This window comes from Pinus tabuliformis, chromosome Q, assembly GCF_031772625.1.
Source record: "Pinus tabuliformis cultivar Carrire ecotype Pingquan chromosome Q, CPIR1, whole genome shotgun sequence".
Lineage (NCBI taxonomy): Eukaryota > Viridiplantae > Streptophyta > Pinopsida > Pinales > Pinaceae > Pinus > Pinus tabuliformis.
In genome coordinates this window covers 368,806,415-368,878,503 of record NC_142296.1, presented here as the reverse complement: position 1 = coordinate 368,878,503, position 72,089 = coordinate 368,806,415, and the positions used below count along the sequence as shown (strand labels likewise).

The 72,089-nt window shown below is 38.7% G+C and overlaps 3 pseudogenes; all 3 read right to left on the bottom strand.

The window, feature by feature from the left end:
• Nucleotides 1-22,141: 22,141 nt before the first annotated feature.
• On the bottom strand, nt 22,142-22,752 carry LOC149219707 (pyrophosphate-energized membrane proton pump 2 pseudogene; annotated as a pseudogene).
• A 4,888-nt stretch (nt 22,753-27,640) lies between these two features.
• LOC149219706 (pyrophosphate-energized membrane proton pump 2 pseudogene) lies at nt 27,641-28,251 on the bottom strand (annotated as a pseudogene).
• A 4,887-nt stretch (nt 28,252-33,138) lies between these two features.
• On the bottom strand, nt 33,139-33,749 carry LOC149219705 (pyrophosphate-energized membrane proton pump 2 pseudogene; annotated as a pseudogene).
• Between the last annotated feature and the right edge of the window lie 38,340 nt (nt 33,750-72,089).

The following is a 72,089-nucleotide window of genomic DNA, read 5'->3' as shown; positions in this document are numbered from 1 at the left end:
ATGTCTTGCTCAAAGAAGTGCTTTGCTTTTGGCAATTAGGGCAGTAAATCCAAAAAATTCTTTAGTGCTCACTTTTGATATGCTCAATGTAAAAAGAGACTTCCTCACCATATGGCTTTCTAGATAAAGTCTACTTACCAGAAAACCAATATTTTTCGAATAGTTATAGATGAGGGAGCTTCCACATGTGTAATTTCTATGTCATGTTGGAAGGCCATTGAATCACCTTCAGCGGTTCCTTCATCGACTCTCTTAACAGCATTTGATGGTCATTCTCATAGGCCACACAGAATTATCCCGGCTTTTCCTATTTGTGTTGGAGGAAAGGTCATTAATATTGAGGTAGAAATCGTTGATGCCAAATTGGATTACAACCTCCTAGTGGGAAGAAATTGGATTTATGAGATGGACGCCATAGTTTCATCTCTGTTTCACATCCTTTGTTTTCCTCATGAGGGGGGAATTGTTAAAATTGATCAATTAGATTATTCTCCAGGTGATTCTCGTGCAACTTCGGATTCTACCGTTCCATTGGTGGATAATCCTCGTCAGCCTATAGAGAATTTAGGAGTAGGGATGTACTCTTCCTTGATGAGTATATTTCATCTTCCCCCTCCTACAACTAGAATCAATGCAATTTCATTCGCCAAGGGGCCTTCAAGGAAAGAGTTCTTTCTAACTCATTATTTTTCAGACCCTTGGACCTTACCTTCATCTATGACCACATTAGATGGAGGCTAGGTTGGTGGAATGGCATTCCCCATGTCTGTAGCAGAGCTTAGTTATCAATCTATCGTTAACTCTACAAACAACCATCCCACTCCTTTTTCAGAAGAGGAGTTAGACGGTGATGTGGCTCTAGCTTGGACCCTTGACTCTACTTCTGCTTTGGATTGCTTAGATACAATTTTACCATCTGACGAAGCAATTTTAGAAGTGATGATGGGTATAGATCAACCTTGGGAAGATTTACATCATTGATCATATTTTCTTCCACCATTGCAGGAAGTCAAATCCAGGTTCTCCAATCTGCTTACTAGTGATGTTTGTACAGTGTCAAACCCTTAGGCTTCAACACATTTATTTGCCGAAGGTAATATGTCGATTATTGTTGTAGGGAAAAGTATCCAATACGGAATGACCCTATCCCACTCTAAGGGTGATAGTACCTCAGCAACAACCGAAGCAAAGCTATCTAAGATTTCTTCTTTATGAAAGTAAAATAGGGGAGAAAGAGATCCACTAACCGATGTCTTTCGCTAATGGTTGATCCAATCTTCTCTCCTTGCTGCTTACTCCCAGCTCCTTGTTCTTTCACTGACCCAGCTACACCAAGATCCTGCAAAATGGCAAGAGAGGGAAACTACAAGAAGCATACATTCATAATTGATTCAAGGATTAGAATAAATCAAATACACAAGTATGACAATACATCATTGAGACACATGCATATAGAAGAACCTCAAATGCTTTATTAATGGAAGAAGTAAAGTTCAGGAAGTGATACAACCATAAGAGGCCCAATCCAGCATCACCTTCCCAGCAGAAAGAAATCTCCTCTTCACCTCCTTCAAAGCAAATCACCCAATAGTTCTAAACTCAAACCAACAACACTTCCTTACATTCACCAGATTCCAGCCTCCTTAGACCTCATGAGAGAGCTCTATATATAGGAGTTTTGGAGAAAGGATGAGTCAGCTTGAGGCTGGCATGAAGCTAACTAGTGTCCTCTCTCACTTCGTTCTTAAGTCCACTTGGAGATTCTAACTTCCACTTGGAGATTTGGAACCTCTTACTCATCACCAGTCGAATTCCCTGATCCAAGTGTCATTTTGGAAGCTTCCTGGGCACTGACACCTTGAGGAATGACTGTGCCACTTGTCCAAGTACGCTCAGCACAGGTGGCCTTCTTTGCAGTTGACATTCAGCGCAGGTACAGAGTGGAGCACTTGACATTCAGCGCAGATGCTCAGTGGAGCAGTTGACATGATCCAGAAATTGCTTGTTTTTGAGTGTTTTCAGGTGGAGAACTGTTATTCAGTGCTGTGGTTTGCTGACCTTGTTCCTCTAGGGGTAGGAACAACATGTTTAGGGACTTTGGATCCCTTAGATTATGGACATTTCATGCTTCATGTTGTAAGGCACAAAAATGTCTATAACAATTATCTCAAAAACTGTACCTATAAACATCTCTAGGAATCCTGACGTTATAGAAAATGTCTTCATCGAAGCCTATTGTTCCCCTGAAGATATTCAAATTTACATCGACCTCTTTAAAGAGTTTAGAGATGTTTTTGCTTGGTCTTATGAGGAAATGCCTGGTATTGATCCATCTATAGTCCAACATGAGATCAAGACGTATGAGAACGCCAAGCCAATTTGTTAGAAGCTTCGGCTAGTCAATCCTAGGAAAGTAGCAGCTATTAAAGCTGAAGTAGAAAAGCTGCTAAAGGTGGGTTTCATATACCCCATTCCTCTAATGGAGTGGGTTTCTAATCCAGTCCCGGTAGACAAAAAACAAGGAACGATCTGAGTCTACATCGACTTTAGGGATTTGAACAAGGCTTGTTCGAAAGACAATTACCCCACACTATTTATTGATCAGATAGTTGATGAATGTGCGGGTAATGAAATTTTCTCATTCATGGATGGATTCTCTGGTTATAATCAAATATCTATCCGTCTAGAAGACCAGCATAAGACAACTTTTATTTGTCCCTGGGGTACCTTTGCATACAAAAAGATGCCTTTTGGTCTTAAAAATGTTGGTGCTATGTTTCAGCGGGCCATGTCTTACGCTTTCCACGACATCAAGCATGTCATCGAAGCATACTTGGATGATTTAGCTTCTTGTTCTCAAAAGAGAATCGATCATCCCAGCCACCTTCGATTATTTTTTGAGAGATGTCGATTTTACAAAATCCAGTTGAATTCGAATAAGTGCATTTTCGCGGTCACATCTGGTCGGTTGTTAGGATTCATCGTATCAAATGAGGGGATTTGAGTTGATCCCTTCAAGGTTGAGGCAATAATTCAATTGCCTCCCCCATCTTCCATCCGACAACTCCAAAGTATCCAGGGAAAGGCAAATTTCTTGATATGGTTTATAGCAAACTACGCAGAGATAACTAAAGGATTTATGTGTTTGCTGAAGAAAGAAGTTCTGTTTTTATGGAATGAATTTGTGCAATGATCTTTCGATGCCTTGAAGTAGGAATTAATCTCTGCCCCATTGTTGAGTCCACCAGATTATAGCAGAGATTTCCTTTTGTATCTTGCAGCGGTAGAATCAACCATAGGTATGGTTCTGGTTCAGGAGGATGATGATCTCATGGAGCATGTGATATACTACTTGAGTCGAGGCTTGGTAGGTCCTAAACTACGCTATTCTCCTGTCCAGCATCTTCGCCACTATATTCTGCTATGCAAAAATTTCGTCTTAGCGGCTGTCAATCCTTTTCAGTTTGTCCTTGTTGGGTTATGTTATATTCTTTCCATGACTAGCCCACATAATTAACCAGGGGGTTAGAGAGGGGGCAGAGCCCCCCTTCATTGTGCTAATTGTGTAGCGGGGCGGTGGTCACAAGGGATTTGAGGCGTACCCGTAACCTCACTTTATGGGGTTTGGGGCAGCGCCCCGGAAAATTTTGGTTTTGGACCCTATGTTAGGATGGGCGGACCCACCTATGGTTTTGTGCATGATTTTTGCACATGTTTTTGGACGCGATGGTTTTCGGTCCATGGTATTGGATGCGATGGATTTCGGTCCATGGTATTAGATGCTTCGGCATGTATAAATATGTATTATAACATTGAAAGAAACATAATGAAAAATCAAGCTGGTAGTCCTGGTTTTGGGATCCAGGGGAAAATCTATGTGTATATGTGTTTTATGTGTTATGCTCTTGCATTGTTTATTTTCTGTGTTTTAGAATTCGTATGCAGGTAATTTATGTATGGGGTTAAAACCTACATTTGGTATCAAAGCAGATTTGGCTTCAAGGGGACACCTTTATTGCTGAGGGGTTTCGCTCGGGCCTGTGGTAGACCATGTTCAGTGGGAGATCTGCGAGATCGATTCTGGTGGTGAAAGAAGATGGCAAGCAGTGGAAAGATAGAGATCAAGAAATTTAATGGTCAGAGTTTTTAGTTGTGGAAACTCAAGACGGAGGATCTGTTGGTGGATAAAGATCAATGGATCGTGGTAGATCCAGGTACTAAACCAACAGGAGTGTCTGATGAAGAATGGAAGAAGTTGGATTGGAAGGCAAAGAGCACAATATGATTGTGTATCTCAGATTCAGTATTGCTGAATGTATCAAGTGAAGCTACGGCGAAGGCTTTGTGGGACAAGTTAGGGACTTTTATGATCTAAAAATCACCCTATGAGTGACCTCAGTTAAGATTTGTTAAAAAAAAGGTATTACAGACTCATGTGCTAGTGTGTGTGTTCTGTGTTATTGAAACAATGGATCGATCAGATTGCCAATATACAGACATTTTGAATGGAAAGACAACAAAGAAATACAGTAAGCAACACAAAGACACAAACAATTTTAATAAGGAGTTCACCCTATTCTCCAGGGCTATGTCTCCGGTCCAACTTTAGTGGTGGCTTTATTTTATTATGTCTTTAAGCAGAGAAATTACAATATAGGGACTCAATGTGAGTTCTCCTGAAGCAGATTTTGCTTGGCAGGGTGGTTCTTGGATTCCCCAAGCCACTTGGAGTACATAGACTCTTGTTCTTCCTACCAGCTCTGTGACCCTCGGTCTACAATGGAAAGAGCCAACTGTGATGCTCAATCCGAACAGATTCCTTTATGGGAAGGCTTGATACTTCAAGCTCTTTGGTGCTCGATGCTACCTATGGTCAGCTCGGCCCTCTGTCTCCTCTACTTGGCTTTACTGCTCTCTGTGTTCGGTCCTCCTCTCAGGGTTCACTGTTCATGGTCTTTCTCGGTCACTTAGACTCTTCGATCTGAATCTCTCTTCTGATCTCCTGTTCACTGTCTCTATTCATGGCTTTAGCCATTTGACTTCCGTGCTTGTTTGTTTCCTCTCCCGCCTGCGTCGATTCACCTGTCACCTGTGTGCTTGGAATTCCTGGTTCGGCGTCAGTATAACGCTCAGGAAGTAGCCACGTGTCTCCATCGGAACTGGACCAGCCCGCTTGTCAATTCGTTGCTTTCTCCACCGTGGTGGTCAACGAATTCCAAATCCTCTTAAATCGCGGAATAATCCCCTGTCAATTCCGCTCTGTCCATGGGGCACAATCTCAGCCATCTAATCTGGGCTCCTCCAGATCCAACGTCATTCGCACGTCGAGCGCAGTTGACTTGCTCGACCGATAACGCATGATTGCGGTGGTTTTTCTCTCACCTCCACTGCCACGCATCGATCACTGAGGGTGCTCACTCTGTTTTCTTCAAAACCTCTTACCGTTCAAGGGCACCCTGGGTAAAATTGCCGGTTTCTAGGTTGTGGGTCCTACCTTCGTATGATGGCGCTTTTTTCGCTTTTCCACCCACGGTCTTCTGTCTCCCAACGTGACCGAGTGCTTAAGCCCTACCATTTCAGCCCTGTTTGCCTAGCGATGCGCGTTAGCGCTAACGCGCATCGAAAATCAACTCCTTTTCCCATTCCAGGGCTCCCAGGGGCTACATCGACCTCCTGCGCAGTCTCCATGGTCCTCGGTCAGCTCACTTTGACCGAGGTCCTCGTCATTCCACGCCGACTGCCATGGCCACTGGTTCAGGGTGTTTTCGATTGCTGTTTTGGATTCTTCAAGGATTTGTTCGACCTGTTTTAGTCATGGTTCTATGATAATCGTTTATGGATCTGATTCAAATCATGGCCTCCCAACTAAAAAGCTTTTGGACCACCAAAAGTTGGTTTTCTTCAAGCATCGACTAAGTGAGGAAACTGCTGTCTCACTTGTCCAATCTCAATCCACTTCGCACTACTCGGCTTCGAACCTTTAAGCCCAATTCTGAGGTATTCCACCTGTCCACTGCGCATCGTCCTTACCTTCCTGTCCAGCACTGTATCTTCCTACAACTCATTAAGATATTTAGGTAGTAGGTCATCAACAGAAGCCAATTGACTCTACTATTCGGGGTCCTCAATCATTGAAGGTTGAAACAATCTCAAGCAATCTGCGTTCACGACTGAGTAGATGTGCATGTAAGCTGGCAGATCAAGGCAAAAATCATTTTAACCAATCTTCTCAAGTATCCTGAAGGGTCCATACCTGATAGGTTTTAGCTTCTTACCTTCACCTTGCATCCTGTCCTTGTTGATATACAACCAGACTTGGTCTCCAACTTGAAAACTATGCTCCATCCGATGCTTATCATGCCTAGCCTTGTACTTGGCCTGGCTCTTTTCCAGCTGCTCCTGTACTGCCTGGTGGATCTCCTAGATCTATTCAAGGAACCTAGCTGCTTTGTCCACATCACTATGTCCATCAACCATGGTATCTTTACCAAAGACAAAATCCAAGGGAGACCTTGGTATGAAACCAAAGCAGGTCTCAAAAGGAGATCTCTAGGTAGAAGAGTGTTTGGCTCTATTGTAAGCATGCTGCACATAGCACAAGTGCTCATCCCAAAGCTTAGGATGTTTGCTGCAATATCCTCTCAGTAACTGGATCACTGTCCTGTTAACTACTTCTGTCTAGCCATCTGTTTGTGGATGAAAAGTTGTGCTTTTCTTTAATTTGGTTTCCATTAGTTCCCACAGACTGGACCAAAACTTCCCCACAAATTGGGTGTCTCAATCAAATATAATAGAAGTGGGTAATCCGAAATGAACCCATACATGTTCAAAGAATAATTTTGTAGTTTGTTCAACTGTAATCTGTTTACTACAGGGTATCAAAATACACATTTTGCTAAACCTATCCACAACAACATATAGATAATCATGACCTTTCCTAGATTTAGGCAGTCCTCCAACAAAATCCATGGAAATGCTCTCCCAAGGGTGAGAAAGAACTGGCAATGGAGTGTACAAGCCTAGTTTTCTGTTGCTGGGCTTGCTTTTAGCACACATAGCACACCCCTTTACATATCTAGAAACTGTCTCACTCATTTTTGGCCAATAACAGAACCTTTGCAGCTGTGCAACTGTTTCACTTACCCCAAAGTGACCTGATATCAGAGAAGTGTGTGCTTCCCTAATTATCTTTGCTCTCTCAATTTGTGGAATGCAGAGTTTCCCACAATGGTATAAGAGTCAGCCCTTCACATGATAGTCCAATTCTTCTACTCTTTTGCCCTGACTCAAAGTTGCATATACATCTTTAAAGTCCATATCCTAAGCATAATGTTCTATGTAGCTTTCATGTAGCACAAAATTATGCTTAAGTATGGTAGATGCATTTATAATGGGTCTAGATAACATGTCTGCAACCTTGTTATGTATGCCCTTTTTATATCTGATGACTAAATGAAACTATTGTAGAAAACCCATCCATCTGTAATGCCTTGATTGTTGCAACTTAATTTGGGAGTGTAGATATTGAAGTGGCTGATGATCAATATGTATTACTGTTTCTTTGCCCATTAAATAATGTTTCCACATTTATACATGCCAAAGCATCCAATACCATGGACTAAAAACCATCGTGTCCAATACCATGGACCGAAAACCATCGCGTCCAAAAACATGTGCGAAAATCATTAACAAAACCATAGGTGGGTCCGCCCATCCTAACATAGGGTCCAAAACCAAAATTTTCTGCGGCACTGCCCTGGACCCCATAAAGTGGGGTTACGGGTATGCCTCAAATCCCCTGTGACCCCCCCCCGCAACACAATCGACGCAACGAAGGGGGGCTTCGCCCCCCCTCTAACCCCCCAGTTAACTATGTGGGCTAGTCATGGAAAGAATATAACACAAGGCAAGAGATTGGGGGAAAATACAATCGATGGATTGTTACTTTACAAGAATTCGATCTCGAGTTCTTGTTAGCCAAGTCTAAGAAGTCATTGGTTTTTGCGGAATTAATTTCTGAGCTGCCCTGTGAAGAAGACATTGTTTATGAGGAAAGTTTCCCAGACGAACATCTATTCCTCATCTCTTCACAAGATCCCTAGTATGGAGATATCATCATATATCTCCAGGCTTCGAAGTTCGCGCCTGCTTCCTCCAAGGATGAACATCGGAAATTACGTCACCTTGCTAAGAACTATGTTATCATTGGTGATACATTATATCTTCGAGGGATTGATTCAATCCTTAGGCGTTGTTTAACTTTGAAGGAAGCAGAGTCTGTACTCAATGATTGCCATAGTGGAGCTTGTGGTGGTCATCTATCAGGGCTTGCAACAACCCAGAAAATCTTGCGTACCGGCTACTTTTGGCCTTCAATTTTCAAATATTGTATTGAAGCGGTCAAACGTTGCCACCCTTGTCAAGTCTATACTCAGAAGATGCGCACGCATCTAGCTCCTCTTTTCCCTGTTATCACTATTGGTCCTTTTACGAAGTAGGGCATTGACTTTACCACTTGTAATCCACCTTCAACGACAAATCACAAGTATATTATAGTGGTCGTAGACTACTTTACGATGTGGGCTAAGGCCATGCCTACCTATAAAAACGATAGTGAAGTAGCAGCATTGTTCCTCTTCAATCAGATTATTTCACGTTTTGGTATCCCGAGAGAGATTGTCACTGACCATGGCAGTCATTTCCAGAACCAACTGATGACCGAATTGGCTCTTAAGTTGGGCTTCCGGCAGGAGCATTCGTCTTCATATTATCCTCAAGCCAATGGGCAAGTCAAAGCCGTGAATAAGTCCCTCAAGACGATCCTGCAAAGGACAATTGACAAAAATCACTCCAATTGGCACATCATGTTGTACCCGACTCTCTAGGCATACCGAACCTCGATAAAGACTACCATCGGTTTTACACCTTTTCAGTTAGTTTACAGGCTGGAATCTATTTTTCCTATTGAATGTGAAATTCCATCCCTTAAGTTAGTTGTTGAGCTTCTTCTAGAGACCTCTAGTCTCGAAGAGCGCCTCGTTCATTTGGAACATCTCGATGAGCAGCGTCGAGATGTCACCATAATAAACAAGGCCCATAAGAAAAGGGTTAAAACTCAGTATGATAAAGCTGTCCATCCTCGGGTCTTTTCTGAAGGCGAACTTGTCTTGGTCTATAACCAAGATAAAGATGCCTTGGGGGCAGGCAAATTCAAGTCTATGTGGTATGGTCCCTTTATAGTAAAATGAGATTTAGAAAAACGGGCTTATGAATTAGTCGATTTTGAAGGGAACAAGTTTGCGGAGCCCCGAAATGGGCTCTACCTCAAGAAGTATTTTTCTTAGGTTATGGCCAAGCAATGGCTTCTTTGTATATTTTGTTCTTTTGTACATATTTTGTCGGGCATTTTTGTGATATCGACACTTTTTTTATATGCTTTGGTAGGTGTTAATGGATGACTTGGTCTATTTCGAATTTTTCGATGGTGCTAGTTGGCACACTCGAAATCTTGCTTTCGCAGCTTGGGTGATTTATTATCCATCTGGTCAGTTGATGGTGTCAAGGGGAGTATGTATTGGTCCGGCTTCAAATAACATTGCCGAATATACTACCATTATTAATTTACTATCCGAAGTTATTTCTTATCGAATTGATCCGTTGGTAGTGTATCTTGATTCATAGCTGGTAGTGTCACAATTAAATAACATTTATCAGGTTCAGGATCCTTATTTATATCGCCAATTTCTAAGAGTGAGGGTGTTGCAACGATCATTTGTTTATATTACATATGTGCACATTCCACGATCTGAAAATTCATTAGCAGATTCTATCACTAATCAAGCATTAGATTGGCATATCAATCATTCATCAAGTTAAAAACAAACATCAAAAATTTGGAACTGTATATATATATATATATATAGAGATATATATATATCATAAAACTTCCCATGTATACATAAAGTGTTCAAAAAATAATATACAAAATCGGGACTAAATGCCCATAATCATGTCCAGTCTATCTATCGACCCAACTCAGGATGAGTGGCTAAGAAGGTAACTACTGCATTGGCCACACGCCGAAGTATGCGGACCTAGTCCCATGGTACTCCTACCACACGGTGCTGCATCTCCTCAGGTAGGTCCTTTATGGCTACCATCGGTACCTGGTGAGTCAATCTCACCAAGTTTCTTTGGACTGCATATAAGACCCTCTCTATCTCAGCAGCTACCTCTTCGGCACCTCTTCCGCGACACCTGTGCCATGGGAATCCATCTGGTCTCACTAGACCCACATCTAGAACATGATCATTATGTTAGTATTTTAGTCCCATCAAAAATATTTCTAAGTTCATTTTCATATTTAAAAAAGGAAAAAATCTTAAAAATTGAGAAAAAATTAAAAAATTGTTACCTATGTCTCCCCATGTTGTGTTTGGTGGCAACACCAAGTATAGATCTCCTTGGAAATCCATGCCAGCATAAGGGTAGTCGTCAACTGCGATGATTTGTTGGTCCCACCAGGCGAAAAACTCATCATCGAAAGTCATCATCAGCACGTCCCCACCTCCAAGGCATTTCATCAAGTCAGCCCACCTACCCATCCATGGAGCTCGTGAGCTGCTGATAGAGACAGATACCTTGGGATGTAGCTCAGACACCTTCTTGAAGAAGAAGGAGCATGAAATGGTCCCATATCAAAAGTTTTTAGTCTGACCTTTCTGAATGGAGGTTAGCTAGCTCTTCATGTTGGTTAGAAGAGGTGTGCACCAATTGAACACAGTGGTTAGGCATTCCACTGCCAGGCTCATGGACACCCGTGAAGCCTGATGTAGTGAAGCTGATCCATTTACCCTGGCAATGGTAAACAACAGAATCCTGAGAGATAAACTATCCATGTGTTTGATTGGAATCTGACTTCCAATATTTTCCGGATGCCCAAGACAGTATATGTGTACATAGTCTTCTACTGAAAGACTACTCCATGTCCTGCCGATCGAATGCACAACCTCCCCTCTTCGGGAGAGACCTGTGATAAAGTAGATGTCTTCCACCTCAATCCTGAGAGGCATCTGATCTATCATGAAGGAATCATCCTCCACACTCCAGTAGTGGATCAATAACTCGAGCAGGCGTGTGTTCACCTTCATGTTCGGCATTTTGAAGAACTTCAACAAGCCGCACCCTCTCAATGCATCTAGTGTAGTTTGGTCGTTCATTACCTCATTGTCAATTGTGGTATTCTCTCTCTCTCTCCATGTAATGGTCATCCTGAAAAGAAATGAGTTTCAACTGTTAGAATTTGAGTTTGAACTTCAACTCATGTACACGGGGGTTCCCTTCACACACAGTCGCGTGTAGGGTTGTCGTATACATGGGTTGGTCACAGCCAACCTGCGTGTATGCAGAGTTGGATTTTTTGACAAGAATTCCCATGGTCAAATCTTAATTAAAACTTCTAAAAAGTATCACAAAACATTGCAAGTATGGTTTGAGGGTTACCTGGTAACTTTGGCGTGATTTGAATGGTTGAATTCTTCAGAGGCAAGTTTGCTCCTTTTTGATCCACAACTTTTTTCCAAATGCAAATGAAAAATTTGTGAGTCTAAAAGTCAATATATAGCTTTGAAATTTCAAATTTTTTTCTCAAAACTTGATTTTTCGTCTCATGAATTTTTTGACTTGTCGGCTTGGATTATCAAGAATGAGTTATTGTTTCAGGGTATTTTGGACACTTCTTCAAGATCCTATTTCGGTCCCATGATCGCTGACCTATCATGGCAATTATTGTTCACTTACTGGAATATAGGTTAGGGAAACCATTTTTTCCATTACATCTTGCATACTAGCCTCCATTCAGCGATACATTAGCCATAGGGTTGACCCCATCATGTCTTGGTTAGCAAACCTTGTTCACTCGCCGATTTTTTAAATCATGATGCGATGGTAGAGCCATTCTTTACATGGGCAACGTAGTTAGAACCTCACTGACATTGGTTGCCCATGTTGTTTTACTGAGTAGGCTCGGGAGTCCTCTTTAGTCTCGCCACGACTTGTGCATTGAAGACACATTCTCCTTGCTTCTATGCTTATTTCTGGCCTTCTACCCTAGAGGCTCTTTTATGTTCAGTTGTACTGTTGCATTGCATTTTGACTATTTTCACCTTTTGGCTTTAATCTGGCTTCACTTGGACTCATGTTTAAGCCACTTATTTGACCATGTCTTCTGCAAGATCAACCATGCAATCAGTTAGCTTCTGCAACTTGACACACCCTTTGACCCATGGAAGGAACATCCCTTTGAGTGTCCTTGACCAATTTCACCTCCCTGCATTGAGCATAGGATTGTTCCCATCCCAGGAAATAGATCATCTATTTCTCTGACACTTGTTCTTTCCACTGTATTATAGCATTCTTTTATTATTTTTCCAGCTTAAAGAAAAAGACAAAAAAAATTATATATTCCAAAAAGAGCAGGAACGGGACAACATTTCCATATATTATTGGCAGCTAGAGTCAGTCGTGTCACCCTTGAAGAAAGCACTCAAAAGAAAGTCTCTCCTCCATTTTGGGCGAGATTTAGTTTGACTTAGGTACACCTTAACCTTGTTATTGAGTCAGTTCTCCTCTAATTGGTTACCTATTCCAATCATATGGAGATTTCGCTCGTGCCTCCTGCATGACGAACTTATACAGAGTTATCATATGCTTCCATATAGTCATCACTGAGTCGTGCTTTTGTTCAAGGGAAGTAAGCCTGAGTCAGCCTCTCTGCGGTGTCTCTTAACCTACTTTTCATTCGGCCATCCCTGGTTGTAAGTGTCATGCTTATCATCACATCAATAATATTGGTCCTTCGCTCGTGCTAGTTTGAGAAGGTCTCCACTGAATTCTTGCTGGCGGGTCTTGTCCTTATCGACGATGACATATTGCTCTGAGGGCAGGCCTAGAGTCGCACCCTGGCCCTATTTTCATTATTGATAGGTCACCTTGTGCTCAGCATCGATCAGTATCATGGGTCTTTGACTGAGTGGTTTCCCTTGTGTTCAACATCAACTTTAATTATCACACATTGGGATTCATGCATTGCCTTCGTTTCCTTTTGACCCTATTGGTGGATTCCTCGCCTCTGTGCCAGCTTTCATTATTGGTTGGTTCAGAGGGTTTCTATCGTGTGCTAGCTACATCTTGTGTACGCTAGAAACGTGCTTTGGTCGGGTTACTACATCTTTTTCATCTGATTCCTTCCACATTATTGGCCTACGAGTTACACTCGCGTTAGATTAATGAAGAATGCCTTAATGCCTTCCTTCTAGCGAATCTTTTCCTATCCACTACGACTCATTGCTCTAGGACAAATATCTAGAGTCCATTTGGCAGTACCTTGGGGTTTGCAGTCATCAGTGGCAAATTCCTTCGCTATCGACAATGGGAAACCATCATTGTCCCCTGATTGATAGATTCTTCCAGGTGTTCGACTTCAGCTCATTTATTCGCACTTGTTAGATTGTACTGGGTACCTTGACTCTCATTATCATTATCAGTGAGTAGTCTCACGTTTGTTAATGGTATACATCAATGACCGGTAATCAAACGATTTCTCACATGGTCGAATTCAGATCATTTATTCCCATTGTGTAGAAATGTACCACGGCTGTCGATGAAGACCTTGGGTTGCATCAGCATTCTTTGGTTCGCTGGTCAGTTGCTCCTGTTACTGCTAGTCGACACCATCCACATTATATGTTGTAGTCCTTCACAACGACATCTTATATGCTGGCATCCAAGTTGTGATGTAGTATCATCTTATTTCATCATGTTCATTTGGTACTATTGGGATTAGTTTTTGACACCAGTGATCAGCTTCATTGATCATCTTCTTATATATGTGATATTCAGACATGTACTTGTTCAATCACGATCAGATGATCCATTATGTACTTTCAGTCCTTTTATACTTGTATACATAGTGGATCTGCTTGTACTTGATATGCGGACATGCTTTACTTTCTCTGAGCATGGGAATACTCGCCTCAGACAGCTGTTTCTTTCTGATCTCTTTTTGATGGCTTGGCAGACTGAAATCTGGTGAAGTCCTTCTCAGTTTCAATAGGTTTCCTTTCCATATACTTAATACATTTCAGCTATCATGTACTCCTCTGACCTCATATATTAGGGAGCATCTATTATAGCTCAAAATATCACCCTTCGTATTTGTGATGCTTGGTTTATGGCCTAGGGCAACCCCTCCTTCTAGACTTGGTCTAAATATTAAAAAAAAACAGTGTTTTACTCCTTGTACGCTACTTTGCCCTGTGATAAAGCATATACATGCTGGTTAATCAATACCCAACTTGCGTATATATGTTAAAACACTTTAAAAGTTTAAATTTCCTTAACTATGGGTGGAGTTCTCGGGTTTTACCTGTTGATTACCTCCTAGTTCTCGTGGCCCAACTGTTTCCCAACTAAAAAACTAATTGGGAGAAGTATAAATAGACTTCTATGGGAAGGCCTTAAGGAGGAGAAGAGATAGAATTACTATACTAAGATTATCCCCTAACTGAGTCTGAAGTATCCCTATGCTTCAAGCACTTCCCCAAGTTCAGGAAACCCTTGTTTCCTTGAGTGTTGATATTCTCCCACTTGCTTGAGATATCATGGTATTGGTTATGGAAGGAGGTTGTTGAATACCGGGACTGGAAGGATCTGGAGGACGGTTCCGCTTGGAGCCGGAAGAAGAAGACTCAGATGAATTCTCTCCGTGTTGGTTATAGCTTTCTATAATAAAAAGAAACATTGTCTTGTTCCTGAAATTAACTTTGTTTATGCATCAGATACTGTTGTAATTCATGTATGAATGTCTTTTTGATGTATAACTAATCATCTTTCTTATATGATATAAAGTTGATTTCATTAAAATGCTTTATCTATATGCTGTTATGTATGTTCGGATTGGTTGATTTGCAGATTCGAAGATCATCAGGAGTTGCAGAGGGTCTGAACCCTGCTGGAACTACCCAAACGAAGGACATCTGGGTATGGTCACTATCACATAGTTTGTTTATATAAGCATGTTGCCTGAGTTGTATGAGTGTTTCTTACTGTAGTTTGCTCTTGCTCTGTTGGGGTTTCAACGCAAAGCCCTAGGGTACTTACTGTCGTAATAGATACGATGATGAAGTAGCCAAGGATTTGTAGTCATCTTCAGCATGGAGATCCAGAGGTCAAAGAAGCTCCTCCAAAGCTTAGCAGCAACATCAGGATCATCAGCATCACCATCCAACACCTGCACGTCAACATCAACTCAGCAGCAACATGTAGGTCTCTCCAATAACCATTAGGTAGATGCAGGTATGCAATATTCTTGACCTCTTCTCTTGAGCATATTATATTTGGAAATTTGTTGTTAATGCCTGAGAGATGAGGTTTTATAAGCTAAGGATGGGTCAATAGTCTCAGCCACCTTCACCTAGTTAATTGCAGCTCACTCCTTCACTCATGCAATGTTGAAAAGTCGAATTATGAAGGGTGATGATTTCAAGGAATGAGGACAACATTTAAAAGAATAAATTTTTGCAAAGGCCAAGTCACCACAGCACTCCAAGCCCTCCATCCACTTCATATTCACTATCTATTCATCATTCATCCATCCCATTTCATTCTTGAAAAAAAAAAACAAACATAGCATCCTCTCAATTTTCACAAACCTACACTACTCCCTTTGAGCCATAGCATCATCATCCAATCCCTCTTCATCGTTTCTCATCACTCCCATGCAGTTGGAAGACCCTGAAAGAGGAGGAATGACTACTACAGGAAGGCAAAATGTTGCTACAAGAAGGAAGAAATGAACAAAGATGGAAGAGCTTAAGAGAGACCTAATCAAAACAGAGAACTCCAAGGCCATTAGGCAACCATCTAGGCCACAAGAGAGAAGAAGAAGGCAACAAAAAGAAATGAGGCATTCACCATCAAAACAAAACTCAAACTGCACTGATGAAAATATGTTTTCCAAGAGGTCTCCAATCTCTTTCTAGCTTTTGTCCAAGGCCTAAAAATGGGAAAAAGGCATGGGAGTCAAGTTGAGGGCCTGCCCTAACCTCAGACTATCATTTATGCTCAAAACTGGTATCCTGTAGTTTTAACAAGGTTTCCTATAGGTTTCCTGTAGTTTTGACAGGAATTACTACAGGATGTCCTAGTTCTCATCTAAATGCATTTTGAAGGTGTTAGAGGTGTCCAAATGGTGGAACAAGGTAGCAGAAGGTTGATAAGGGTGTAGAAGACCTTGCCAAACTGAAAAATATTCAAGAACCCATCTTGAATAAGGGGAAGAAGGCAAGCTAATGGTCTCAAGAAACAATCATTTTTATTTGCACAAATATGTTTTTGGGCTTGTCCTTGCAAAACTTGCAGCCAATATTCTTAATGCACAAGAGAGAGGCCACCAGGGCCATGGATGAGGCACAATGAGGTCACTAAGTTGCTCAAAGGATGAGCAACACTTTCAGCAGGGGGTATGATGGGCCTCTAAATTAGACATAAATTAAGGCACATGCCTCTAACTTAAAACATTAATTAAGGCCTATGACCATCCTTCAACACATTATACATCTCTTTTTGCATTAAATAATTTATTTTTAACTTTAATATATTCATTAGGAAGGTTTATGAATAATTGGATATTTGTGCCTAATATTATTTATTTTTGTAGAATATTATGAGAATATTGGGAAGATTATGAAGATTTGAAGGAGGAGATAATTTAGGGACTTGTTCCCTACTACAGGAGGATCAATAATCAATAATAAATCAACAAGATATTATGGAAATATGGCAGAGATTGCGGAACTCCAATGATTGAGAAAATCTAGGAATGTATTCCACTAATCAAGGGACCAGATCCACTAATCAAGGGATTTTGGTGGGAAAAGCTTCCCCCATTCATGGGGAATGATTCCTAATCATTTTGTATAAGTACCAAGTCGAATTTGCCTCTAGAGATATATTTTCATTAGTGTTATTGTGGAGAGAGCTTGTATTTCTGTAGCTCCATTGTATTTTCTTGCGGGGGTGTAATCGTATTGATGGAATAATGAAGATTGGTGTCATGTTTAGCTTATAAATCTTGTTCTCCTCCATAGGTCTCTAATTTTCCTTGGGCTTGGCCATCCAAGAACCTCAAAGCCCCTTTGTACCATCTTCTTTCCTTCTTTTCACTTCGTATTCACATGCATCTCTAGTTTTTATTTCTTTCTATTTCTGCATTCAGTATTAATGATTTCTTATTGTAGGATTGAGTGAAATGGTTTATGTAAGTTCTTTTGTAGGATAAAAATCACTATTTCGTCCTTGGAAAAGCTTTGGAAGTTCATAGTAATCATTGAATTTCTTGGATTAGTCTTCTTATTCCCAAATCTAGATTGTTGGACCTCCTTTTTAGCAAAGAACAATAAATTTCTTCCATTTTTTAGAGCATGCTAACAAGCTTCAATTGAGTTGGTTCCACTTGTATTAGATCAAAAAAACCTTCTAGTTCATAAAAAAATTACCCCATTGCATTTTCACTTGATTTGGTTAGGCATTGTTTAGATTTACTAGCTCACTAGTTCTCGAATTTCAAGATTTTCGACTAGTAATGTTTTTTTTTTTTTTTTTCATGGGTTAACAACGGTATTTTTTAGTGAATCCACTTGGAATAGGGACCTAAGACATCCTAGTTAATAACAAAATTTTTCCCATCCAATTTTGATTTGATTTTCTTGGTCTTTAAACCCTCACCAATTTCATCATTTCACAAGGAAACTTCTCCAAGCTTTTTGAGCAAATCCATCCATCTCCCAACCTTGGTTTTGAGTTCTGAAGTCGTCCTAGGCACTCCCTTGAATCATTCCATACACCAAGCACCTTCCCTAAGCTTTCCATCACCTTCAAAATCCATCCTTTTGCTCTCGGATATATCATGTAGGTTTTCCGGGGATCCTTTAGGTTTTTAGTACATGTTGTACGTTTTCCTGGAGTGGCCTGTTTTGAGGCCGAATTGAGGGAAAACCTCCAAGAAGCCACACAAAGTCACCTAAGGGTCTCCCAAGCCTTCCAACCATCCACCATCATCTCCAAGTCACCTGCAACATCACCAATAGAGATTAGCTATCACACTCTCACATGAAAAAAAACAGAAAGAAAAACATATTTATTTTATTCATTTACATGCACAGCAGTAGAAGGTTTGATGGTTTGAATCTGCATGCTTAGGAAAGTAGGATTGCATATATGTTAACTTAGCATTCTTTTGAAGCAAAGCCTCTTAGGAATTAGTTAGAAAATGGTGTGTTTTAGCATTTGATTTCAGTCTCTTTCCTTGTACTTTCTTTCTTGCAATAGGTTAAGGTTCCATTTCAAACATTTCATTTTCTGCAATTAGTTTAGGATTTGACTTCAGTACATGCACTCCATTAAATCATGATAGAAAATGAAGGAAACATTGTATGTCACACTTATAGTGTTGATACCTCTTAAGTTTGTACAAACCCCGGGTTGATAATTAAAGTCAGTAGCCTTGGGAGTTGCAGTATTCTTGTTGCAATACTGAGGCTCATCACTTTTTGGCACTGTTTCCGGGGAGGTGTCAAAGTATGCATTTTTTTCTTCCCTAGTTGATTCATTTCTTTTTACTTTTTTCAAAAACAAAAAAAAATTATTTGCATTAGGCATATTTAATTTCAAAAGTAGAAAACTGCATTGCATTAGTGTTTCCATTCAATCATAAAAACAAAAAATTCTCCAACACCAACCCACACCCCCCATTTGATCACGTGGTGCAATAAGAGCCACACCACCATTCACTTTTGGAGGTAGAAGAATAAGATTACAAAGAATGTAGAAGAAATTGATGGAGATGATGACAATGAGGAAGATCCTCTCGGATTTCCCATTTAAGATACTGATGGTAATGTGCACATGAAGAACAACCCTCCATATTTTCTTCCAAAATTTCATGGTCTAAGGTCAGAGGATCCATAAACCTTTCTCTTTGAATTTGAAATTATTTGTAGATCTTATGGTTATTTATTAAAAACTAAAAAACTGAGATTGTTTCCTGCAACATTGAAGGATAGAGCTCTTAAATGGTTCATGAGTTTAGGGACTAATTCAATAAGATCATGGAATGATATGAAAAATATATTTATAGAAAAATATAAAGATCATGATCTTAAGGAAGAAATATTTAGAATGAATCAAAGAGAAGATGAGAGCCTTGAGGATTTAATAGAGAGGTTCATGTATAATGTTAAGAGGGAAAAACTACATCATTTAGGATCCAACACACTAAAAACCCTCTTACTTAGAATAATTAAGGATGAATGGATTGATCTCCTTAATCTCATGAGTAGAGGTTATGTATACCAATTATCATTTGATGAAATTTATGAAACATGCAAAAACACATATCAAGAGGAAGGGCAAGAGTAAGTCAAATAGCATCAAGATCGGTAAGTCAAGCTAAACTTGGAAATTTGTTTAATGATTTTAAAACAGAAATTCTTAGCAATCTAACAAAACAAGAAGAAATGTTAAGAATGCAAGATGAAGGAAAAGAAAATGTTGATATTTGTGTTGCAGAATCACATGGTGTTAAACATTATCCATCATTACCAAGGTTGAAGGAAGTTTACCAAGAGGACAATGGACCAAGTCAATTGTCAAGGCAACAATGTTATAGTGCCGATACTAACTGCACTCCCTTGACTCATTCCATCCACCAGCCACCTTCCCTAAGCTTTCCATCACCTTCAACATCCATCCTTTTTCTCTCGGTTGTATCCTATAGGTTTTTAGTACATCCTGTAGGTTTTCCTGTAGTGGCCTATTTTGAGGCCTAATTGAGGGAAAACCTCCAGCAAGTCACACAATGTCACCTAATGGTCTCCCAAGCCTTCCAACCATCCACCATCATCTCCAAGCCACCTGCAACATCACCAAAAGAGATTAGCTTTCACACTCTCACATGAAAAAAGACAAAAAGAAAAACAAATTTATTTTATTCATTTACATGCACAGCAGTAGAAGGTTTGATGGTTTGAATCTGCTTGCTTAGGACGACAGTATTGCATAAATGTTAACTTAGCATTCTTTTCAAGCAAATCCTCTTAGCAGTTAGTTAGAAAATGGTTTGTTTTAGCATTTGATTTTAGTCTTCTTCTTTGTACTTTATTTCTTGCAATAGGTTAAGGTTCCATTTTAAACATTTGATTTTTTGCAATTAGTTTAGGATTTGACTTCAATACATGCACTCCATTACATCGTGACAACAAAGGAAGGACATATTGTATGTTTCACATATAGTGTTGATACCTCTTAAGTTTGTACGAACCCCGAGTTGATAATAAAAGTCGGTACCCTTCGGAGTTGTAGCATTCTTGTTGCAATATCGAGGCTCATCACTTTTTGGCACTGTTTCCAGGGAGGTGTCAAAGTATGCATTGTTTTCTTCCCTAGTTGATTCATTTCTTTTTACTTTTTTAAAAACAAAAAAATTATTTGCATTAGGCATATTTAATTTCAAAAGTAGAAAACTGCATTGCATTAGTGTTTCCATTCAATCATTAAAACAAAAAATTCTCCAACACCAACCTGGCCCCCAATTTGATCACTTGGTGCAGTAAGAGCCACATCACCATTCACTTTTGCAGGTAGAAGAAGAAGATGATAAATAATGTAGAATAAATGGATGGAGACTGTTATCTCAAAATCAAGCCCTGGAAGGCTGCAAACCAGGAGACTTCAAGTAACTATTTCAAACCAATCTTTAGACTAAGGATTAGCCTCCTTAGCCTGAGAGGGCTCTCTCAAAGGGTTATTGATTTTGACTAATAATAAGATGGCTAACTCTTGTGGAATAACATTAACAAATATGAAGGCTAGAAAAACATTAAATAAGTTTCCATTGGGCCTATGGAGTAAACACCACCTCAGTAAACAATGATACTGCCTTTACATAGAAGTCAGGGCACTTAGCATTTAGATGTTCAGAACACAACACACAAATGGAACCACAGCTCATAAGTACACACAGGAAGTCAGAGCACAATCAGTGAATTCTGAGTGATTGTGCCCTATGCAACTGTAAAAAGACATAAAGGAAAAGATAACATCATACATTCTAAACATAGGAATCCCTCATGAATCCTGAGAAGAAACACAGCCAACTTATATTACTGAACTCAGTCTTTTCATAAGCCAAAACAGTCCTTTGTTACAAAAGTTTCCAACCCCTATTACATAGATGTTCCCGCTATATATATTGAGCTCTTCTACCTAATTGAGGTTCCTCCTCCAGCGTGAGGGGAACTCTAACTCTGCCTATGATGACACCTGCTAACATTTGAAACTAACTAATAAATATAGCAGACTACAAATTGACAGCTCTAAAGTCCTAAAACAATTAGGATTCTAATTCGACATCATGCTGAAAATAGCATTTATTACAATCAAGATGGTGCTCCTACGAGAAAAAGGAGAAAACAGGCTCATTCTCTGACAAGTGGTCTCTTTTAGTTTGGCTGTGATAGGTGTCTGTAGTTGCTTGCTGGCCTTTAATGTAACATGTTTTCCAATACCCTGAAATATGGGAAACTGCTCCTGTTTGTCGGTCCTTGGTTTGCCTCAAATTGCTCGAATGTACAACAGCATGTCTTCTAGCCTTTAATAACCCAAAATATAGAACACTCCCACGTTCCTGTTGAGTTGGAGGCTGCATCAATGGACATGTGTGCAGGTAAAAATTCTTTATATGCAACTAATTTAATACCCTTTGAACGGTGATAAAGTGGCTTTATAACAGAAATTTAACTTGAGTTAAAATATTCCACCCTTGTTAAGGTACACCTGTCTTGATCTGAATGGCTATGGTAACTCCATCTGGTCTCTTGCATATCCTTTAGGTGTCTCCCTTTCAAAAATTCCCGCTCTCAATACCAAACTGCCTGTCTGCATTAAAATCATCACCTACAGCAGTTTCGTAGCGCGCTACGAAACTGCTGAATCATTTGAAACAACTTGCCTTTGACCCGAGACCTTTATCACCCAAACATTTGATTGTCAAAAACTCCCTTCGACTAACTGTGCCTTCAGATCTTCAATTTTCATTATCCCAAGCACCTCCAGCAGTATTCAAAAACAAGGCCATGAGAATACCAGAGACCGTTGCAAACATTAGCATTGAAGCAACAACTTTGGCACAAAGTAAAGGCTGATATGTATACTGACCCAGAATCTTAAATGAGACACTAATTAAAACAGGAGATACAACTGCTAAAGCACCAGGCTTTATCATCTCCCGAAGTGAAGCAGTTGTTGCTATTGCAACACAACGTGCATAACCTGGCTTCTCTTGATTTGTCATTATGCCAGGTCGATCTATAAAGTGCCTCCGCATTTCCTTAACAACTTCCTAGGCAGTTCAACCAACTGCATAACATGCCCATGCACTGAATAGGAAAATAAGCATCGATCCCAATAGACCTCCAAGAAATACCTCTGGAATAGCTATATCAACCTGCGTAAATGGTTGATGAGCATAAGCTGATACTTCATATAGGTACTGAATAAAAGAAAAGAAACTAATGCAGCAGATCCAATTGCAAAGCCTTTGGTGGTTGCTTTTGTGGTGTTCCCGACTGCATCAAGAAGATCTGTAATTTCTCTTACACTTTCAGGCTGTTGACTCATTTCCACAATAAGCTTCATCTTAGCACTCGTTAAGTTGCTTATGAGAAACCATTTAATTCCTTTTAACTTAACATCCAAAACCTCCCTCTTCAGAGGAGTAGCTATTGGATAGACATGTAATCCAGATACTTAATTGTAGCCAGATTGCAGCAGTCTGCGGCAAACATTTATCCCTGTAGCACTGCTCTAAGTCATTTTATTTAGCACGGTTGAACAGTTGTAGATGTATGCACTGGCCCAGAAGACGTCCACTGATTTTTATTAGAGATCCTCTTAGAACTTAAGATTGAAGCTGGTATTGTCCAGTAAGCCGGAAATGGAATGCTCGTTAACTCACCACCTAAGAATCTTAGAAATGTATGCACATGAAGTCACAGAGCCTTGGACATGCTTTCGAATGTTTAATGAAACGAGGTAATCCCGACTTAAGTTTGATCAGTTCCTTCCCTTGCATAGCTGATTTTGTGGAAAACGTGTTGCAGTATTGGTTGGCTTACAACATAGTCCTGGATTCCAAAGGTATGGCGCTTCACTTCTAATTCATGCAAAAGCATGGCCAATTCAGACAAGCTTCTGATAGGGATTTGAAATCTTCTTTGTACCTACTTCCCTATTACTGGACTGCCGTCTTTGTAAATTGTTTCATCCGGTGAATGAGGAAATAAAATTGAGACAAACTTATCAATTGATTCAATTTTATCCACCTCGGCCATGACTAGCAAAGAATATGTAGACCCATAACGTCGTTTTAGTTCTTGTGGTGCAGCAAGGCATTTGAGTTGGCCATTGACAAGTATTGCCTCGATTGTCGTCGCTGTAAGTGCCTGTGCGTATGAAATTCAAATGATTTCTTCCCACGCTGAGAATCCTCTGCCTGACGGCCTCTCTCATCTTCACTGCTCCTTCTCAACTTCCTTTACATTTTCCGCCATTTTCTGCCTTTGCTACCGCTTCCCTAATTCAGTGGCCTCCTTGATATACTGTGCACGAGTAATGATAGCTTTTGGTCGACGAAGAAAAGAGAAGACAAGACCCAAAGGTAAACAAGTGATACCTGGAGAAATTGGACGCAATGAATCCACAAAAATTGAGGCACATAGATTATGTAACATGCCAACCATATCAGTTGAGTCCAACAGAAGACACGTGTAAAATGCTGAGGATGAGACCATGTCTTTTGCAGCAGATGTTGACCCTCCGTGTTCGAAACCAAAAGATTCAAGGCCACCAGAAGCCCCAGACATTGACACATTAACAGCGTTAGAGACTTCTTTTGGATTGCCAACAAAGCAGCTATTTCCTGTTATAATAGACTTCGTAAGTTCAATTAATTCACAAAATGATACAGGAGGCACTGCTTCAGGTATGGGATGAATTTCGTGACTTAGAACTTAAGGCCCCAGTGCCCATCGAGCCCCCAACTTGACTAGTTGTTACTGGTGGAGAGGTAGTTGAATCAACATGAAAAATCATAGCAAAATGACGGCATACATTGGGGACAAAATCATCTTTCGGATCTTGAAGTTCTGGTTCTGCACTGGCAGCAATTACAGTCATCAACAGAACCTTAAATACAGATCTCTCTGCCATAAGCTGTGTCTTTGTTTTTACCCCAAGGTCAACCTTCATAGTTGATGTTTCAGTTCTGCGTCTTGATGGATCAATGGATGACATCAGCATCGTGCTCAAAAGTCCTGGAGTAACTCCTTCACCTGTAATATTTCCCTTCAGATTCAGAACTGATGACAAGCATACACGCAGGAGCTTGAGAGCATGCCTCCTGTAAAATGCATTCACCACAGAGCTATTTTGCATGACAGTTGCTATGGATTCGAACAAATCCCCAATTTCGTAGCGCAGCCAGTGCAAAATATGAATTATGCGCTACGAAATCACCTAAAAGATGTTGCGCTGCGAAACTGATAAAGGGATCTATGCGCTTTGTCCTCAAGCTAGTGTGAGAAATTTTGGCATTAGAATTTTCAGTGATAACAGTGGCTCTACTTGGGATAGTGTGCCCTTGTGGTACACTAAGAACCTGCAGTTCCAGTGCCTTATCCATTTATGACAAACAGAAATTTGCTTGACAAGCATCCCTTTCAAGCTTCTGGGGCCTTCACCTCGAGCTTAAGCTTGATGATCACTGTAGGAGAAAGAAGTCTACATCTACTAAAAAAAAAAATGCTCAGTCAACCTTGAGCTTATTTGCACTTTCCTACCTACCTACCCTATCAGCTGCAAGCTCCACTTGTAGCTCAAGGAACATGAAACTTCCAATGAAGCCAGTCATCAATCTGATCTAAAACTTGGATCTCCTTACTGTGATTGAAGCATATACAAACCAGATACTGAAATAGCCAAGGAAGCATGAGGTGTAACTGTTCTTCAAGATGAACATATAATTGGAAAGCTGAACAGTAAATATTTTCCATGTAGTCAGCTATAGGGTCAAAAAACACACGGTTAGCTTGCTGATTTTCATAACATTCTATATCTTTAAACAACTTATCCTCAGCCACACCAAATTTATTTGATATGCTATCCAACTGCCTTTCTGAATGATGCTCACAAACAATGTAATTTTCCTCACTATTATGATTATTATTTGAAGTAAGTTGCTGCAAGGAATTACAAAATTGAACAAGCTTTTCCTCTGCCTGAGGGGCGTAAAATCTATCTTCCAGTACTTCTTCTTGCTGTTTGCAATCGATTTCATACTCATGATGATCTGAAGCCTGATAAATCTGTTGTATCTCTACATCAATATCAAAGGATGAAACATGGTTTTCACAAGTAAACCCCTGTTGCTCTTCATGCTGCGTTTCATGTGATGTTATACCTTCTCCTTGGTGCTGGAATGCATTGTTATGAAGAGCCTCTAAAATTTCTTCATCCATAAATTCATCATCATTATAACAATCTTCCAAGTACTGAATAAGATTTAAAGAATGCCTACAGCAATCTTTAAGCAGCAATAAGGAAGGATAACCTTCTTTATACATTTCACAGAATTCATCATGAAAACTAGCAAGCGAATATATTGAACCATTTTCCAAACTTTTATACCAAGACCATGCTTTTCCTTCTAAAGTGGTCATAAACATTTTCATGAGACAATCTTCAGGGAAATGAACCTTAAGACTGCGTACATGCATATGGAACCTAACCAAATGAAGAGCAGCATCGTCTTTCTTTTCATCTTTGAATATCGGAAGATCCTCTAACCAATCAACCTTTGGCATAGGATTTGGAAAACCAGGGATATGAGACCGATTCATAGGAGCATACCTAGCATTCATTCTTGCAGTGGAATTCATCTTGAAACTTCATCAAGCTATTGATCTTCTAGCAGTGGAGTCACCTTCCAATTTCTTATTCGATGTGTGGAGTCGCCAAGGTAGTTTTGCAGCCTCAAAAAGATGTCTGGGCTCCTGCTACCTTCAGAAGTTCAGCCTCTAAATTTCGGGAATGAATAGACTTCAGGCTCCCGGCAGACGCACCAAAATGTTATCTCAAAATCAAGCCCTGGAAGGCTGCAAACCAGGAAGACTTCAAGTAACTATTTCAAACCAATCTTTAGACTAAGGCTTAGCCTCCTTAGCCTGAGAGGGCTCTCTCAAAGGGTTATTGATTTTGACTAATAATAAGATGGCTAACTCTTGTGGAATAACATTAACAAATATGAAGGCTGGAAAAACATTAAACAAGTTTCCATTGGGCCTATGGAGTAAACACCACCTCAGTAAACAATGATACTGCCTTTACATAGAAGTCAGGGCACTTAGCATTTAGATGTTAAGAACACAACACACAAATGGAACCACAACTCATAAGTACACACAGGAAGTCAGAGCACAATCAGTGAATTCTGAGTGATTGTGCACCTATGCAACTGTAAAAAGACATAAAGGAAAAGATAACATCATACATTCTGAACATAGGAATCCCTCATGAATCCTGAGAAGAAACACAGCCAACTTATATTACTGAACTCAGTCTTTTCATAAGCCAAAACAGTCCTTTGTTACAAAAGTTTCCAACCCCTATTACATAGATGTTCCCGCTATATATATTGAGCTCTTCTACCTAATTGAGGTTCCTCCTCCAGCGTGAGGGGAACTCTAACTCTGCCTATGATGACACCTGCTAACATTTGAAACTAACTAATAAATACAGCAGACTACAAATTGACAGCTCTAAAGTCCTAAAACAATTAGGACTCTAATTCGACATCATGCTGAAAATAGCATTTATTACAATCAAGATGGTGCTCCTACGAGAAAAAGGAGAAAACAAGCTCATTCTCTGACAAGTGGTCTCTTTTAGTTTGGCTGTGATAGGTGTCTGTAGTTGCTTGCTGGCCTTTAATGTAACATGTTTTCCAATACCCTAAAATATGGGAAACTGCTCCTGTTTGTCGGTCCTTGGTTTGCCTCAAATTGCTCGAATGTACAGCAGCATGTCTTCTAGCCTTTAATAACCCAAAATATAGAACACTGCCACGTTCCTGTTGAGTTGGAGGCTGCATCAATGGACATGTGTGCAGGTAAAAATTCTTTATATGCAACTAATTTAATACCCTTTGAACGGTGATAAAGTGGCTTTATAACAGAAATTTAACTTGAGTTAAAATATTCCACCCTTTTTAAGGTACACCTGTCTTGATCTGAATGGCTATGGTAACTCCATCTGGTCTCTTGCATATCCTTTAGGTGTCTCCCTTTCAAAAATTCCCGCTCTCAATACCAAACTGCCTGTCTGCGTTAAAATCATCACCTACAGCAGTTTTGTAGCGCGCTACGAAACTGCTGAATCATTTGAAACAACTTGCCTTTGACCCGAGACCTTTATCACCCAAACATTTGATTGTCAAAAACTCCCTTCAACTAACTGTGCCTTCAGATCTTCAATTTTCATTATCCCAAGCACCTCCAGCAGTATTCAAAAACAAGGCCATGAGAATACCAGAGACCGTTGCAAACATTAGCATTGAAGCAACAACTTTGGCACCAAGTAAAGGCTGATCTGTATACTGACCCAGAATCTTAAATGAGACACCAATTAAAACAGGAGATACAACTGCTAAAGCACCAGGCTTTATCATCTCCCGAAGTGAAGCAGTTGCTACTATTGCAACACAACGCGCATAACCTGGCTTCTCTTGATTTGTCATTATGCCAGGTCGATCTATAAAGTGCCTCCGCATTTCCTTAACAACTTCCTGGGCAGTTCGACCAACTGCATAACATGCCCATGCACTGAATAGGAAAATAAGCATCGATCCCAATAGACCTCCAAGAAATACCTCTGGAATAGCTATATCAACCTGCGTAAATGGTTGATGAGCATAAGCTGATACTTCATATAGGCACTGAATAAAAGAAAAGAAACTAATGCAGCAGATCCAATTGCAAAGCCTTTGGTGGTTGCTTTTGTGGTGTTCCCGACTGCATCAAGAAGATCTGTAATTTCTCTTACACTTTCAGGCTGTTGACTCATTTCCACAATAAGCTTCATCTTAGCACTCGTTAAGTTGCTTATGAGAAACCATTTAATTCCTTTTAACTTAACATCCAAAACCTCCCTCTTCAGAGGAGTAGCTATTGGATAGACATGTAATCCAGATACTTAATTGTAGCCAGATTGCAGAAGTCTGCGGCAAACATTTATCCCTGTAGCACTGCTCTAAGTCATTTTATTCAGCACGGTTGAACAGTTGTAGATGTATGCACTGGCCCAGAAGACGTCCACTGATTTTTATTAGAGATCCTCTTAGAACTTAAGATTGAAGTTGGTATTGTCCAGTAAGCCGGAAATGGAATGCTCGTTAACTCACCACCTAAGAATCTTAGAAATGTATGCACATGAAGTCACAGAGCCTTGGACATGCTTTCGAATGTTTAATGAAAAGAGGTAATCCCGGCTTAAGTTTGATCAGTTCCTTCCCTTGCATAGCTGATTTTGTGGAAAACTTGTTGCAGTATTGGTTGGCTTACAACGTAGTCCTGGATTCCAAAGGTATGCCGCTTCACTTCTAATTCATGCAAAAGCATGGCCAATTCAGACAAGCTTCTGATAGGGATTTGAAATCTTCTTTGTACCTACTTCCCTATTACTGGACTGCCGTCTTTGTAAATTGTTTCATCCGGTGAATGAGGAAATAAAATTGAGACAAACTTATCAATTGATTCAATTTTATCCACCTCAGCCATGACTAGCAAAGAATATGCAGACCCATAACGTCGTTTTAGTTCTTGTGGTGCAGCAAGGCATTTGAGTTGGCCATTGACAAGTATTGCCTCGATTGCCGTCGCTATAAGTGCCTGTGCGTATGAAATTCAAATGATTTATTCCCATGCTGAGAATCCTCTGCCTAACGGCCTCTCTCATCTTCACTGCTCCTTCTCAACTTCCTTTACATTTTCCGCCATTTTCTGCCTTTGCTACTGCTTCCCTAATTCAGTGGCCTCCTTGATATACTGTGCACGAGTAATGATAGCTTTTGGTCGACGAAGAAAAGAGAAGACAAGACCCAAAGGTAAACAAGTGATACTTGGAGAAATTGGACGCAATGAATCCACAAAAATTGAGGCACATAGATTATGTAACATGCCAACCATATCAGTTGAGTCCAACAGAAGACACGTGTAAAATGCTGAGGATGAGACCATGTCTTTTGCAGCAGATGTTGACCCTCTATGTTCGAAACCAAAAGATTCAAGGCCACCAGAAGCCCCAGACATTGACACATTAATAGCGTTAGAGACTTCTTTTGGATTGCCAACAAAGCAGCTATTTCCTGTTATAATAGACTTCGTAAGTTCAATTAATTCACAAAATGATACAAGAGGCACTGCTTCAGGTATGGGATGAATTTCGTGACTTAGAACTTAAGGCCCCAGTGCCCATCGAGCCCCCAACTTGACTAGTTGTTACTGGTGGAGAGGTAGTTGAATCAACATGAAAAATCATAGCAAAATGACAGCATACATTGGGGACAAAATCATCTTTCGGATCTTGAAGTTCTGGTTCTGCACTGGCACCAATTACAGTCATCAACAGAACCTTAAATACAGATGTCTCTGCCATTAGCTGTGTCTTTGTTTTTACCCCAAGGTCAACCTTCATAGTTGATTTTTCAGTTCTGCGTCTTGATGGATCAATGGATGGCATCAGCATCGTGCTCAAAAGTCCTGGAGTAACTCCTTCACCTGTAATATTTCCCTTCAGATTCAGAACTGATGACAAGCATACACGCAGGAGCTTGAGAGCATGCCTCCTATAAAAAGCATTCACCACAAAGCTATTTTGCATGACAGTTGCTATGGATTCGAACAAATCCCAAATTTCGTAGCGCAGCCAGTGAAAAATATGAATTATGCGCTACGAAATCACCTAAAAGATGTTGCGCTGTGAAACTGATAAAGGGATCTATGCGCTTTGTCCTCAAGCTAGTGTGAGAAATTTTGGCATTAGAATTTTCAGTGATAACAGTGGCTCTACTTGGGATAGTGTGCCCTTGTGGTACACTAAGAACCTGCAGTTCCAGTGCCTTATCCATTTATGACAAACAGAAATTTGCTTGACAAGCATCCCTTTCAAGCTTTTGGGGCCTTCACCTCGAGCTTAAGCTTGATGATCACTGTAGGAGAAAGAAGTCTATATCTACTAAAAAAAAAATGCTCAGTCAACCTTGAGCTTATTTGCACTTTCCTACCTACCTACCCTATCAGCTGCAAGCTCCACTTGTAGCTCAAGGAACATGAAACTTCCAATGAAGCCAGTCATCAATCTGATCTAAAACTTGGATCTCCTTACTGTGCTTGAAGCATATACAAACCAGATACTGAAATAGCCAAGGAAGCATGAGGTGTAACTGTTCTTCAAGATGAACATATAATTGGAAAGCTGAACAGTAAATCTTTTCCATGTAGTCAGCTATAGGGTCAAAAAACACACGGTTAGCTTGCTGATTTTCATAACATTCTATATCTTTAAACAACTTATCCTCAGCCACACCAAATTTATTTGATATGCTATCCAACTGCCTTTCTGAATGATGCTCACAAACAATGTAATTTTCCTCACTATTATGATTATTATTTGAAGTAAGTTGCTGCAAGGAATTACAAAATTGAACAAGCTTTTCCTCTGCCTGAGGGTCGTAAAATCTATCTTCCAGTACTTCTTCTTGCTGTTTGCAATCGATTTCATACTCATGATGATCTGAAGCCTGATAAATCTGCTGTATCTCTACATCAATATCAAAGGATGAAACATGGTTTTCACAAGTAAACCCCTGTTGCTCTTCATGCTGCGTTTCATGTGATGTTATACCTTCTCCTTGGTGCTGGAATGCATTGTTATGAAGAGCCTCTAAAATTTCTTCATCCATAAATTCATCATCATTATAACAATCTTCCAAGTACTGAATAAGATTTAAAGAATGCCTACAGCAATCTTTAAGCAGCAATAAGGAAGGATAACCTTCTTTATACATTTCACAGAATTCATCATGAAAACTAGCAAGCGAATATATTGAACCATTTTCCAAACTTTTATACCAAGACCATGCTTTTCCTTCTAAAGTGGTCATAAACATTTTCATGAGACAATCTTCAGGGAAATGAACCTTAAGACTGCATACATGCATATGGAACCTAACCAAATGAAGAGCAGCATCGTCTTTCTTTTCATCTTTGAATATCGGAAGATCCTCTAACCAATCAACCTTTGGCATAGGATTTGGAAAACCAGGGATATGAGACCGATTCATAGGAGCATACCTGGCATTCATTCTTGCAGTGGAATTCATCTTGAAACTTCATCAAGCTATTGATCTTCTAGCAGTGGAGTCACCTTCCAATTTCTTATTTGATGTGTGGAGTCGCCAAGGTAGTTTTGCAGCCTCAAAAAGATGTCTGGGCTCCTGCTACCTTCAGAAGTTCAGCCTCTAAATTTCGGGAATGAATAGACTTCAGGCTCCCGGCAGACGCACCAAAATGTTATCTCAAAATCAAGCCCTGGAAGGCTGCAAACCAGGAAGACTTCAAGTAACTATTTCAAACCAATCTTTAGACTAAGGCTTAGCCTCCTTAGCCTGAGAGGGCTCTCTCAAAGGGTTATTGATTTTGACTAATAATAAGATGGCTAACTCTTGTGGAATAACATTAACAAATATGAAGGCTGGAAAAACATTAAACAAGTTTCCATTGGGCCTATGGAGTAAACACCACCTCAGTAAACAATGATACTGCCTTTACATAGAAGTCAGGGCACTTAGCATTTAGATGTTCAGAACACAACACACAAATGGAACCACAACTCATAAGTACACACAGGAAGTCAGAGCACAATCAGTGAATTCTGAGTGATTGTGCACCTATGCAACTGTAAAAAGACATAAAGGAAAAGATAACATCATACATTCTGAACATAGGAATCCCTCATGAATCCTAAGAAGAAACACAGCCAACTTATATTACTGAACTCAGTCTTTTCATAAGCCAAAACAGTCCTTTGTTACAAAAGTTTCCAACCCCTATTACATAGATGTTCCCGCTATATATATTGAGCTCTTCTACCTAATTGAGGTTCCTCCTCCAGCGTGAGGGGAACTCTAACTCTGCCTATGATGACACCTGCTAACATTTGAAACTAACTAATAAATACAGCAGACTACAAATTGACAGCTCTAAAGTCCTAAAACAATTAGGACTCTAATTCGACATCATGCTGAAAATAGCATTTATTACAATCAAGATGGTGCTCCTACGAGAAAAAGGAGAAAACAAGCTCATTCTCTGACAAGTGGTCTCTTTTAGTTTGGCTGTGATAGGTGTCTGTAGTTGCTTGCTGGCCTTTAATGTAACATGTTTTCCAATACCCTGAAATATGGGAAACTGCTCCTGTTTGTCGGTCCTTGGTTTGCCTCAAATTGCTCGAATGTACAGCAGCATGTCTTCTAGCCTTTAATAACCCAAAATATAGAACACTGCCACGTTCCTGTTGAGTTGGAGGCTGCATCAATGGACATGTGTGCAGGTAAAAATTCTTTATATGCAACTAATTTAATACCCTTTGAACGGTGATAAAGTGGCTTTATAACAGAAATTTAACTTGAGTTAAAATATTCCACCCTTTTTAAGGTACACCTGTCTTGATCTGAATGGCTATGGTAACTCCATCTGGTCTCTTGCATATCCTTTAGGTGTCTCCCTTTCAAAAATTCCCGCTCTCAATACCAAACTGCCTGTCTGCGTTAAAATCATCACCTACAGCAGTTTTGTAGCGCGCTACGAAACTGCTGAATCATTTGAAACAACTTGCCTTTGACCCGAGACCTTTATCACCCAAACATTTGATTGTCAAAAACTCCCTTCGACTAACTGTGCCTTCAGATCTTCAATTTTCATTATCCCAAGCACCTCCAGAAGTATTCAAAAACAAGGCCATGAGAATACCAAAGACCGTTGCAAACATTAGCATTGAAGCAACAACTTTGGCACCAAGTAAAGGCTGATCTGTATACTGACCCAGAATCTTAAATGAGACACCAATTAAAACAGGAGATACAACTGCTAAAGCGCCAGGCTTTATCATCTCCCGAAGTGAAGCAGCTGCTACTATTGCAACACAACGCGCATAACCTGGCTTCTCTTGATTTGTCATTATGCCAGGTCGATCTATAAAGTGCCTTCGCATTTCCTTAACAACTTCCTGGGCAGTTCAACCAACTGCATAACATGCCCATGCACTGAATAGGAAAATAAGCATCGATCCCAATAGACCTCTAAGAAATACCTCTGGAATAGCTATATCAACCTGCGTAAATGGTTGATGAGCATAAGCTGATACTTCATATAGGTACTGAATAAAAGAAAAGAAACTAATGCAGCAGATCCAATTCCAAAGCCTTTGGTGGTTGCTTTTGTGGTGTTCCCGACTGCATCAAGAAGATCTGTAATTTCTCTTACACTTTCAGGCTGTTGACTCATTTCCACAATAAGCTTCATCTTAGCACTCGTTAAGTTGCTTATGAGAAACCATTTAATTCCTTTTAACTTAACATCCAAAACCTCCCTCTTCAGAGGAGTAGCTATTGGATAGACATGTAATCCAGATACTTAATTGTAGCCAGATTGCAGAAGTCTGCGGCAAACATTTATCCCTGTAGCACTGCTCTAAGTCATTTTATTCAGCACGGTTGAACAGTTGTAGATGTATGCACTGGCCCAGAAGACGTCCACTGATTTTTATTAGAGATCCTCTTAGAACTTAAGATTGAAGCTGGTATTGTCCAGTAAGCCGGAAATGGAATGCTCGTTAACTCACCACCTAAGAATCTTAGAAATGTATGCACATGAAGTCACAGAGCCTTGGACATGCTTTCGAATGTTTAATGAAAAGAGGTAATCCCGGCTTAAGTTTGATCAGTTCCTTCCCTTGCATAGCTGATTTTGTGGAAAACTTGTTGCAGTATTGGTTGGCTTACAACGTAGTCCTGGATTCCAAAGGTATGCCGCTTCACTTCTAATTCATGCAAAAGCATGGCCAATTCAGACAAGCTTCTGATAGGGATTTGAAATCTTCTTTGTACCTACTTCCCTATTACTGGACTGCCGTCTTTGTAAATTGTTTCATCCGGTGAATGAGGAAATAAAATTGAGACAAACTTATCAATTGATTCAATTTTATCCACCTCGGCCATGACTAGCAAAGAATATGCAGACCCATAACGTCGTTTTAGTTCTTGTGGTGCAGCAAGGCATTTGAGTTGGCCATTGACAAGTATTGCCTCGATTGCCGTCGCTGTAAGTGCCTGTGCATATGAAATTCAAATGATTTATTCCCATGCTGAGAATCCTCTGCCTAACGGCCTCTCTCATCTTCACTGCTCCTTCTCAACTTCCTTTACATTTTCCGCCATTTTCTGCCTTTGCTACTGCTTCCCTAATTCAGTGGCCTCCTTGATATACTGTGCACGAGTAATGATAGCTTTTGGTCGACGAAGAAAAGAGAAGACAAGACCCAAAGGTAAACAAGTGATACTTGGAGAAATTGGACGCAATGAATCCACAAAAATTGAGGCACATAGATTATGTAACATGCCAACCATATCAGTTGAGTCCAACAGAAGACACGTGTAAAATGCTGAGGATGAGACCATGTCTTTTGCAGCAGATGTTGACCCTCTGTGTTCGAAACCAAAAGATTCAAGGCCACCAGAAGCCCCAGACATTGACACATTAACAGCGTTAGAGACTTCTTTTGGATTGCCAACAAAGCAGCTATTTCCTGTTATAATAGACTTCGTAAGTTCAATTAATTCACAAAATGATACAGGAGGCACTGCTTCAGGTATGGGATGAATTTCGTGACTTAGAACTTAAGGCCCCAGTGCCCATCGAGCCCCCAACTTGACTAGTTGTTACTGGTGGAGAGGTAGTTGAATCAACATGAAAAATCATAGCAAAATGACAGCATACATTGGGGACAAAATCATCTTTCGGATCTTGAAGTTCTGGTTCTGCACTGGCAGCAATTACAGTCATCAACAGAACCTTAAATACAGATGTCTCTGCCATTAGCTGTGTCTTTGTTTTTACCCCAAGGTCAACCTTCATAGTTGATGTTTCAGTTCTGCGTCTTGATGGATCAATGGATGGCATCAGCATCGTGCTCAAAAGTCCTGGAGTAACTCCTTCACCTGTAATATTTCCCTTCAGATTCAGAACTGATGACAAGCATACACGCAGGAGCTTGAGAGCATGCCTCCTGTAAAATGCATTCACCACAAAGCTATTTTGCATGACAGTTGCTATGGATTCGAACAAATCCCCAATTTCGTAGCGCAGCCAGTGCAAAATATGAATTATGCGCTACGAAATCACCTAAAAGATGTTGCGCTGCGAAACTGATAAAGGAATCTATGCGCTTTGTCCTCAAGCTAGTCTGAGAAATTTTGGCATTAGAATTTTCAGTGATAACAGAGACGATGACAATGAGGAAGATCCTCTCGGATTTCCCATTCAAGATACTGATGGTAATGTGCACATGAAGAACATCCCTCCATATTTTCTTCCAAAATTCATGGTCTAAGGTTAGAGGATCCAGAAACCTTCCTCTTTGAATTTGAAATTGTTTGTAGACCTTATGGTTACTTATTAAAAACTCAAAAACTGAGATTGTTTCCAATGACATTGAAGGATAGAGCTCTTAAATGGTTCATGAGTTTAGGGACTAATTCAATGCTTCGAAGAAAGGATTACGATTAGTGTTAATGAAAGAAGGGGGAGTAATAACTTATGTATCCAAGAAGGTGAAGAAACATGACAAGATTTATGCTACCCATGACTTAGAATTAGAAACCATAATTATAGCTTTGAAACTTTGACATAAAGACTAATAATGAGAGCCTGAAGCATCTCTTCACTCAAAGCGATCCAAATACTAGACAGAGGAAATGGAGTGAATTCATGAGAAAGTACAATTTTGGGATTTCATACATCAAGGGAAAGGAGAATGTGGTGGCCAATGCACTAAGCAAAATACCATGAATATTCTCCCTAGAACTCTTGCGGGTCAATTTGAGAGAGTGTGTGATAGAAAAAATCTTTGGAGGTAGCTTATATCCTAAAGTTACATCAATGCTCCAAAGTGGTGTTGGAAACCTCTGAACACTACTTGTGGGGGGACGGGGTGAATCAATAGTTTTTCTTATTATCAATTTACCACTTTAAACTTTTCTACTGAGTCACATATATTGTTTAGCATCACATTAGATTATCTCATGCATATAAACCATATAAGTAGCTAAAATTCTGAGATCTCCAAGGTTAGAAAAAGTTTTGATCTTATCTCTCGAAGGTTGTTCTTGTTGCATTTGGAACTTTCCAATGTGAATTTTTCTGCCCTTTGGACGAGGATCAATGCTTGTTCAACATTAAAGTATCTTCCCTTGGAGGAGTTTTGGAAGAGAAAGCAATCTTTGAAGTTTCTCAGCTTGTCTGAAAATTCCTCTCCTCTTATAGGTTTTTTTGTTCCTTCCAATAGCAAAGTAGATGAAGATCAAATCTCCACTCTTCGCTCTTGGATTATCGGCGTTGTTCATCCTGCTGAAAGGAATATGTCTGCCTAAGCTAGCGATTTCAAGGATCCATGATATCTCTGTTCTCCGTATCAAGATTATTCACTGGATGGTTCTAATGGAGATCCGTTAGACATTGTGCATTTCGAGATTTCATTTCGTGTTCATCCGATCAACTCTACCTATGAAATTGATTCTTTTGACTCAGATCTTGCTTTCGATGATATCGTAGATCCCTCCCTAGCCATCTCTTTCTCTATTCTTATTATGTGGAACCTGCTTCACTTCAACGCGACCTCACCCATGGATTATCAACCCTCCTTTTCTGTCGGCTCTCCTAGAATTCATTTCTCTGTATCTCCTGTTTTGAGCCATGATTTGGATCCTTATTCATGTTCCATTAACTTGCTCCCTTCCCTGGACTCTGCGATCCAATCCCCTCTCTCCTCGTCTTTCCTGGGAGACGTAATCTCTTCCTCCAAGAACCCCGCAAAGGTGCACTTTGGTGTAAGCCTCTCCTCCTTTCCCGAGCATCTTGTTTCATCCTCAATTCATATTACCTATCCATGTAACTCGGTTTCCTCCATCGTGGATGGTCAAACCTCCACCTCAAGTGAATTACATTGTAGTCCTTTGTCTTCCATATCTCGGGTTCCAATAAATTGAGAACCTTGCTCTTCTTCTAGTATTGACCTTTCAAGAAAGACTATTGAAGTCTCTTCCTTTGTGCCCCCATGTATATCGAACCGTGGTATTGACCTCCTTTCTGCTCCTGGAAGTTCCCCCTCTTTTAATCTTAGATGGCCTTCTTTTGAATCCTATAATAATTATAATAATTCCTCTAAATCTAATAATAATCATTTTGAATCCCACAATAATAATAGTAATTATTTTGAATCTAATAATAATCATAATAATTATTTTAAATATAAGAATAACAATAATAAAATTGGGATTGTCGATAATAATAATAATAATAATAATAATAATAATAATAATAATAATAATAATAATAATAATAATAATAATAATAATAATAATAATAATAATAATAATAATCTTATAATAAAAATAATGATAATAATAATAGTAATAAAAAAATAAAATAAAAATCTTTTATGTTGGCTGAGGCAAAGGCAGTGCTTTTTGCACAGGTTTTTGGTGACACTTTGAATGTGATAAACTGGGCAAACAATGTGTAGTGTTGTCAAAATATTGATATAATGCCTATATTATATGAAATTTTATTTCTTAAATCAACTTTTGACGATTTATCATTTGTCACATTTACAGGGAGAGGAATATGGAGGCAGGTGATCTCTCTAAAAAGGTTTACAACAAGTTTTGGACTTCTGGCTCATAATTGACTCAGATAATGGGCGGGTCATGGTTTCTGATCGAGCCCTTTACTTATAAATTCCTTATATGGTTACTCAGCTCTTGGGTTTTTGCTCTTTCAGGCCCTTTAAGGGCTGTTTATGGACATTTTGGAATCTTATTGACTATGTATATTTTTTTTCTGGTTTCTGGACTTGTCCTGGACATGTTTTGGTATATTTTGGATTCTGGTATGGGTTGTTTTCTCCGATTGTTCGGAGAGGCCCGTTCCCTTATTTTTCTCTATTTTTTCATGGTTACCTATGGTGATACTTCGGTTTTGAGAAAGTGTATTATTCACTTTCCTTAGTATGTTGTTGATTTCACTTACTGTGTATGTTGATCTCATAGACTGTTCATGAATGCTTCATTGCATATACTTTGTAACTTTTTATTCACTTAATAAAAAGTTTGATTTTTTCTGCGAAATATATATATATATATATATATATATATATATATATATATATATATATATATATATATATATATATATATATATATATATATAATCATAATAATGATCATCTTTATAATAATAATAATTTATTTTCTATGGAGTATAACAATAGTGCTAACAATAAAATAATAATAATAATAATAAAAATAAAAATAAAAAATCTCCCCTTATAATAATAGGGTTGTTAATCTTTCCAGTTTTTATTTTGATCCTCATGTTTATAGTCTTTTGGAGAAAGGTTTAATTTTTTCCTTAGCTCCTAGAAAAATCCATGTGCGTGATATTATCTGTGACATTGAATTTTGGATAAGGGACTTACTGAATTCCACAAAAGATTTCATTAGACAAGACTGTACAATCATCCTGAGAAAGGCTAAGCCCCCTAAGAACAACCTTAGCAGACCTAAGTTTGAGTCTCTCAAAGCCTTGAACAATAACAAGGACATTGTTGTTCTTAAAGCTAACAAAGGAGGTATTGTTGTTATCTTAAACAAATAGGATTACCAAAGAAAAATGTTAGATCACCTTTGTAAGAGTGGAAGCTACAGAAAATGTAATAAGAGTCTCATAAAGAAGATTTCTAAAATAGTTGCTCTAGCCATAAAATCTAGTAGCACTGTTAGCTCACTTAGTAAGAAGCTTATTGAGAAGAGCCCTCTCACTCCTAGGAGTTATGGTCTTCCAAAGATCCATAACGAAGGCCCCCCCCTGTGCCCCATAGTCAACACCATAGGAGGGCCAACTTATCTTCTCGCTAAATTTTTAGCCAATAAGCTTAAACCTCTCGTTGGCCGAACTGAATCCTTTGTCAAAGATTCGTCTTCATTTGTTAACGAGTTAAAGGGCGTAAGACTAGATCCTAGTGATAATCTTGTGAGTTTCAATGTGGTCTCTTTATAAACTAATATCCCCATTAATGAGGCCATTGAAGTCATCAATTGCATTATGAATCCATATACTGCTTATTTAGTTGAAATCTGTCTCACCTCTACTTTCTTTAGTTTTGAAGGGGAACTTTATGAAAAAACCCAAGGCATTACCATGGGTTCCCCCATTTCCCTCATGGTGGCTAATATTTTCATGGAGGAATTTGAATCCAAGGCCTTGTCCTCAACTGTATTCCAACCCAAGATTTGGAAAAGGTTTGTGGATGGCACTTGTGTCATTTGGTCTCATGGTAAGGAAAAGTTGGAGCTCTTTTTCCAGCATCTTAACAATCAATCTAGTTCCATAAAGTTCACTATGGAATTTGAATTGATGGTAGTGTTCCTTTCCTTGACGTTCTTATTTGAAGAAGGGGTGATGGTTTTTTCTCCAATCATTTTTTTAGAAGAAAACTCACACGGAGCAATATCTTCATGCTAGTTCACATCATTTCCCTGCTCAAAAGCTAGGTGTTCTCAACACCTTAGCCACTCGGGCATTAAGAGCTTCTGATGAAAACCACCTCAAAGATGAAAAACCCACGCCCCTAATGTTTTTACTAAGAATGGTTATAGAAGGTACCAGTGTCTTAGAGCTTTCCTTAAGGCTTAAAAAGGTCTTAAAAATAAAAAATATCTTAAGGATCAGTTTTCTGGAGTGCATCTTTTGTTTATTCAAGGGACTAGGGATAAGATTGCAAGGATCCTAAAAAAGCATAAGGTTCCTTTGAAATTTAGGCCCCTTCACACTATTCAGAGCTCTTTAAGATCAGTTTAAGACCCTGTGAACCCCAAAGATGGGAAAGGTGTTTACATCATTCCATGCTCCTGTGGGACTCCATACACTGGTGGAACTGGTCGATCAATAAGTCAGAGGATTTATGAGCATGCAACTAACATCAAACATGGAAGGTCCCACTCCTCTTCTTTGGTAGAACATGCGTAAAAGACAAATCATCACATTTGCATCGAAGAGGCTAGGGTCATTGCAAGGAGTGACCATTTTCATCACTGTAAGTTTAGGGAGGCCTTGGAAATTAAAAAGAGGTTGATCAATCTGAATAGAGACAATGGTTGGAGTATTAGTAGGTGTTGGATCCCTGCTCTATATTCCTAGGTTTTCATTATTATTATTATTTATTTATTTATTTTTCATTTTATTTTATTATTTTTATTTTTATTTTATTTATTTTTATAAACAATTAAGTTTGACTATATTATTTAATTCTAGTTAGAAGAGCTTCCTTTTGATTTAATAATATTATTAGTAATAATAAAATTAATTTTATTTATTACTTATTTTTATTAATAATGTTATTTATAATAATAAAATTAATTTCATTCATTTTTTATTTTGAATTTATCTATAATTTATTTTATTTGTAATTTAGAACAATTAAATTTGACCTTTTCATTATTAAATTTAGGACATTCCTTTAATTAAAACAATATATTATTAATAATAAATTTAATTTATTCGTTATTATCAATTGATTTTATATTATAAATATATTATTTATTTTCAACTTAGTCACCGGAGAATCCACAGTAAGAACCATTTTTTGCCAACGTTTCAAATCCCAACCGGGATCCATCATCAGGACAACTTGAATGCTTGATAGAAGAAGAGCTAATTTGAGGGATTAAATAGTAATGAGGAGAGAAAAAAAGATGAATGTCGGCTATCAATTTTTGAAAAATAAATTTTGATGAGAAGTCAGCTGTCTCTGATTAATTTAATTAATTAATTTTTTTTTTTAATTTTTTTTTTTTTTTAATACTAATAATAATTATTATTAATATACTAATTAATAATTAGTATTATAATAATTAATGATAATAAAAATGATTATATTGAAATTAATATTTTATAATAAATGATTGATCATTAATATTTATTATTAATATTAATTGAAATTATTATTATTTATTATCATTAATTATTATTATTAATATAATAATTAGAATTATAATAATTAAAAAACCATGATTAGTATTAATGATATTATAATGATTATAATTAATGTTAAGAATATTAATCTTGGTATATTGTATTAAATTTTTTTATAATATATGTTGTTACAATTTTATTTATATATTTATTTTTTTATTTTTTTTTAAGAAATTAATGTTAATTGTAAATATTATTGTTATTTATTATGTTACTATTTAGCTTAGAAAAGAAATTAATGATAATGTAAATATTATTGTTATTAATAAATATTATTTACTAATATAATAATTAATAATAATTAGAATTAATAATATAATATTGATCATAAGAATTGATCAAATTAATCCTAGAATACTGTATTAAGTATCAAATTGATAATATTAATCTTAGAATATTGTATTTAATATTTAATATTTATTATTTAATATTATAACAAATTTATTAGTACAATGTTATTTATATTATTTAATTAATATTAAAAAAGAAAAAATTAGTTAAAATTATCAAAAGAATAAATATTAATAATAATTATTATTATATTAAAATAGATATCTTAATATTAAGAATCGAAGTAATTAATAAGGGTAATTAATAAATTGATTAATTAATTAATGATAAAGGTCAATATAATTAATATTGTAAATGTTTAATTGTGTATTAATTATTGTTATTATTATTATACTGATAGCGGGTTAATTTTTCTGATTAGGGGAAGCCAGCTTCCACTAATCTCCATACCATTGTCTCTGTTGAGATTATGCGGGTGCTTGATAATTTCAAGAGCTTCTCTGATTTTTCGCCTATGGTGTTGCTCTTCCTTAGCGATAATAGAGGCGCTTTCCAAGCAGACATGGTGCTTGGTTTTTGACGAGTGTTCTGCCAGGGCAGAAGTACGAGACCTTTCATTTTTAATATCAGCTCCATGTTCCTTGAGTCTGGTCTGCAGGGAGCGACCTGTTTCACCAATGTAGCTTTTCCCACATGAGCAATCAATTTTATAGACCCCTTTAAGTTGATGTCTATCAATATTATCCTTGACAGATCTCATACCCTGCCTAATAGTCCCAGGGGCTGAGAATTGCGTGCTTATGTTTTTCCTTCTTAGGATTTTCGCAATCTTATCTCTAACTCCATAAATGTAAGGAAGAAAAACCTTACCACCCTCAGGCTGATCTCGGGCCTTAGGTTCATGAGATAACATTCTTTTCTCGGCTTTCTGAATTGCTCTTTTAATCTCATTTTCTTTGTAGCCTATACCCTTAAAGGTTGAGATTAAATGCTTCTTTTCTTCATTTAGATGATCAACATCAGAAATTCGAAGGGCCCTGATAGCAAGAGTGTTTAGAACACCAAGTTTCTGGGCTGGATGATGGTGGGAATCAGCGTGGAGGTAGTTTTCTGTATGGGTTGACTTCCTGAAGACTTTATGCCCTATGGAGCCATCCTCTTTCCTCATGATGAGGATGTATAAAAAAGGGATGCTCATGTTTTCTTCAAGCTCTATAGTGAATTTAATTTCTGAGGAGATGGAATTTAGGTGAATAAAAAACTTGTCAAGCTTTGCTTTACCATGTGTCCATTTTATTAATAGTAATTCTTGAGTCAAACTAGCTGTTATATTTTGACAGCTGGTTAACATTTCTCTACATCTATTTAATTCAATGCCAAGATATGGTTCCTCATCTTATCCTAAAGAAGAACCACACTAGTTGGTTTGAAACACGTCAACGATATTTTCTCCTATGTGATTATCACCAAAATATTTCTTTTCATAAAAATTATAGATCACATAAGCTTGTATTCAAAAAAAGGGTACAAGATATTTGGTGGAAGGCAAAAAAACACCCTTTTTGTTGTTGTGTTGCTCTGAATCTTCTATTAAGAAAAATATGTCTTTTACATAGATTCCTTGACTCCCATCGGCTAGGAGACTTGGCCTCATATACAATAGGCCAACACCAATCAACCAGGAGACTTGATTCTAGTAATCATCTGGGAAGAATATATTCTCACATGGATCTACAGACTACCATCCATTGAAAGCCACCACGATCAACGATCCCCACCCAACTATAATTGGATGGAGAAACTGTTCCTTTCGCTAAAACTTCATAATCACTACTACACACTCATGTAGTCACTACTCATCTACTCTATGCAAACCTTGTTTCATCTATTTTCATGATGGATCCCAAGACTTTCTACTCAACTTGATTCATCTTTGCAATACGATCTCCAACACTAGACGCCATCAATAAACCAAATAAAATCACCACAATCATATGCTCTCCACTTAAGAAAAATAGTGGCCATAATGCAAGCATCAAATTTGAATAACATAATCACCAGCGACTAAAAAAACCTCACACTCAACCACCCATCAAACACTCACTCCAAAATATGATTACTGCATAATATAATCAACAACATAAATCACAATGGCTATGTGCCAAATGCTTCAACAATACCTGCAAAAAAAAGAGTGAAAGTCTCAAATATGGAGTTATACCAAACTCTTTATCTCAAGCAACACACTCTATTACAGTTCTCAACTTATTTGATCTGCTATCTAAAATCCCGAATCAATACACTGCTTCAGCAAATAGATCTCCTCACTCTGTTGTCATTAGAAATCATACACTGAATCAATATTGGTCACCAATAGGTCTAAAGCATACTCACACAATGTAACCCTTTCTAACTCACACTATCAACTCATCCAACCAACCAACAACACTATTTTCTTTTTTCACATAAGAAAAAGCCAAAATATCTTCAATAATTCTCCAAGTGAATACCACAACTAAATACCATGGTTATTCCAATACCCAAGACACTTGTACCATGGTAATATCCAAATTAATACCATGAGAAAATACCTTGGTTATGCCAATACCAAGGACACCTGTACCATGTTAATCTCCAAACCAATACCACTTGAAAATACCATGTTTATGTCAATACCATGGAAACTTGTACCATGGTAATCTACAAACAAATAGCATGGGAAAATAACGTGGTTATGTCAATACCAAGGATTCATGTATCATGGTAATCTCCAAAACAATACCACGGGAAAATACCTTGGTTATGTCAATACCAAGGACACATGTACCATGGTAATATCCAAACCAATACCATGGGAAAATACCATAGTTATGTCAATACCAAGGACTCGTGTACCATGGTAAACTTCTGCAACATCATTTTCAAGCCAACAAATTTCTGCAACAAGTCATCCCTAGCACGAAGACCTAGATGAAGACCTAGCACTTATCGTGTGCCAACTCAATAACATAGATCACTTGAGTAATCATCTCCAACTCTTGTAGAAACATCATCTCTCTATAGCAACAACAACAATGCCTCTAATGTTGTCAACACAAGCCAACACTTCCATGAGCACCATACTACCATCGAGCTACATCAAAGTTTGACATCAATGCCAACATAACCAACTCAATGTTATCTCAACTAGTTGCAACCATGCTACAAGGAAGGCATCCACACATCAGCTAGGCTTCATAGGGTTGACATAAATTCCAACATGAGCTAGTTGCCATCATGAACCAATGCCAACATCAACTAGATGGAACCATGCACACCATAATGCCAATAATCTCCCCCTTTGGCATTAATGGAAACCACACACAAACTCTAGACCAATCTCCTCTATCACTCCCCCTTTGACATCAATGGAAAAGGGTCAACTCTATCTGATAAGACAACAAAAACTGAAGCACAAATACTAGAGCATATGATCTCTACATGGCTGAAAAAAATGTATATCAACAAGCATCCATGTCTCTCACATCAATAGCAGCAAGCATCATCATAAACCAATCAACATACAAAGCAACATGTCCAACAAACAACCTCTAGTAGCAACAACAATATGCCAACATGATGCAACCATGCAAGCATCAATGAGCAACATCACATAATGTGCAACAATATGCACATGAGCATCAACCAACACTCTCCATAGAAACCTCATAACATCAACACCAATGGTCATCATCAATCTCTCTGCTCATATAATTTGGTCAAGAACCCCAAAAATCATGGCATAACATGAGGCACACAATTAACACCTCCAAGTGTATCATAATGCCAACAATGTATGGCTGAAGTAAATAGGAACAAATAATGCTCCCCTTGAACATATGCCATCTCCAAAATCAAATCTAACATGCAATTAATTGCTTCCATTGCAAACAATGCTTCCTTGTCACAAATAGAAGCACCACATGGACCAAGACTCCACATGATCATGACTCAAATGACAATATGTATTGATAAATACATGGTTGTAGTAGTGACATAAGACCTCATACATGACTTATATATTACCATAACATGACCTCATGACTCATGACTAAATGACCCAAAGATATAAGCAATAAAAGTGCATGGCTTCATGAGCATTTTACATAGATATATCAATAAATACATGTTTTCTAGATTGTCACCTATGGACAAATGAAAAAAAAATATGACATAACATGATTATTACGTTATCATTAGCCCATATACATGGCTGCAAAATAGACTCATGATACTCCTCCAAAACATGCATATCATCAAAATGACTCAAACCACTAACGACTGGACCCAATACCAATGTGAAATGATGAAATAATGGTAAATACATGGCAGTAATAAACTGCATATAACAACCTATACATGGTTGGTCCATGTCTCATGTCATCTTTATACATCATGTACCAATGAAGTACTTCTATGCACAGATGTACCATCTTTTCAAACAACTTGCTAGTGAAAGCAAAAGCATGTGTATGGCTGAAAAATGTACCACTTTCACTCAGAAAACATATGTAAAGTAGCTACAAATAATTTAGTGAAAAACAATGAGGGAAATGTCAAATAACTCATGTAAATATCATACCATGCATAGCTCCCCCTAAGCTTAATATACCTCCAATAGACAGGATGATTCTATGGACATGAATGTGCATGAGGCTCAAATGAACTCATCATATGCTACTGCAACAACTTGTACTCAACAAACTATCACACTGCTACCATACACTCCCTTGAGGTTATGCACCTCTCATGAATTATGCAATAAACTTATAAATATGCAAGAAGTAAACATGGATTGCAGGAGGGGATGATCTTCACTACTTGAGGAGTTGTTGCTCCTTCTTTCTACATATGGTCTTTGGTTGCTTCTTTTCTTCCTTCACTGGTTTTTTCTACTAGGTTCTCTTTGTATTTGTTGCTTTTGCCAATTTTACCTTGAATAAAGGGGTAGAAAACAGTCTCTTTCCATATGGCCAAATTTATGACATGTGTGTAGGTTTTAACCCTGTATAGAAATTACCTGCAAACGAATTCTTAAAAACAGAAAATATACAATGGCGAGAAACATAGAGATTTTCACTGGATCCCAAAACCGGGACTACCAAATTGATTTTTCAATATGTTCCTTTCTATGTTACAATACATATATATACATTCCGAAGAATTCATAAACCCCAATCCATTAACCCTAGACTAGAACATAATCGTAGTTCCCTTGACTGGATCTACAAAATACCATGGGCAGAAAACCATCACGCCTAAAACCATTTGTGAAACCCATGCACAAAACCATAGGTAGGTTTTCCCACCTAATATAGGGTCCAAAAAAAAAAATCCCAGGGCATTGCTCTGAACCACGTAGAGGGGGTCTACTGCCCCCCTTAAGCCCCTTGACAAGGGGGGATACACCCCCCATGTGACCCCCTTGCTACGCCCAATGCAATGAACAAGGGGTGTTTCCGCCCCCACACGCGTGCGACTAGTCATGGAAAGAATATAACACACACCCAACATTCTCCCACTTCTTGTTTTCTTTTCCACACAGGGGGTCACAGGAGAGCTTAGTCATTGGTCCAACCCTACAATGCCCATTGTTTCTCTACACCAAGAAAACTTCTTAGTGCTCACAGACTTCGTCAATGCATCTGCAACATTCTTCAAAGTGTCCACCTTTACTAGAAACACCTTTTTGTCCTCAACCATATCCCTCACAAAGTGATATTGAACATCAATGTGCTTTGTCTTTGAATGATAAGCAGGGTTCTTTGCCAAGAAAATTTCACTTTGGTTGTCACAGTCTATCCTTATAGCGCACTGTACCATCCACATACTTCAACACAAACTCTGCAACCAAACTACTTCCTTGCTTGCATGAATGGCTGCCATGTATTCTGCCTCTGTAGTTGAAATTGCCACTACAGACTATCTCTTTCTCATCCAACTGACTTCTCCTCCAAATAGGTTAAACACATACCCACTTGTAGATCTTCTATGATCTAGATCTCTAACCCAGTATGTATCAACAAAGCTATGGATGTCCAAAACTCTACCCAATACTGATTTTCCTTGGTAGCACACACCATAATCACTAGTGCCATGCAAATACCTAAAAATTGGCTTCAATATTGTCTAATGCTCCTTCCCTAGTTTTGACATAAACCTGCTCAATACTCTCATTGCATGTGGAATGTATGGTCTAGTATAGAGCATTTCATACATCAGGCTACCAACTACACTTGCATATGGAACATGGGACATGTCCTCTTCCTCTTCTTGTGTTTTGGGACATTGTTCAGCAAATAACTTTACACCCACAGGAATAGTAACCTTCACTGGTTTACTATCCTGCTATTAAACCTCTGCAATATGGTCTCTACATACTTCCTCTGATTTAACCATAACTTCCTCTTTTCCTGATCTTGTTTAATTTCCATGCCCAAAATATAGTTTCCAGCACCAAGATCCTTCATGTCGAATTTGGAGGACAATTGGGTCTTCAAATCCTGGATAATTTCTTTTTCATTTCCAATCAACAACATATCATCCATATAAAGGACCAAATAACTAACACTGTCACCAATTAATTTAAAATACACACAGTGATCTGCTTTGCTTCTAGTGAAGCCAAGTCCCTGTATATATGTATCAAATTTCTGATAACACATCCTTGGTGACTATTTTAACCCATACAAAGATTTTTTTAACCTACATACCAGTTCTTTCTTTCCCTTCACCGCAAAGCCTTCAGGTTGCTTCATGTACATCTCTTCTTCTAAATCTCTGTGAAGAAATGATGTCATCACATCCATCTATTCTACCTCTAAATAAAAAGCAGCAGCAACAGATAAAAGTAATCTAATAGAAGCTACCTTGGAAACAAGAGAAAAAAAATCACCAAAATCGATTCCCGACACCTAGGAATAAACTTTTGCTATCAACTGAGCTTTGTATTTCTCCACCTTTCCTTCTACATTCATATTATTTTTAAACACCCATTTTCTTCCAATGGGTTTCCTTCCAACCGACAACTCCACCAGATCCCAAGCCTCATTTTTGTCCGAAGATGCCATTTCATCAACCATGGTCTCTTTCCAGAGTTTTCCATCCTCTAAATCTACTGACTCCCTGACAGTTCTGGGATCATCATCAATAATATATAAAGAAAAATTTGAATAGAAGGCAGATGGAATATACCTTTATGACCACCTTCTTTCTCGAACTCATCTTTTCATAGTTGGAGTTTGTGGCTCTTCATCTTTTGATTATTGTTCTACTGTAGAGTCTGATTCTTACTCCTTTAGCTCAAACTCTATCTTCTTAGGTTCCTTTGGTATGACTTCATGTTTAATAACATCTTTCATCTCTCTAAACACCACATCTCGACTGTACACAACCTTCCTTGTTTCTGGGTTCTAAAGCTTATAACCTTTTAAACCATCCTTATACCCAATAAAATGCACCTTTCAGATTTACTATCCAGCTTGGTTCTTTTCTCCTTTGGAACATGTACATATGCATCATAGACAAATACCCTCAATGTTATAGACATATTTGGGCACTTCAACCCCAAAACTCATATGTAAATAAACTAGGGCTCATCAACCCCTAAAAGAGTTGTTTCATACCCTAAAAGAACATGGTCATATGATTACATCATTCCCCAAAAGTTCCACCTAAAAAACCATCCAGAAATGACCTAAACTAAACCATATTGACTGCTACACTGGCTAGGTGCGATGCATACTGAGTGATACACTGCTCAGGTGCGATGCATACTATTTGGGCCTTCTATAGGGTATGATGGGCGAGGATGGACAAATGTCCGAGATAGTTTGCTAGGTGGTTGCTCATGGAATCTTCTAGAAACCTCTCCTATGACACTTGCCTCTCTGAATTTGCCCAAGGATGAGTAAGAGATCTAAAATTCAGTTATCTCTCCTCTTATGGAACCTAATGTAACAAGTGAAATGACACTAATCAAAACCCAGAGATGACTCACACCCTTGCACACATCTATAAATGGATCCCTCATCTAAGAGATCCAAGGGGCGAGAATATTGTGAATTGCAAGGAAGTGTTGATAGTTTGTATTTGAGGAAAGAGCATTGTATTGTTGGTGTGATCTTGCTATTTCATGAGGTGAAGAGGGCTTGATGCTGGGAGGATGATGCTGGATCAGACAACTAGGTTGTAATTCTCCCTTCTATTTAATAAAGTTCTTCAAGTTTTCTTCCATATAATTGTGCAATTGTGAATGTTATCATTTGTGAATGCTATTGTATGTTCATTATATATCTGATTCTGTAATGTTTATGATATAATAGATCAAGATGCTTTGACAGTTCTTTGTTACTGTGTTTCTACAGGTACTCTCCAAGCGGGATAAGTACGGGGAGGAGTTGCAAGCTCTGTCAAGGGGGAGAGAGATCAAGCAAGGGATTAAGCGGAAGTTCCAGGTTGGTTCCATTGTCTTTCTCTTATCTATTATACATAGAAGAAATCGTGAATTGCTTTAAACTATTGTTTCTAGGGTAGCTACCAAACCTAGAGGGCTAGTCGCTCGAAAAGACACTAGTTTTCCCATAAACAAATTGGCGACTCCACTGGGGAGCGAATAGATGTTTGTTTGTTGTTATTGTTTGTTTTATAAACTATAGACAGAGCTTGAAGTCAACCAGGTAGCCTTCGAACTGCTCTTGCTCTGCAATTGCATAGTAGATGAATGCTACTTCAATCAATCTCTGGTTTAGTTTATGAATTAAACATTTGACTTACAAGCATTCTAGATTCCCTTTTGGTAGCTCAGTAACCTCTCAAGACATTCCTCTGTACTTTGCTCTTTACTATCCATCATAGCTCAACTTTACTCACTGAAAACAGCTGCACATCTGAGCCAAAACCCACTTCAGTTGCGCTCCCTAGCCCATCGCACTATCTGTCACTATAAACCAGTATGCATCGCACCTCCCGAGTGTGCTAAGTGTGATGCATCCCTATTTTTGAGAAGCCCAGGTGCGATGACTGACTGAGCCTTTTTCCATTCTAGAAATTGGGGGTTTTTGTCCTTGTTTTCAGTTCTGTTTAGTTGTTTTTGCTGCTTATGAACAGTGCCTCCTTACTGAAGTTTTCTTGCATCACATAGATCAGCCTCCATTGATTAGAATTAGTGAATTTTTTTTGTATTTGTTCATCATTTACAATCCTTTTTCGAAAAGTCGTTTAAATCGATCTGTCGCTTTGGTACAAAAAGTGTCGTAACTATCGTTTTGTGTCGAAAAGAGAAGTGTCATGGATTCTTCCTTCCCTGGATAGTCAATTAAACTTTTTGTCATGTATTTGATTTGATTTGTTTTTATTCGAAGTGTCGAAAGCTTTTTTTTTATTCAAAATTGAAAAGTGTCGTTTAGTCTTCCTTTCGATTTTGAAGAAGAAATTGTTGAAAATGTCGATTTGAAAGAAATATTTCAAATCTTTGCTGCATTTAGTTTTCCTTTTTGGCATTTTTCACATTAAGGGGAACGAAAACAAATACATGCATTTGTGTTTGCATTTAATTTGTGTGCAAAATATGATTTAGGAAAATGCACTAGTGTGTTCTCTTTGCTCTTTGTTTGAAAGAATTATAATCTTCTTTCCCTAGTAGCTAAGATTTTCATTGGTCAAAATAAACAACGATCATTTATCATTGTAGATTGCATTTTAGGAATTTCAACATCATCATCACGCGGTGAACCATTGAAAGGCAAACTTTAAACAAGATCAACTTTAAAATAAATTTCAATGAACTTAACAACACTTTGGAACTTAATGCAACATATCTAGAGGTCTAGGCTAGAGACGTGTTCCGGCGTCGTAAAAACTAGTAACTATCATTTTCATCAGAGGTTGGGTGATTCCTCCTCCTTGATACGACAAGTGCTAGCACGGACTTGTGCTCCCTGTATCGTCGCGTATATATTGGGATACCACAATAGGCTTATATCCTTTATCCATAGGAAGCTGAGTCAGTCGCCTTATTGATCGCAATGCACTGTACACAACATTCGGGAAGATTGACTACCATACATAAGTCCTTTGTAATTTCTTTTTAATTTATCACCAAGGTGTATTTTGCAGTTTTGTGATTGGTTTGGTAATCCCTTTGTCTAGATTTTCCAGAGTAGTCACTTTCGTTCCTTTTCAACTCTTTAAAAGAAAAGGTCCATCTGAGCACTTGTCACTTCAGGCTCATTAAAAATCGAAGGGGACTAGAGTCATCTTTAGCTTTTTCTCGACTCTTAAAAACTGAAAAAGCAAAGTTGTGTCAAAGCGTCATTAAAATTAATTGAATTCGGAATAATTGAACACCTTCGGTTCCAGGCATTCTCCCACTTCTTGTTTTCTTTTCCACACAGGGGGTCACAGGAGAGCTTAGTCATTGGTCCAACCCTACAATGCCCATTGTTTCTCTACACCAAGAAAACTTCTTAGTGCTCACAGACTTCGTCAATGCATCTGCAACATTCTTCAAAGTGTCCACCTTTACTAGAAACACCTTTTTGTCCTCAACCATATCCCTCACAAAGTGATATTGAGCATCAATGTGCTTTGTCTTTGAATGATAAGCAGGGTTCTTTGCCAAGAAAATTTCACTTTGGTTGTCACAGTCTATCCTTATAGCGCACTGTACCATCCACATACTTCAACACAAACTCTGCAACCAAACTACTTCCTTGCTTGCATGAATGGCTGCCATGTATTCTGCCTCTGTAGTTGAAATTGCCACTACAGACTGTCTCTTTCTCATCCAACTGACTTCTCCTCCAAATAGGTTAAACACATACCCACTTGTAGATCTTCTATGATCTAGATCTCTAACCCAGTATGTATCAACAAAGCTATGGATGTCCAAAACTCTACCCAATACTGATTTTCCTTGGTAGCACACACCATAATCACTAGTGCCATGCAAATACCTAAAAATTGGCTTCAATATTGTCTAATGCTCCTTCCCTAGTTTTGACATAAACCTGCTCAATACTCTCATTGCATGTGGAATGTATGGTCTAGTATAGAGCATTTCATACATCAGGCTACCAACTACACTTGCATATGGAACATGGGACATGTCCTCTTCCTCTTCTTGTGTTTTGGGACATTGTTCAGCAAATAACTTTACACCCACAGGAATAGTAACCTTCACTGGTTTACTATCCTGCTATTAAACCTCTGCAATATGGTCTCTACATACTTCCTCTGATTTAACCATAACTTCCTCTTTTCCTGATCTTGTTTAATTTCCATGCCCAAAATATAGTTTCCAGCACCAAGATCCTTCATGTCGAATTTGGAGGACAATTGGGTCTTCAAATCCTGGATAATTTCTTTTTCATTTCCAATCAACAACATATCATCCATATAAAGGACCAAATAACTAACACTGTCACCAATTAATTTAAAATACACACAGTGATCTGCTTTGCTTCTAGTGAAGCCAAGTCCCTGTATATATGTATCAAATTTCTGATAACACATCCTTGGTGACTATTTTAACCCATACAAAGATTTTTTTAACCTACATACCAGTTCTTTCTTTCCCTTCACCGCAAAGCCTTCAGGTTGCTTCATGTACATCTCTTCTTCTAAATCTCTGTGAAGAAATGATGTCATCACATCCATCTATTCTACCTCTAAATAAAAAGCAGCAGCAACAGATAAAAGTAATCTAATAGAAGCTACCTTGGAAACAAGAGAAAAAAAATCACCAAAATCGATTCCCGACACCTAGGAATAAACTTTTGCTATCAACTGAGCTTTGTATTTCTCCACCTTTCCTTCTACATTCATATTATTTTTAAACACCCATTTTCTTCCAATGGGTTTCCTTCCAACCGACAACTCCACCAGATCCCAAGCCTCATTTTTGTCCGAAGATGCCATTTCATCAACCATGGTCTCTTTCCAGAGTTTTCCATCCTCTAAATCTACTGACTCCCTGACAGTTCTGGGATCATCATCAATAATATATAAAGAAAAATTTGAATAGAAGGCAGATGGAATATACCTTTATGACCACCTTCTTTCTCGAACTCATCTTTTCATAGTTGGAGTTTGTGGCTCTTCATCTTTTGATTATTGTTCTACTGTAGAGTCTGATTCTTACTCCTTTAGCTCAAACTCTATCTTCTTAGGTTCCTTTGGTATGACTTCATGTTTAATAACATCTTTCATCTCTCTAAACACCACATCTCGACTGTACACAACCTTCCTTGTTTCTGGGTTCTAAAGCTTATAACCTTTTAAACCATCCTTATACCCAATAAAATGCACCTTTCAGATTTACTATCCAGCTTGGTTCTTTTCTCCTTTGGAACATGTACATATGCATCATAGACAAATACCCTCAATGTTATAGACATATTTGGGCACTTCAACCCCAAAACTCATATGTAAATAAACTAGGGCTCATCAACCCCTAAAAGAGTTGTTTCATACCCTAAAAGAACATGGTCATATGATTACATCATTCCCCAAAAGTTCCACCTAAAAAACCATCCAGAAATGGCCTAAACTAAACCATATTGACTGCTACACTGGCTAGGTGCGATGCATACTGAGTGATACACTGCTCAGGTGCGATGCATACTATTTGGGCCTTCTATAGGGTATGATGGGCGAGGATGGACAAATGTCCGAGATAGTTTGCTAGGTGGTTGCTCATGGAATCTTCTAGAAACCTCTCCTATGACACTTGCCTCTCTGAATTCGCCCAAGGATGAGTAAGAGATCTAAAATTCAGTTATCTCTCCTCTTATGGAACCTAATGTAACAAGTGAAATGACACTAATCAAAACCCAGAGATGACTCACACCCTTGCACACATCTATAAATGGATCCCTCATCTAAGAGATCCAAGGGGCGAGAATATTGTGAATTGAAAGGAAGTGTTGATAGTTTGTATTTGAGGAAAGAGCATTGTATTGTTGGTGTGATCTTGCTATTTCATGAGGTGAAGAGGGCTTGATGCTGGGAGGATGATGCTGGATCAGACAACTAGGTTGTAATTCTCCCTTCTATTTAATAAAGTTCTTCAAGTTTTCTTCCATATAATTGTGCAATTGTGAATGTTATCATTTGTGAATGCTATTGTATGTTCATTATATATCTGATTCTGTAATGTTTATGATATAATAGATCAAGATGCTTTGACAGTTCTTTGTTACTGTGTTTCTACAGGTACTCTCCAAGCGGGATAAGTACGGGGAGGAGTTGCAAGCTCTGTCAAGGGAGAGAGAGATCAAGCAAGGGATTAAGCGGAAGTTCCAGGTTGGTTCCATTGTCTTTCTCTTATCTATTATACATAGAAGAAATCGTGAATTGCTTTAAACTATTGTTTCTAGGGTAGCTACCAAACCTAGAGGGCTAGTCGCTCGAAAAGACACTAGTTTTCCCATAAAAAAATTGGCGACTCCACTGGGGAGCGAATAGATGTTTGTTTGTTGTTATTGTTTGTTTTATAAACTATAGACAGAGCTTGAAGTCAACCAGGTAGCCTTCGAACTGCTCTTGCTCTGCAATTGCATAGTAGATGAATGCTACTTCAATCAATCTCTGGTTTAGTTTATGAATTAAACATTTGACTTACAAGTATTCTAGATTCCCTTTTGGTAGCTCAGTAACCTCTCAAGACATTCCTCTGTACTTTGCTCTTTACTATCCATCATAGCTCAACTTTACTCAGTGAAAACAGCTGCACATCTGAGCCAAAACCCACTTCAGTTGCGCTCCCTAGCCCATCGCACTATCTGTCATTATAAACCAGTATGCATCGCACCTCCCGAGTGTGCTAAGTGTGATGCATCCCTATTTTTGAGAAGCTCAGGTGCAATGACTGACTGAGCATTTTTCCATTCTAGAAATTGGGGTTTTTTGTCCTTGTTTACAGTTTTGTTTAGTTGTTTTCGCTGCTTATGAACAGTGCCTCCTTACTGAAGTTTTCTTGCATCACATAGATCAGCCTCCATTGATTAGAATTAGTGAATTTTTTTTGTATTTGTTCATCATTTACAATCCTTTTTCGAAAAGTCGTTTAAATCGATCTGTCGCTTTGGTACAAAAAGTGTCGTAACTATCGTTTTGTGTCGAAAAGAGAAGTGTCATGGATTCTTCCTTCCCTGGATAGTCAATTAAACTTTTTGTCATGTATTTGATTTGATTTGTTTTTATTCGAAGTGTCGAAAGCTTTTTTTTTATTCAAAATTGAAAAGTGTCGTTTAGTCTTCCTTTCGATTTTGAAGAAGAAATTGTTGAAAATGTCGATTTGAAAGAAATATTTCAAATCTTTGCTGCATTTAGTTTTCCTTTTTGGCATTTTTCACATTAAGGGGAACGAAAACAAATACATGCATTTGTGTTTGCATTTAATTTGTGTGCAAAATATGATTTAGGAAAATGCACTAGTGTGTTCTCTTTGCTCTTTGTTTGAAAGAATTATAATCTTCTTTCCCTAGTAGCTAAGATTTTCATTGGTCAAAATAAACAACGATCATTTATCATTGTAGATTGCATTTTAGGAATTTCAACATCATCATCACGCGGTGAACCATTGAAAGGCAAACTTTAAACAAGATCAACTTTAAAATAAATTTCAATGAACTTAACAACACTTTGGAACTTAATGCAACATATCTAGAGGTCTAGGCTAGAGACGTGTTCCGGCGTCGTAAAAACTAGTAACTATCATTTTCATCAGAGGTTGGGTGATTCCTCCTCCTTGATACGACAAGTGCTAGCACGGACTTGTGCTCCCTGTATCGTCGCGTATATATTGGGATACCACAATAGGCTTATATCCTTTATCCATAGGAAGCTGAGTCAGTCGCCTTATTGATCGCAATGCACTGTACACAACATTCGGGAAGATTGACTGCCGTACATAAGTCCTTTGTAATTTCTTTTTAATTTATCACCAAGGTGTATTTTGCAGTTTTGTGATTGGTTTGGTAATCCCTTTGTCTAGATTTTCCAGAGTAGTCACTTTCGTTCCTTTTCAACTCTTTAAAAGAAAAGGTCCATCTGAGCACTTGTCACTTCAGGCTCATTAAAAATCGAAGGGGACTAGAGTCATCTTTAGCTTTTTCTCGACTCTTAAAAACTGAAAAAGCAAAGTTGTGTCAAAGCGTCATTAAAATTAATTGAATTCGGAATAACATCATTTTCCCCTTAATTTTGAGTTGATCAAGTAATCCGCAATCGTGGAAGAAAGTCAATCAAAACCCCATCGTTCGCGGAGACTAGCGAGTCAACTGTCTTTGACTCCAGAAATGAAGCCATTCCGAGAAAAACGGTCTCATTTAACTGAGTCCAATTCATTTGGTTTATTTGAAACTTTGGTTTCAACATCATTAAAGACAACAGTTACTCTGATCATTTCTGGTACATCTGCCTTTAGAGAAGAAGTTCCACAGTTACAAGAGGACATTAGAACTGATCCTAGTGTAACGGTAGACACTTCTATACCTAAAACAGCTCCATCTAGAGTTAATCCAGAGACTGAAGTTCACTTACCTGAACATCTGGAAGTTGAGTTCCAGAATTCAGAAGGTGTCACCCCTCCAGTGTCTGTCACTGTAGAAGCTATACCTTCTTCAGCTCCAGAAATCTTTTACGGACCTGACGATTTACCTCTTCCACTTGGTCTGATTGCTATAGAGGAGATAGTAGAGGATCCTCCATCCAGTACCCCATTACATTTGGGAACTGGGATTCATTTGTATCCTTCTACTCCTGAGTTTGGTTCTTTTAATCATCCTTCATCACAAATTCCAGTCGAATCGCTAGGAAATTTTTTGGATAGACTAAACATGTCTGAGCAACCATCAACATCTAGGACTGTGTCATTTGATACAACTATGGTAGAACTTCCTACTACCATCCCTACAATGTTTGCTAGTATACCATATGTTCTAGCTAGTTATCAATCGCTAGCAGGAGTCCACTTAGAGGCTCCTTCAGCAACATGGTCTGCTCCTATTTATTCATCTGGAGTCCCATCTAGTATTTCTTATGTTGAAACTCAGCAAATTGATCCTGTATGCCAGTATCAATTCAGGAAGACCAATCTTCAAAGACCGATATATCCTTTGAACACTGGACTGCTGCCATATGGAAGGCAGTATGCTTTTTCATTGTTCCTTCCTGGGGAACAACCATATGAGAGTTTACAACAAAATTCAAGTCATACTGGAATTACATCCAATGGTTGGGTACCAATACTGCCACTGCAACCAAGGGTTGTATATTCAATGCAACCAATCCAACCTATGTCAAATATTCCCACTACACCTACTATTCTGACTGTGTCGCAAGTACAAGCGCTGCCTATTGTGTCTCAACCTCAAGTCTATCAGGTTGCAATATAAGAGCCTCTTGTCTCTACGGCTCAATCACAACCTCAGGTTAGTTCTTCCTTACCTAGAACGACTCAAGCTCAAATAGGTATTATCACTCCACATCTTGGTAAATCTTCCAGTATTGGGCAATAGCAAGTGGTCCAACAACCATGGCTGGTACAATACCAACAACCGCAATCCTAGCAAACCCAACCTCAGTTTGGGCTTGGTCAATATCAAACCTACCGAGGACTTGAGCAACAAGGCTTTGTAGGTAATGGGCAGCCGCATTTTCAAAACGGATATCAACAACCACACTATACTGGTTATGTCCAACAACCTTATCAAAGTTACTAGCATCAGATGCATTATGTTGGTATGCAAAGACCTACTGCTCAAGTGATTCTATCTTATCCTGGGTATGCTTCACCTAACCTGAATCAGCAATTGCCTTTCGTAGCAACTCTAGAATTACCAGATTTGAACCGGCTGACAAATGATCCAATTGCATATGCCCCTTGGTGGCCAACGATTCCTCATAAACTTCCCTCCGATATTCCTAAATTCAATGGAAATCCAAGTGAAGATCCATCGAATCACGTAATGAATTTTCGTTTGTGGTGCTCATCTAACACCTTGAATGATGATTCGATTAGGCTTCGCCTTTTTTAGAGAACACTCACTGGTCTGGCAGCGAAATGGTATATTGAAGAGCTTCGTTTGATAACTTCAGCACCCTTGCCACTACTTTTCTAACCCACTTTCAGTTACCCATTAGATATGAAATGGGAACAGAACTCCTTACCAACTTTAAACAGACCATGACCACTCACATATCTAATCATATTCTTGAGTGGCGACGTTGTCATCAAATGGTAAAGACGTATGTTCCTGATCAACTTTTAGCTGAGTGGTTTATTAAGTCCTTATTGCCATCTATCACTGAGGACGTGGCAAAAGGAGGAGTTGTCACTGAAGAGCAAGTCATTGCTCGTGCCCAATATTTAGACTTGATCTATACTCAGTCTAGCACACTCTACGACAAAATCCCTGACGCTCCTAGACCAGAATTTTCCATTCCACCCCCTCCTAAATCAAATAGGGATGCTCATGCCGGTGATGGTGTGATCAGTGCCTCAAGCATGCAAACCGCAAAGGGTTCATCTGGTAAAGCTCTTGTTGTTTCTAGTTAGAATGCAAATGAAAAACCTCTTGCCTCAGAGATTAATGTCGTGTCATCTGACAAGGGCAAGAATCCAAAGCAACCAGGGGGCAAGAAGAAAGGGAAAAATAATAAGAAGAAACAGGAGAATTCAACTCCTGAAAAATCTTCTGAAAACCCTACTGGGCTAAAGAAACCTCCTCGTTTTCCATGTTATATATGTAACAAGGACCATTATATGAAAGATTGTCCACATCAAGCTGAGGTTGCAAAATTTTTAAAGAATTCAAATACCTCAGCAGTGTTGACTGATCCCTTTCCAAACCCAGAAACTAATCTGGTTGCTATTGATAATGCTTCCACATCCCAAGTGCTTATGCTATCCATCTCAAAGAAGAAAAATGATGCTTTGATATCGAAAAGGAATAAATATTATAGGAATCCATCATCATCGAACAACCAAGCTACAGATCAACCTAACAGTTTGACAACGACTTCGCCAGAAGCTGTTCCACCCATTATTCCTGAATTAACTATAAATCCGCCAAATGGAGTCGTACATAAATCGACATTTAATCCTCGTGCTCAAGCTACACAAAATTATAATATAGTGGAGGATCTGGCCCAATTTCCATCCGCTATGTCGACACTTGAGGTACTGCAGAATTGCCCCTCCCAAAAATAGGCTTTGTTATCAGCAATAGGTGGGATTGATCCAGCGGATTCCAATCTTGTGGCCTTTAACCATAAAGGATATACACCTCAGTTACCGGCCCAACTTGCTTTCCTTATACAAGTAAAAGCCCTCAATAAAACTATTCATCGAACTATCATTAATGAGGGGGCATCTACCTGTATTATGTCAATGAATTGCTGGAAAACTCTTGGTTCACCACCCTTGTCATGATCATCAACAACATTAAAAGCGTTTGATGGAAGAACATACACTCCGTATGGGATTTTAAGTGGCTTGCAAGTTGAACTGGGGGGCAAGATGGTAGAAATTGAAGTTGAGGTCATTGATGGAAACCTTGATTACAATATTCTACTAGGAAGGCCCTGGATTTATGCTATGGCTACCGTTGTGTCTACATATTTTAGAAAGATTGTGTTTCCCTTCCAAGGTGGAATAACAATCATTGACCAACTAGCCTTTTTTCCCAACAATTCACAAGCTACTGGAAGCATTCCATTGATCAATGGAAGTTCTCAATCGCTTCAAAATGTCGGAGTAGGTCTCCTAAAAGACCCTTATTTAATGGGTACTTTTTCCCTCCCGCCTCCATCTAATCTTGCGAAAGTGGCCACAGTGGAAACCTGTCATATGATCTCTTCTACATCAACTAAGATTAAAAAGAACTCTGACCATTTTGATAGTGCGGCTCACCGCGAGGGGTTGCCACCAAGCCCAATCGAATCTTTGTAGCAATCAATTTTATGGGCTTGGGCAACAAACCCAAATCAGCACTCGACGAGTGTTTGGGTAGATAGGTCTTTAGAATATGGTACCTCTTCTGATCCTTGGTCTCATATACATTCTACAGACGAAGGAATCATCCAGTCAATGATGATAAGAGAGACGTCATGGGAAGATTACCACCATCGTTCCCAACTTCAAGATAAAAATGAAGATTATTCAAATGACCTCAATCATCCTTCAATTTTTGATTTTTTATCAAATACTGTAAATACAGTAGATTCCGAGTGAAATCTGTCCAACATTGAAGAAACTATTGCCATTAATATTTCGACCAAACCTAATGTTGTAGAAAACATTCATGTTGGAAAATCTTGTTCTCCATCAAAACTAGAAATTTACTATGCTCTTTTTCGCGAATTCAGAGATGTCTTTGCATGGTCATATCAAGAAATGCCAGGCATCGACTCAAGAATTGTTGAACATGAAATAAAGATGTATCCAGATGTCAAACCAATACGACAACAACTTCGACCTGTTCATCTAAAGAAAGTCACTGCGATTAAAGTAGAAGTTGAAAAACTTTTGCATGTTGGTTTCATTTACCCTGTTCCTCTCACTGATTGGGTATCGAACATTGTTCCTGTAATGAAAAAACAAGGAACAATTAGAGTGTGCATCAATTATAGGGATGTAAATCAAGCGTGTCCAAAGGACAACTATCCTACACCCTTCATCAACCAGATAATTGATGAATGTGCCGAATGCGAAATCTTTTCATTCATGGATGGATTTTCCGGATACAATCAAATCAATATCCACCCACAGGACCAGTCGAAGACTGCGTTTATATGTCCATGGGGCACATTCACGTATCATAAATTACCTTTCAGTTTGAAGAACACAGGGGCAAATTTTCAAAGGGCAATGAATTACGCCTTCCATGACATCAAGCACATCGTTCAACCATACCTCGACGATCTACCGGCTCATTTGCGAAAGTGAATTGATCATCCACAACATTTGAGAGCCATATTTCTACATTGCTGACACTACAAGATACGACTCAATCCACACAAGTGTGTGTTTTGTGTTGGTTCTGGTCAACTACTTGGTTTCATAGTTTCTAAGGACGGAATTCGACTCGACCCATTTAAGGTTCAGGCAATCCTTGACATGCCTCCACCTTCAAATTTACTTCAGATTCAGAGACTCCAAGGCAAAGCTAACTTTCTGAGGAGGTTCATTCCACATTATGCTAAACTCACTAAAGGTTATACACATCTTTTGAAAAAAGGAGTACCCTTCCACTGGGATCAGGTTGCGCAAGCTTCCTTTGATGCTTTAAAAAATTCCCTGATAAAATCATCATTAATGTACGCTCCTGACTATCAAAAAGACTTTAACCTGTATCTCACCGCTGCAGATACGACCATCGCAATGGTTTTAGTGCAAGAAGATAATGGAATTGAACATCCTATATATTATTTAAGTCACAATCTTAATGATACAGAAAGAAAGTACTCTTATGTTGAAAAATTGGCTTTAGCAGCCGTTCAAGCAGTACAGAGATTTCAACACTACATTCTCTTTCGCAAAACTACCATTGTGTCAGATTGCAACCCTATGACCTACATTCTGTCGTGTCAATTGCTGGGGGGCAAATATTCCAAATGGATAGCCATTTTGCAGGAGTTTGATCTGGAATTCACCAAATCCAAATCAAAGAAATCTCTCATCTTTGCGGAGTTACTTTGTGACCTTCCCTCATCATCCAACGATTTAACATCCAAAGCATCAATCGTGGATAAGACTTTATTTCTGATATCGTCAAGCGATCCGTGGTATGGGGATATACCGGTCTATCTCCAAACCCAAACTTTTAGGCCTAACACCTCTCGCTTTGAACAGTGGCGTACTCGATACCAAGCCAAGGATTATTTGATCATTGGTAATACACTTTACCGTCATGGTGTCAATACAGTTCTACGAAGGTGCCTCATGCATGAGGAGGCCGAAAAAGTTTTAAATGATTGTCATTCAAGTGCTTTTGGGGGGCATCTATCTGGTTACGCTACTGCACAAAAGATCTTACGAGCAGGTTACTTCTGGCCCACCATATTCAAAGATTGCATAATTGCAATTAGAAGTTGCCATGCTTGTCAGATTTTTTATCGTAAAACCAGATTACCACCTACACCACTACATCTAGTAGTTGCTATTGGGCCATTCGCTAAATGGGGCATAGCTTTCATGACATGTAACTCCACCTCGGCCAAGGGGCATGCGTATATTATAGTCGTTGTCGACTATTTTACAAAATGGGCTGAGGTGATGCCTACATTAAACAATAGCGGTGAAACGGCTGCTCTTTTCTTTTTCAATCATGTAGTTTCTAGATTTGGTGTACCACAGGCTATAGTCACAAATCATGGGTCACATTTTCACAATCACATGATGGTCGAATTGACTACCAAATTAGGACTGTCCCATGATAGTTCTACTCCATATTATCTACAGGCTAACGGACAAGTTGAGGCAATCAACAAAGTCCTTAAGTGCATGCGGCAGAGAATGATTGGAGTCCACAAACGGAATTGGCATTTAATATTGTACTCAGATTTATGGGCATATAGGACTTTGGTGAGAAATGTGACCAGATCTACACCCTTTTAGTTGGTGTATGGTCTGGAAGTAGTCTTACTAATTTAGTGCGAAATCTCATCCCTCAAGCTTGCAATTGATCTACTTCCTGAAACTTTTGAAGAAGAGGCTCATTTCTTGGAACTAATCCACCTGGATGAAACCCGTCGTGATGTCGCGCTGGCTAACGAAGCACATAAGAAATGTGTCAAGGCGCAATATGACAAAAATGTCAAGCCTCATGTCTTCTTAGAAGGTGACCTGGTCTTACTTTATGATCAGGACTCTGACAAATTAGGAGCAAGTAAATTCGAACCATTATGGATGGGCCCCTACATTGTTAAAAGAGTATTGACAAAAGGAGCCTACAAGTTGGTCGATTATGATGGGATTCCACTATCGCAGCCCCGAAACGGGTTGTATCTTAAACGTTACTATGCTTGATTGAGCGTAGTAAACTCATTGTACATATGATTTTATTGCATTTATGAGTGTTTTATTTTTAGAGTTGTCAGTTTGGTTGAGTAATCCACTTCACATTTGTTGCAGATGTCAGACTTTTTGGAACCGTTTGTTGGATATGCCGATGGAGCTAGTCGTAGTACACAGAACCTGTCTTCTGCGGCCTAGGCCATTTTCGCTCCAAGCAGCAAGTTAGTGAGTTTCAGGGGGATATGTATTGGTCGATCGACGAACAACATCATTGAGTATAGCGCGTTGATTGAACTTCTCTCTGATGCCATTTCTCATGGCGTACGCCAACTCGTTGTCAGGCTAGATTCACAACTCGTCATTCTACAGCTTACTGGCATTTATTCCATTCAGAACCCAGCTATTTATTGTATGTTCCTAAGAGTCAGGATTCTAGAAAGACAGTTTGATTCCATTCAATATCAACACATTTCCAGAAACTTAAACACATTAACTGATTCATTAGCAAACTATGTGTTAGATAGACATTTGCAGCATTTGTAAAGAAAGCATTTCACATTAACATTTGCATCAAGATTGCATAGCTTAACCAAAATAAAACTCCGAAAAAAAAAAATTGATAGCTGTTTATAGTTTTTACAGAATTTTTTGTGTCCAAGACAAAATCGGTCATCTGACCAAGAAACTCAAAGTGAAAGTAGAAAAACATCCTAGACTAGTGATGCTGGTGATAACATGTCACCACCTGTGCGATCATGTGTAGGAGCCTGGTCCATCGACTCGGCACGCCAGTATTATGGCGTTGTAACCTCAAAGGTAACTCATTGGTCCTGACATACTGAATACCGAGAGTGAGGCCCTCGATCTGATCCTGCAACACTGCTAGGGTCTACGATATGTCCAGGTCCTGAAGGATGGCCCTCCCTACAACCTCTCCTACTGGAGCATCATCTGCCGCCCGTGGGCGTGCCACTGGTTGCACTAGTCCAATATCTACACACACATATAAGTTTGGTTAGTCTTGATAACATTAAAAAACACAAAAACATTATAAAAATTGATAAACAAAGATGTGGTTGAATCATTTTACCTATAGCACTCCACTGCTTGCCAGCTGGTAATGCCAAATTCGGGTCACCTTGGAAATCCATCTCGACGTATGGATACTCCGCAAATACCATCTCCTGATGGTGGAACCACTCAAAAAAGGCATTAGAGAAGGAAATATGTGACTGGCCGACATGTCTGGCCATAAGGTCAACCCATCTATGCATCCGTGGTTCCCTCGGTGCTGGCAATCCCAGTGAAATGTTCTGAGGCTGCATCAGTGGAATCCTCTCCAAAGCAAAAGCAGTGAATATGGATCCGTAGCCAAGATTCTTGGTCCTTCTATTCTTTACTTTGGAGAGTTGTTCTTTTATGACAGGAAGTATTGCCTCACACCAGTTGAACACCTTCGGTTCCAGGCATTCTAGGGCATACTGCATGTAAGATCTGTTTGCCAAGTGTAAGGCCGTGCTGCCAGCCAATCTAGCAAAGCTAAATAAAATGGTCCTCAAGGGCCGATCAGTGACATCCCGGATATTGATCTTGCCGTCTCTACTGGGTTGAGATCCATCCCTGCAGAACTGACGAATGTAATCTTTCACGGATTCGCCCCCATGAGTGAATCCTAATAGTGAAAGAGGGGCACCATGCCTCGACAATCCCGTCAGAAAGTAAATGTCCTTGACTGTCAAAGGAATAGATTTACCTCTGATCTAGAATACCTGGTCAATCGGATCCCAAGCATCGAGAAAGTACTGCAACAAGCTAATCTGTTGCCTCATGCTGGATATGCGGAAGAACTTCAGCAAGCCACGGTTTCTTAATGCATCAACTGTGCCCTGGTCATGTAAAGCAATCATGTCCTCCTCTTCATGTTCTCGTTCATGCCACATGACAACCATCTTGATCCAACAAATATCTGAAATGTAGACAAAAGATGAGTTAGGGTCCAAATTTGGGCAAAAACAGGCAAAAATTTGATGAAAAATCGCTGTGTAAAGTTTCCTTTCTGTGCCCATCGCACCCTGCCTTTAAGCAAGGTGGGATGCATACTGACTGGTCTGTTGGCAACTCAGTATGAATTGCACCTTTCAATACAGGCTAGGTGCAATGATTTGGGAACGAGATCTTTGAACCCCAGGGGCCCAGAAAAGTGGAAAAATTGGCTCAGAATCAAGAAAAGATGGAATGAAAATGAAGAGGTCAGGGTTAGCCCCTACCTGGTCCTGACAGCGTGGAAAATGGTCCACCAGATCTCCTGAAATTGACTAGTGAAATTTGAGGGGAAAATCACTCCAGAGCTCCAAAATCCCAAATTTGAAATGAAATGATGAAAATGAAAGGTGAAACTAGTTTTTGTATTTACTATTCACATACTTCAGGTAAAATGTTAGTTGTAGTTCATTTTTCATACATATGTGCATATTTCTAATCAAATTTATGGAGTGATTGAGCAGGTTAAATGACCGTCCAAAGAAATCTCATGTGCTAAACAGTGAATTGAACATCTTTGACCACTTATTCAAGCATATCTTTCCATTTTAAGCTTGTAAAAAAATGAAACTAAAACCGAGCATAGTTCCCCCATGGTTCAAGCTCATTAAAAAATGAACCCACCTTCAGTAAATAACCTTTGTGATTGCCATGCTATCAGCCTTTTGAGCCTTGGTTGTGTACCTCCCATCACCTCCATTCTTTTGGCCGATCATACGCTTCCACTTGGTTGTTTACCATTTTGAGGAACAACTACGATGAGTGGTCTTGTTAGCCAAATTTTTCCCAGAAACGACCATGTTTTGAGAAGTTCCAAGATTACCCGGAACCAGTTGCTACCCTAGACACCACTCGTTCCTCAAAAACGAGTCTCCTTTAAACCCTTTTTAGACTCGTTAAATATGAAAAGATTGTCAAGCAATTGGCCTTTCCAGCTCATTAAAGTGATTGGAAGTGCCATCCCTCCTGTATATTTTAATCTTTTTCGAACCTGAGGGATTATCTCACAAAAAATTTTGAGCGCTTGTCTTTTTCGGCTCGTTAAAGTGATCGAAAAGTCATCCCTTTTGTATTATTTTAATCTTTTTCAGACCTAAGGGATTATTCTATGAAAAAGAACTTCTGGAGTTTCCTTTTCATCCCTTTTCAAACTCTCTAAACATGAAAAGGATCGAGTTATCCTTGTCGTTAAACTTGTTAAAACAATAGTGACAAACTTGTCCACCTAGACAAGAACGAGTTTCACTGTCGCTAGACTCATTAAAACATAGCGACAGGTTTGCCCGAAGGGAAAATTATAGAACAAGCATATGTTATCCTCCTCAAGCTTGACAAAAATAAAGAGGTACTGGTCAACAATGACTAGGGAAAAAGGGAAGAAAACTTGAAAAATTTATGGTAGCAGGTCGCTCTTGAACATGACACTTCATCTCTGTGATTGAGTTGGGTTGGGTCATTCCGTTCACCAGTCGTCTCACCATTGGTCTTTCAAACCATCCATGTTTTTGGGTTAACGCTACCAATTCATCTCAGTGTCATATATATGTTCAAGAGAAGTCATTCAGTCGAGAATTCACCATCCAGTAAATGTCTCATCCACTACAATACCCTCAACCTTCATTTTTCATGATCGCCATTCCTGAACCTTGTGTCGTCAGATCGTTTTCACCTCCAGAAAATCATTTGTTTTGTTTTGTGTCGTAGATGTGGGATACATCAAGGCCCTCCTACAATGAGTCACTTCTTTTCAACATCAACTCATTATCCAAGAAGTTGACTTAGAAACAACCTTTTCAGTGCTTTGAAGCTTGCATGCCTCAATGGCAAGTTTCTCATTTTCGGCGACAGGTTGACATCAATGGCCTTCGACCGAAATATTTTGCGTGGTGTTCGACATCGGATCACATATTCACACCACATGAATTGTATTGTAGTACCTTGAGGGTCATCATCATTATCAGTGATTCCTCTCACGTCCGTTAACAATTCACATTATTGGCTGGTAATCAGACGATGTCTTTCCATGTTCGACTTCAAAACATCTTTTCACATGGATCGACTTGTACATCGGGTGAATATTGAACAAGTTTGAAGACCCCGAATCTAGTTTCATCCATCTGGGCTACGATATATTCAGGAATATAAAAAAATCAAATGTACAAAGACGCTGCAAAGATGGTCATCCAAACCAAGGATGATGACTCTACATCTGAAGAATCACTAGTCTGCATCTGCCGACAACTATCTGATCTATGTACATGAAATGAATTTATAAAGCTGAACATGGGAATGCCTGCCTCAGCTAGATCATGAAAATTAAATTATGATGATGTATTGTGTTGTATCTTATACAGGTCACTTTCCAATTCGAAACCTCTGATCCTCATGATAAAGCATTTCACCCGATATCAAGATTTATGACTTCATGCTTAAGGGGGCAACTGTTATAGACATATTTGGGCACTTCAACCCCAAAACTCATATGTCAATAAACTAGGGCTCATCAACCCTTAAAAGAGTTGTTTCATACCCTAAAATAACATGGTCATCTGATTACATCATTCCCCAAAAGTTCCACCTGAAAAACCATCCAGAAATGGCCTAAACTGAACCATACTGACTGCTACACTGGCCAGGTGCGATGCATACTGAGTGATACACTGCTCAGGTGCGATGCATATTGTTTGGGCCTTCTATAGGGTGCGATGGGTGAGGATGGACAAATGTCTGAGACAGTTTGCTAGGTGGTTGCTCATGGAATCTTCTAGAAACCTCTCCTATGACACTTGCCTCTCTGAATTCGCCCAAGGATGAGTAAGAGATATAAACTTCAGTTATCTCTCCTCTTGTGGAACCAAATGTAACAAGTGAAATGACACTAATCAAAACCCAGAGTTGACTCACACCCTTGCACACATCTATAAATGGATCCCTCATCTACGAGATCCAAGGGGCAGGAATATTGTGAATTGCAAGGAAGTTCTGATAGTTTGTATTTGAGGAAAGAGCATTGTATTGTTGGTGTGATCTTGCTATTTCATGAGGTGAAGAGGGCTTGATGCTAGGAGGATGATGCTGGATCAGACAACTGGGTTGTAATTCTCCCTTCTATTTAATAAAGTTCTTCAAGCTTTCTTCCATATAATTGCGCAATTATGAATGTTATCATTTGTGAATGTTATTGTATGTTCATTATATATTTGATTCTATAATGTTTATGATATAATATATCAAGATGCTTTGACGGTTCTTTGTTACTGTGTTTCTACAGGTACTCTCCAAGCGGGATAAGTATGGGGAGGAGTTGCAAGCTCTGTCAAGGGGGAGAGAGATCAAGCAAGGGATTAAGCGGAAGTTCCAGGTTGGTTCCATTGTCTTTCTCTTATCTATTATACATAGAAGAAATCGTGAATTTCTTTAAACTATTGTTTCTAGGGTAGCTTCCAAACCTAGAGGGCTAGTCGCTCGAAAAGACACTAGTTTTCCCAGAAACACTCAGACATGAAAGAGAGAGTTTCTTACCATTCCATACATCATCTGGAGTCTTATCCTCCAACGTTGATGAAGGTGATGTATTAACCAAGTAACATGCAGTCTCCACCACCTCTGCCCAGAATTCTTGTCCTAACCCAACACCACTGAGCATGCTTCTTGCCTTTTCCATTAGTGTCTTGTTCATTCTTTCTGCAACTCCATTTTGTTGAGGTGTGTATGGAGTAGTCCTCTACCATTCTATGCCACACTTCTTACATAACTCTCCACCATTATCTATCCTCAACACCTTTATCTTCTTCTTTGTCTGGTTTTCCACCAGAGCCTTAAACTCTTTAAACCCATCAAAGACTTCATATTTCTTCTTGAAGAAATATATCCATGTATTCCTTGAGAAGTCATCTATAAATAATTCATAGTACACAGACTTACCCAGTGATGGAATTGACATAGGTCCAAACACATCACTGTGCACAAGCTCTAATATCCCTTTCACCTTCTTAGCACCAGAGGGGAAACTCACCCGATTCTTCTTTTCATATACACAATGTTCAAAAAAATCGAAATCCATAGGGTAATTAGACATACATTCTACCATACCATTACCATGAAGTATTCAAAGGCCCTTCTCTCCAATATGTCCAAGCCTTTGATGCCATAGCATGGTCTATTCGCCAGAGACCACTAAATTTTTTGCTCCACTTTCAGGGACCACAGAATTGTTGCACCCATTAATAATAGTACTACCCGGAATCTTATACCGAGTTCCAATCCAAACTCCCTGCATCAATACCAGTGCTCCCCAAAGCATCTTGCAAGTATATTTCTCGAACACTGTTTTTACACCTGCATCATCCATCTTGTTTATAGAAATCATATTTCTGGCCAATGTAGGAATATGAATAACACTCGAAAGTGTTCTAATCCTTCCACCTTGCAACTTCATCTTGAATTTTCTATGTCTGACGATTCTAGCCTTCCTTTCATCCCTTAAGAAGACATCACCACCATCATATTTCTCATAAAGAAATATGAGTATGAGAAATATGGGGAGTGAAGGGATGCACCTAATTCAATCAACCATGCTTCATGATCTACATGTGTACTTGAAGAAGAAGCCAAGTACACATCACCACCTTCATCTAAGGTGGTTTTTGCCATTGTAGAAGGAGCATCATCATATCCCTTTCCTTTCTCACGAGATTTAGATGTACAATCATTTTTGCAGTTCCCTTCCTTTCTGCATTTCTAACATACCTTTATAGGTTTTCCTAGAGATTTAGATCTCCCACTCAAAGACTTATTTTTTTTTCTATTTGGGACCATCCTCGTACAAAAAAGGCATCTCCATTCTGGATCTCCATATTTTTCTGTCTCATCTCCTTCGACAACAAGGATGATCCTATTTCATCAAACTTTAAGGTAGTTGTATTGCTACCTATAGAAACAACCAAACTATCCCAAAAATCTGGTAGAGAACACAACAAACTGATGCACTTATATTCATATAAAATTTTATATCAACAGATAACAACTAGCTTATCACAATATTAAAGTCTCTCAGATGCTCTATCACCGAGTCTCCATCCTTCATCCTCAGATTATACAACTTTTTTTCACAGGAACAATTTGTTTACCAGAGACTTAGATTGGTACAAAGTCCCTAACTTGACCCACAAATCCTTTGTCGTAGCTTCCCCTGATACATTCAACAATACTGAATCTAAGATACACAACTTCCTTCTGATCCATCTTTGCATGGTCTTCTACTGACATTGTTGTTGGTTTAGTACCCAAATCTACTGTGATCCACTTATCTTTATCCACCAACAGATCCTCCATCTTGAGATTCCACAACTCAAAACTCTTACCATTAAATTTCTTGATATCTATCTTTCCAATGCTCGCCATCCTCTTTCAACACACGAATCAATTGTTGGCCCTCAGTTTTGGTCTATTTTTGCTTAGGGAAACCTACTTAATCCTTATATTTTCCATCCATTTTCCATCACATCCATCTCATTTTGATGTATTTTATGCATATTCAGGTGTTTAATTTTAATTTTGCAATTTCTAGAAGTTTTTATAGAAATTGAGTTTCAAGTGCAATTTTGGACTGAATCAGAAATTCCCGTAATAGCTATGTGGATGACATGTTTGCAGGGCACTTGGGCTCGAGTTTGATGCATGGATGGATAGCTTGGAAACTAGGACTAAGCTAACTCCACTTGGTTCAGCCAGAACAAGCTTTATTAGGCCCGGTCAAGGCTGGTCAAACATGACTAGTCACCAGAAAATCCCTAGGAAATAGGGCAGTTTTGAGATTTTATGGGATTGACCATATTTCTTGGGATGAATTGGATGAGTTCGACTTAGATAGGTAGATATGAGTAGATATGAGTGTTAGAGATAATATAGATCAGTTTGTTTCATTAAACCTCAATTTAAAGCCAAGATATTGATAGCTTTTGTAATGGAGTTTGTATGTAACTGTTGTATAATTTGAGTTGGGAGCTAATTTGAAGAACTTGTTTCATTCCAATTTGTTGTTCATGCTTGGTTGTGTTAGCCTCCTGCTGCAGCAGGTTAATCATCTTTCATGATCGACATTTTTACATGCCAAATATGTCGTACTATGCATGCTGCAATGCTCCATATTTGCTACAGAT